Source organism: Telopea speciosissima, chromosome 9 (assembly GCF_018873765.1).
Source record: "Telopea speciosissima isolate NSW1024214 ecotype Mountain lineage chromosome 9, Tspe_v1, whole genome shotgun sequence".
NCBI lineage: Eukaryota > Viridiplantae > Streptophyta > Magnoliopsida > Proteales > Proteaceae > Telopea > Telopea speciosissima.
Genome location: NC_057924.1, coordinates 15,777,277 through 15,847,961, shown reverse-complemented (window position 1 = coordinate 15,847,961; position 70,685 = coordinate 15,777,277). Strand labels below are relative to the sequence as shown.

General features: G+C 39.3%; 4 protein-coding genes across 5 annotated transcripts; 2 read left to right on the top strand and 2 right to left on the bottom strand.

Moving 5' to 3' along the window:
- The first annotated feature begins 27,729 nt into the window (after window positions 1–27,729).
- LOC122640837 (protein RICE SALT SENSITIVE 3-like) lies at window positions 27,730–30,305 on the top strand. Of its 2 annotated transcripts, XM_043834090.1 has the most exons (8): window positions 27,732–28,192; window positions 28,317–28,367; window positions 28,489–28,617; window positions 28,766–28,871; window positions 29,026–29,067; window positions 29,188–29,244; window positions 29,415–29,889; window positions 29,953–30,305. In XM_043834090.1, the coding sequence occupies exons 1-8, from the start codon at window positions 28,062–28,064 to the stop codon at window positions 30,213–30,215; spliced, it is 1,254 nt and encodes a 417-aa protein (XP_043690025.1). In that variant the 5' UTR covers window positions 27,732–28,061; the 3' UTR covers window positions 30,216–30,305. The 2 variants fall into 2 exon arrangements, with proteins under 2 accessions (XP_043690024.1, XP_043690025.1); XM_043834089.1 differs by having other exon boundaries at window positions 27,730–28,192; window positions 29,415–30,305.
- A 4,049-nt stretch (window positions 30,306–34,354) lies between these two features.
- LOC122638677 (S-norcoclaurine synthase 1-like) lies at window positions 34,355–36,202 on the top strand. Its single transcript, XM_043831531.1, has 2 exons — window positions 34,355–34,535; window positions 35,910–36,202. Exons 1-2 carry the CDS (start codon window positions 34,355–34,357, stop codon window positions 36,200–36,202), a joined length of 474 nt encoding a protein of 157 aa, XP_043687466.1.
- Window positions 36,203–48,984: 12,782 nt separating this feature from the next.
- Window positions 48,985–50,447, bottom strand: LOC122639591 (UDP-glycosyltransferase 90A1-like). The gene has a single exon (XM_043832459.1). It carries the CDS (start codon window positions 50,426–50,428, stop codon window positions 48,989–48,991), a length of 1,440 nt encoding a protein of 479 aa, XP_043688394.1. The 5' UTR covers window positions 50,429–50,447; the 3' UTR covers window positions 48,985–48,988.
- Window positions 50,448–58,790: 8,343 nt separating this feature from the next.
- Window positions 58,791–59,919, bottom strand: LOC122640572. Its single transcript, XM_043833792.1, has one exon. The coding sequence runs from the start codon at window positions 59,672–59,674 to the stop codon at window positions 58,916–58,918; it is 759 nt and encodes a 252-aa protein (XP_043689727.1). The 5' UTR covers window positions 59,675–59,919; the 3' UTR covers window positions 58,791–58,915.
- Window positions 59,920–70,685: the final 10,766 nt, after the last annotated feature.

Below are 70,685 nucleotides of genomic sequence, written 5' to 3'. Positions count from 1 at the left end.
AATACAAGGGGAACAGCCAATAATATCAGGATATATGGTTGACAGGTTGAGTTTGGCTCTATAATTTGATGCATGACCATATTTGTTTTGTTCCACAGTCAGAATTGCCATATCACGTGGCAGAATTATGTGCACCAAATAGGAAGGCCTTCTCATGTGGGCCATGCAAAGAACCTTTTGCCATTTTGGATTTCTGATCTTTTATGTAAAAGATTTGGTGCTAAAACTGATGCAGTTTCATTAGACATTAATCCTGTATGGAGGCCTAAATCCAAGCTTGGGATGCCCATATCATGCTGGTGGTAGTCCAGTGGGCTGAAATTGACCTTTGGGTAGTTATATTATAGGTTGGGCCTTTTATTTTTTTGGATTTCATTGTAATGGGCCTAATTTATAAGCCCATAAAGTGGGGATAAAGTTAGTACACGGGATTAGTAGTTAATTAAGTGTTTAAGTTAGATTAGAAAACTTAAAAGCTAGATAGAGTTCTGATCTTATTTTATTTACTTTATTGAGTGTGTTAAAGTGATTAGGAGTCCTTTTATGAGTCAATTTTGGAATTTTAAAGGTCTTTATATATGTAATATACCTCTTTCAATTAAGGATGATTTAAGTAAAGAATGACTTTCTTTTTCAAGAATTTTGGTGCTGCTGAGCAGTGCATAGGGGATTGGTATCCCAAACCTGATTTCTTATCTTCTCTTCTTCCCAAGAGGATCGATCTAATATTTTTGCCTGGGGGTGTCAAAACCTAGCCCGAACTGATGAAACTGAACTGAAACCGATATGAGCTTATTGGATCATGTTTCAGATTGGGGTTTTGTGACACCGAAACGAAACCGGACCGCATCGAAACCAAAACCAAACCGAACCTAGCGCACCCTATTGGATCATGTTTTGGACTCACTCATTCTCACAACGAAACCAGTGAAACCGAACCGAAACCGATCCAAACCGACCGATTGACAACCCTATCTGTGCCCTATCCTTCTATCGATTTGGTTTCATCTGTTAACGATGCAGTTGCTTCCTTTATCTCAGATCGTATCACAAATTTGATCATTGGGTCTGCTTGCATCTAAGATACGTAACCTGGATTTTTCAGATTTCATCAATTGGTATTAGAGCTAAATCCGACCATAGATACCTACGTTTTCAAGACCAGAGTTCATTTGCCAACGGAAAAATTGCTATCTTATTTATAGATGAAGGGAAAGGTGAAAATTTTGTCTTGCGGTCTGTGGTGCATAATTCTTCCGAATGCATCATTAAAGTTGGTCGGCAATAGTTAGAAGAGTGAAAAGGTGTAGTTGATTATGATAGGAAATTATCCATTCTAAAGCCTTCTCATCTAAGGCAAAACTTTGTTTTGAAAGTATTGGTTGACGAAGTATGCTCGGAGCCACAGGTGGTGGAACCAACAACGGAGCCACAAGAGAGCCAAAAAGATCAACACAAGAGGAAGACTGCTCTGATGTGGGACAAGAAGTAACGGTAAAGGAGGACGAGATGATTAACATAGGAGAAGCAACAACAGATTCTACTGCAGTGATGATGTTTTATACATTGAGTTTGTTATTTCCCCCATATTTTTCAAGATGAGGATACACAAGCGATGTTTCATCTTATGAACTTGAGTCGTGATACTAGTGTGGAGCATGAGACATTGTCCCAAGCTCTTCTATTTTTTTCCTTCTACAAAACTCAAGGACAAGTGGGAATTGGTGCAGTTTCATTAGGCATTAATCCCGTATGGAGGTCTATATCCATGTTTGGGAAGCCCATAAGGTGTTGGTGGCAGTCCAATGGACTGAAATTGACCTTTGGGTAGTTATATTATAGGTTGGGCCTTTCATTTTTTTTTGGGTTTCATTGTAATAGGCCTAATTTATAATCCCATAAAGTGAGGATAAAGTTAGTACACAGGATTGGTAGTTAATTTAAATGTTTGAGCTAAATTAGAATACTTAATACCTAGGTAGAGTTCTGTTTTGAGTTTATTTACTTTATTGAATGTGTTGGAGACTTGGAGTGATTAGCTAATGTTGTCCTAGGTGGCAAGGAGACCAGCTAGGAGCCAAAGCAACAGGATCTGCTATGAACAGGCAGTCCGATTGGGCAGAAAAAAGGTTTTAGTCCAAATTAGGGTTAGGGTTAGGTTAGGGTTTGAGGGTATGGTTATGCTAGGCAGGTGTAGGGGAGTCTATCAGTATTGGTTCGGTGATGTTTTGATTAGTGGAAGTATGAGAATTCAAAGGACAGCAGGTTAGGGTTTCGGGTTTTTAGAAGATGGAAGTGAGGGGATCTAGGGTTTAGAGATGGAATTAGGGCAGGGGGTTAAAGTCGAGTTCTCTAGTGATGGTGAGAGTCACTCGGCCAGGATTTGGGGGTCTGTTGATGGTGGATGTGGCTGGGCTGTATTTTAGAGTTTTGGGTTTAATGGGGTTTAAGGGAATTTAGGGTTTTTGATGGTGGAATGGGGTAGAGGTCAAATTCGAGTGGAAGGGGTGTTGTGAGGATGCTGTGGTCCAAATTTGGTTGAATTCTGATGGTAGATTATAGCTGTGAGTGAATTAGGTTAAGGGAAATTGAAGAAAATAAAATGGGAAAGTTAGGGTTGGGCTGTAGAGGGTTTAGAAGAAGATTGGGGTTGGGGAGGCTTCAAACTTACTTGGAGATGCAGTGGAAGATAGGCAGCAGCAGAAACTTGAATAAAAATCGAATCTGAAGAAGAGAACTTGAGATAAAGCTTGTTCGAACCACCTGGGCTTCACACCGCAAGGTGTCGACTGGGTGACACACCAATCCCACCTTGCTTTGATCACACACAAAGCAGTTTTCACAAGAGAAGAGAAACAGCAGCTTGCAAACAACAGTTTTTAATTTCAAAAAGAAGAGAATGAGAACTCCACGAATTTCATTAATTAAATAGGCTTAACAGCCCTAACTCCTATTCAGCCTAGGAGTCTTAATGATCCCTAGTCGACTAACTAAACCCACACCCCCTCTTTAAATCGTGGGAGTGTGGTGTGGATCCAAATAAAAGAAAAAAATTACATAATTTAAAAGGTGACTCAGGTCACTTAAATTTGAACCACTGGTTCAACCAGGTTGGGCCGGTTCAATTTGAAAACATAAAAAACACAAAAAAAACAAAGTATGGATCCACGTCTTACACTACTAAGTATACTACTTGGACAACAGCTTCTTATTCTTCTTCTTGCGGATGTAGTGCTGTAGCTCTGCATCATTAGGTGTCCTTTTATGAGTCAATTATGTAATACACCCACATCAGTTAACTATGATTTAAGTAAAGAATATGATTTTTTATAGTTTTGGTGCTGTTGAGCAGTGCATAGAGGATTGATATCCCAAACCTGATTTCTTCTCTTCTCTTCCTTCCAAGAAGATCGATCTTATCTCTTTTCCTTCTCCCTCCATCGATTTGATTTCTTCCGTTAACAACGCAGTTATTTCCTTTGACTCAGATTTGATCATTGGGCCTGTTTGCATTTGAGATCCATAATCTGGATTTATCAGATTGCATAAAAAAAACATAGATAGATTCCCATTCAATCAACATAGTTGGCCTTCCACAGGATGCAAAATTTTGATTAACCTTCAAGAAGCCCATATATTCTATGGGAATTGAGGATTAGGTTTGGTTGTTTTTGGGTTTGTATGGGTGAGGTTTTCAAGGGGGGTTTATTGGTATTGAAGGGTTCACCGTATAGCAGTATAGAGTTATTGGAAATTCAAATTTGGACCAAAAAAGGTTCTATTAGTTAAAAAGAAAAGAAAAGAAACCTGTGTATTTGGTGTACAGGATTTTTGCGGCTGTGGTTGATATGATCTAAGTTTTGATAGGATATATATTTGGCTAGCTATTAATGTATTTTCGGGAGGTTCAATACTTAAAAGGGCTTTTAATACCAATTATACCATAACGCCTTTTTGGGCAATGGAGGAGGACAGTAATTGCTATCTCATAAGATGCTGATAGTTTAATGGTAGTTAAGGTTCTAGAGCATGGTGTTTCTGAGAGATTTTTTGTTACCTAAAAAAAAAGGAAAAACAAAAAAACGTATGGTTTCTTCTCCAAATTGAAACCTAGGATCAATGAGCTTCCAAATAGTGCTTCACTGCTTTGTTGGCGTGGCTACTGCTCCAGACAGAAGGGCTTGCTGATACTTAGAAAACATGAGATTTATCCGCCAGTAAAGAACTTCTTGACATTAGATTTATGGTGAGTATGCTATCAAAGAAAAAAAAAAGAAAATTATTTTTTGAGGATGAGATGAAATCAGAGTATAAAGCCAATATCTGCACACAAAGAAGAGAGAAGAAGAGAGGTTTGCCGCAAGGAGGAGAATACCTCACGGTTTGGCATGAGGGTAGGGTGCATATAAAAATAACAATGTACACCAGGGTGTTATTAATTATAAAAAGAACAATGTACAGACCAAAATACCCCTACTGGCAATACACACATTTAAGTCCATAATGAACATAAACAATCAAGACCAAAATACCTACCGCTAGACTTAAACTTTAACAAAGGACACCCTCTATCCGATAGCTTTCCAAGGAAAGCAGGATTTCTATGATTTCTTTAGAAGGCCTTGAAAGTGGGACTTAATTGAGAATAAACCTGAACTGTATATGCTTCTAAATTCTGAAATCCTTGGCATCCCTGTTAACCCCTCTGCTAGAAAGAATATTTAGAAACTGAAGCAGATCATCAAACTCTCAGTTATTAAAAAGACTCCTTAAGATGGGTGTTCGTTCTATGTATGATCCACTGCCATCCATATCTTTGGGGTACCTTGAATTACTGCTTGAAACCATTCTTAAATATGTTTGGACAAATTCCCATTAGAGAATGGCCCCATTTACCTATTTTGCTGTTATAAAAGAAATTTCATACAGTGCCCTTTCCTAAATATTGCATGTTATTCATAAGGATATTTGGACAAATTTCCATTAGAGAATGAACCCCATACCTGTAGTGTTTTCAGAGAAGAACTTTCATATTCTACTGATTTATTTTCAACTCCCTGGTGGAAAATTAGCTTGATGTTGCAAGATCCTTTGTGCAGCCTAGTTTGGATGCTTCTAACTTCTAAGTTCATCTTCTCATTTGCTCTGCCACACTTGCATATTTTAACATTCTCTTAGTTTAAAATCACCAAAGCCATTTATGTGACATGCTTTACTCATTACATGTATTTTTCTAAGAACCAATCCTCAGTCCAGTTTTTTTGAGAACTCCAAATTTAAATTTGGCCTCATCTTTCAACTTTCCAAGAGAAGTCCTTTCAGATACGTATTTCATTTCTACTTGCTTCTGAGTAGGGAAATGGAGTGTGTGTGGTGTTAGTACCTCCTTGGAGACATGCCTTGCCTTCGTCCAATCAAGTTAATGTCCTTGCTCCATGGTAAATCCCTATATATGCGGTGCATTTCATCTCATGGAAACAATAAAAGATGCAATCTAAATGTCTGTTCAACATATCCTGTCTTCCCTTCCCTCCCCAATCCAATGTGAATGGTAAAAGCATGTATATAAACCCATGGCTGAAATAATTCAGCTTGTGGCTCTCAACCTTCTTGAGAATGGTGAACCAAGGATCTTGGATTAATGGATATTTGGAGAACATGTTCTGTGTATTTGGTATTTCAATTTTCATAGTCAGAGAAACACAGAACACATGATAAACATCGCGCTAAACAGTGGACAAGAAGTGCCGATCAATGATGAATCAAATCTCATGGACCAATAGATACTTGGAGAACATATATTCTCTGTTTTTTTTGGTTCTCAATATCTCTAACAAAACCCAGGATAATAATGAGCATGATTTAGATATGAACTTTACATCTTGAAATTTTGGAATCTTTTGAAGTTGGGATTGTAAAAATGAGACGTGTGAACTCATCTGTCTGTCTTTGTTATGGTCATCCAAAGGGTGTTTGGGTGAGTTTAGCCTGTGAGACTGAGGGGTTTAACATTCCTGTCCTATTGGGCTTTCAATTATGCTAATTTAAGAGGCAGCTTGTTCTGTAAATAGTCCTTGGTGCCTTGTAGTGGGTTGGTGCATTGGTCCGACCTTATTCTAAGAAGCTTAGAATCCTTTGGACTATCTTGCAGATATTGAAACATGTCCAGAATGTCTAAACTGGCTTTTAACCTGAAAAAAGTAAAGATTGTTTTCTGAAATACTGTTCTCTTCGCTCCAGAACAGTCCTGGTAAAATGTTCAAACATTAATAAATAGTAACACATGATATGGTGCCTCCTCCCAACTCCCTATGACTGCATTGCAAGGGCTTGGAACTTCTTGCTCTCCCTAGTACATCTATTGCTGATTCCAGCCCTACAGCAGTTGGCTCTGGCCAGACGGTCTGAGAAGTTGGATTTCTCTTGGACTGGCTTATGTAGTGAGACCATTACATGGTCTCATCTCTGATGTGTCATGAATCTGAACCATTCAATGGCTAGTTTGTCTAAGTGGAACTATCACAAATCTTACTTGGGACTGAAATACTGAAATCACTGAATATCAAAGATTGTGAACTAGCACAACTTGACCTGAGTAGTGCTTTGAAAAGTGTCTGGAAAAGTCTTCTCTTTCTGAAACGGGTGAACTATTGAACAGAATGTTGACAGGTCCTTTCCAGGTGGGCTGTATACTTGAGATCAACTAACTTCGATGTAGCCAATGGGAATACACCATCCATTGCACTCAAAACGACTAGAATATTTCCTCCTATGCCAGATAACCATCGTGGAGGAATCAGTTTCATCACTGCTGATACTGGAAACCAAAAGGAACGGATAAAGAAGGATTCAGTTTCCTCCAGCAAAAGTGTTGTGAGCGGCTTTCATTGTGGCAGAGCAAACAAGCTTGAAGCTTGATGTTCTTGAGGTTTTGACAACCAAGACAGCATTGGAAGATGCGGCAAAGCATAAGCTAAAGAATATCAATGTATTGTTGGGCTTCCACGATTGTAATTAGACTAAATCAAGGAGCTGGATGCGAGCAGATGATCATGGCTTAGCGACGTAATGGCTATCTCCAGATTTCCTCTTTATTAGCGTTAGTGATGGTAGTATCAGTTTATTAGGCCTTCATGTAACAGTACTATAGAAGATCTTTTTCTCTTTTTTTTTTTTTTTATGATGAGGAAAAAAAATAAAAAATAAACACTTAAAAACCAGTGAAGTGTAATCCATAGTGATAAACTGTAGTAGTTCTAGTTCGACAGGCTATGTTACACAATAGAGTTGACATAAGTTGAAATATCCAGAAGAACAGAGAACATCTCCCATGTCTATCCTGTCCAGTTGTTCTGTATGAGCCATGTTACTAATTGAGTACTACCTGTCCAGATCTCTAGCGTGGGATATCCTTGTTCCCTCGCCCTCTGCAACCCTTGCAGAAGTCCCATTGCCTGGGCTGCAAGTTCTGATCCTATAATGCCAAAATCATGAGTTGCAAAAACATATTGGGAATTATGAATCAAAATAGAAGCCCAGCCTGCATCCTCCACAGCATGCAGAAGAAAAAGGTATCAATTGAGAATCGGTGATCCATCTATGAATATTTTGAAGGATAGCACAAAGGTTGAAAATGGCCATGATGGAAAAAAAAAAAAAAAAAAAAAAAATCCAACCATTACGAGCATGCCAAATGAAATAACAAGTAATAATAATGGTAGACAAGAAATGCCGCTTTATGGTTTTAGAAATAAATATTAGTAAGAAAAGAATCAAAAAGAGAGAAAAGAGGGGGATGGAAGGCCTCAGTTCGCAAACCTAATGGACAAACAACACAGAATCTTTTAATAAAATCACATGAGAGGAAGACATGCCATGTTGTTTCTGCTCTTGATGATAGAAAGCACGAAAAGGATCAACCGAACATAAACTTGAGAAGCTTCCTTGGTCAATAAATCATTAACCAATAATTTCCAAAAGAAAAATTAGAAATCTTGGAGGTATTTTTAATTTCCACAGTATGGTCAAAACCCATGGCCTTGGTGCAACGGTAAAAGCTTGCTCCATTGTGACTAAGTGATCACGGGATCAAGTCTGAAAACAGCTTCTTTGTGAAAGCAGAGGTTAAGTTTGCATACATTGTGATCCTCCTCAGACCTTGCAGTGGCGGGAGTCTTGTGCATTGGGTACACCCTTTTCCTTTTTTGGTCCAATCCCGTCGACTAGCATATCCAGTAGAGGAAACACTCCATTTTTAGCTACAGGAAAGTACCAAGCATTAGATTGGTTTATATTGTTTTAAGGAATTTGAACAATTGCACTAACAAGAGGAAAAGGAAAAGGACCTGAAATAAAGGAACATTCCAATTTCCATCGAATAATAACTCACTGATCACAAGGGGAAGAACTATTATTAGGTTCTATATCACCAGTAAATCCAAAAACAGTGGGAATCCATGGATCCTTTCAAATATCAAAAGAAGCACCACTCCCCACTCTATATAGCACACCATATTCTTGAGAATAGGCAGAATCTTTATTAAACTATTCCAAACAACTGAATCCCTTTTCTGTAAAGTATTTGGATGGAATAATTCATGAGTCCTATAATACTTTGATTTCAAAATTTAAACCCACAAATTAGAAGGATTTGTCAATAATCTCCATGCATACTTTAAAAGTAGTGCCTATTATTTGGGGTTACAGGCAGTTTTCCATGATAAGGGAGACAATTTAGTATATCTATTGAAGCACCTTTGCAAAAATTAGGATTAATCGAACCCATGTTTTGACAGACAATATTTGAAGGATCGAGTTTACCTCCACCCATGGTGAATGAGAGATCCCATTCACTGTGGGGCGGGAGAGGGCGGAAATGAGTATGGGGAGGGTATTTTGGAATATACTAAAATCCTAGGAGGGGTTTGTGACCCCTAGGATGGTGGGTGAATCGTCCTCTATGGGTGGACGGAAACTTAGCCCATAATTGAAAACGAAAAACAAGACATCAAAAAGTAAGAAGATAATGTGAAACTGACTGAATGAGAACTGCTCTCCCAAACTGGGATAAAAATGGAATTTTCCAGCTACTAAATTTGGTCCTAATTCTAAAGAACAAAGGTCCAAGATTTAGACTATGAAATTCTATTGGACTACCTAGGTAGATGGAATGATCATCAATTCTTTTCACTCCCAACAATTGGAAAACCATTTTCTGAGTCAACAGTAGTTAATCTACCAAAAATGGCCTCACTTTTGACAAAATTACTTTATTGCCTGAAAGATCTTAAAAAACAATGAAAATCGCTTGCATGATTAAAATATCATTTTTAGATGCTCTACAAAAGAGAAAGTGCTATCAGCGAACAACAAATGTGATACTGATTTGGATCATGAAACATATTAAGATTTCGATATATCTTTAAAACCCTTGATGGTCCTTCTATTAATATAGAAATAAATATGAACTCAATTAAAGACACTCTTTCCTAATGCCTCTCGATGGCTAAAAAAACCAAAACTACTACCATTTAGTTTGATAGACAAAAAAGACTCTTAGAAGAGTAAGACAAACACAACATATCACACCAATGAGGACAAAAACCTAAAAACTCCATAATAACACACAAACAGCCTCATTCTAGCCTCTCGTATGCCTTAGACATATCTAATTTCAAACCAACCTGATATACATAAAACCAACTCACCAATGAGCTGTCGCCAGGTGGTAGGAAATCAAGCCTAGAGTCACAAAAGCAATCCCAGCAAGTGATTGGCCTAAAGCCATAGAAAAATTGTTGAGATGTAGGATCAAGACTTTCCTTGATGGCTAACATACCCGGGACTCTCCACGATGCTAGTTACAAATAAAGTCAATCCATTCTGTTAAGCAGTTGCTACCTGAACTCAAGTCTTCATGGTATGCGTGAACTCAAGACTACATGGACTTAGTACTACGTGAACTCAAAACATTTCTTCCTCATCCTACAAATAGATTAACAGTAGTCAAAGTACGCGTAGATGAAATCATCTAATCTTAAGCTTACTGCTCTTTCTACCCTTTTTCCTTGTTGTTTGCCTGAAATGGGGATATAAACCTATCAAGGTAAGGTTTTAACCTATTAGCTAATAGTTTGGTAATGATTTTATAAACTACAATACACAAGCTTATTGGTCGAAACTCATTCACACGCTCTGCTTTTTTTTTTTCTTTTTTTTTTTTTTTTTGAGAATTAATGTAATCAAAGTATGAATAACCAAAGGCTCTGATTGAAAGAATTCTGCAACAAGAGCAAAAATATTATGCTTAATGTACTCCCCAACAATTCTAGTAAAAAACTGTCAAAAATCCATCATGTCCAAATACAACTCCTTAAATAAAAATGAGCAATTTTGAATAAAAATGTTTTTTTTTTCACATGAAAATGTTACAATGAATTCAAAACTAAACACATTTCATTTGAAATTGAGCACATATATATGTTAAGGGATGGTTACAAATTTAGATTCAATTTTGGATTCATATATGCTTATTTGGATATTTACTTAGATATAATTGTTTGGTGCACAAGAATTTGGATGATAATTAGGTATGAATCGGGATTTTGATACTCCGATAACCAATTATAATTTAAGATAATGAATAATTCTATAAGAATTTATACTCAATATATGTTTTTTCATTTTATAAGTGCTTATATATATTATACTTACTCATAATTTGCTATTCAGATACTCAAATCAGATATAATTAGAATATTGAATAGAATTCAACAAAAAATGTTAATTAGATACAAGTTCAGATACTGGTGTATCCGTTTGAATTCACTTTTTTACATCCTTGATTTTATCTTTAATTAGAGTTGAAGTTGAACTACCTTAGTCCCCTGTGAAATGACCCAAACCCCCCTATTTTGCTAGGCTGGACCCTCCAGCTCTCGCCAAGGCTGGAGGAGAGATAGATCCATGTTGGGTGCCGTGGTGCAAATGGGCTGGGTTTTTAAAAACTAAGGCCTAGTTCAAGTCCACAAAGCTCAGCCCTGGCCCGGCTTGGCCCAAAATCAGGCTACGTTATATCAGTCCAGGACTGAGCCCAACCCAAGTTGGCTAAAGCCTAAAAATCCCGCCCTAACTAAGGCTAGAGATGTCAACGGATATTGGAAAATTTGTATTCGATCCGTGTCTATATCCGTCCGAAACTAATTGGATACAAATATGATAATCCCCCTATCCGACCAATTATTATCCGATTCGTTTAGCAATCCCGGCAGTAATAAAATATCTGAAATATATCTTTGTGTCCGTCTATCTTTTTAAGTTCCTTATTGGATTTTGTTATCTTATTTTAATAATTTTATAAGTTAAGATAATGTGATTCTTTTTCTATATTTTCTATTGGTTTATATATATATATATTGTTTTATGCCATGTGATACATGAAATCACATATCTTTGTGAGAAAATCAAAGACTAAGAAGAGTAGAAGAAATGGTAGTAGTTGTTGAACTCTCAAGTCTCAACCCTAACCCTCATCATAAAAATGGTAAAGATGTCAACAGATAGTCGAAAATTCGTATTTGATTCGTGTTCATATCCATTTAGGATAATCCGTATTCAAAAAATCACCATCCAGAAACTATCCGAATCCGACCAAAAAACCAATAGGATATTATCCGAATCCGTCCAAATATAAACGGATACGAATATGATAATGCTACTATCCGACCGAATTCGATCCTTTATATCTCTAACCAAGGGCTTTAAATTTTAAGGGAGGCTGCGCCTCCCTAGGTCAAACTTGCATCCTTAGGTGGGTGGCTGTAAAGCTCAAACTGAACAATGGACATGATTGAACATTAAGTTTGGCTCACATCTTGGATTCTTGTGATGCGTTTTCCTTTTTGAATTGATGTAAGTACTCCACCTTTATTAGAAGGCTGTGTTTGGCATGCATTCTTGATCTATTTTACATTCTCGGATGGTAAAAATAATTGATTTTATTATCGAAGAACGCAAAATAGACTTATAATACATTCCAAGAATGCATACCAAACACAACTGAATTCTTTACTATGTTGTGATTTCAACAGGGAGTGTGGGAAGTGACCATTAATACATGGAGTTTCCCTGCATGCATATGCCTGTTGGTAATGGTAACCATCTCATTAATCATATCCCTCTACCTTTAAGATACTTTTTGGTAGAGAATAACTGCAGGAGCATGTGAAGAAGATGACCTTCACCTGTCCATAAATTGTTTAGGCCAAGTCAGTCTTCTCTCTCCCATATCCATTCTCTCGCTCTTTTCTATTTTTGTTTTGTTTTTTTTTTAAAGTATAAAACTTATTTGTATCCTCCCTAACCTTATCCACTTCTAAGTTAAAACAAGATCAAACTCCAAGTCTGAAGAGAAAATTGAGCTTTTACATCTTTGTTCTAATCGAAATAAAAGCCACATTGGAGATTACAGCACTAAAGAGCTATCAACATGCTGGAGAAGAGAGCAAGACCGCACCGCAGCTACATCGGATCATTCACATGCCACTTGAAAGTTGATGTGGTAGATTTGGATTAGCAAGAGAGAGAGAGAGAGAGAGAGAGAGAGAGCATCCACCATTAGTTTGATTTTATTATTATTAATTGATTAAAAGTGCTTGAGATTATTTTTTGGCAATATTAGAGTACTAGGACCTTGGACTAAGTGATGATAAACGTTTATGCTTTCTATATAGATAAGCCTGTTTTAATAAGATATCTTGTATGTGGATGTGTGTTTCAACTCCCTGTGGATCATAATATAAATTTCTTGCAAGCTATCTATATAGATGGATAGGGGAAAGGGTGGGCACGCATCTAGGGTGTTCAGCATGTGTCATCCTCTCTCCTCTCTTTTTGGAAAAAAAATCTCTTATCATCTTGTGTCCAACCCTATGATTGGTGCATGCCGCACCCTCTTTCATATGGAGATATATCTATATATATATATTGCTGTAGAAAACCGTCTTCTGACTAACAGGAGCTGCGCTGATTAAGAAATTTGTAAAACTCAAAGAACAAAACACCGAGAGAGGGTTAGAGAGGATTCCGACGAGGACTTGCCTAAGTTAGCCTTCTGACAACTAGAAGGAAAAGTAGAGAAGATCACAAGAGTAACAAGAGAAAGGGGGGGGGGGGGGCACCTCTTACTATTTTCATAAGTGGAAAGGGGAATATTTGGGTGAAAGCATTCGATGAGACAAAAACTTTACGAAACTACGGTGACCTGATTCTCTCATACCAAGTCCTCGGTAGAACGATTAAGACAATTGAACAGACCTTACTTCCTGGGGGAGGCTTTATTTATACTGGAGTGTCTGGTAGTTTAAGGTGGTGATGAGAGTCCCTTTTGGATACGCCGTCTTTCCAAGATAGTAGTTTCTTTTTGGGAGACAAGTTATGCTTGGAGAGTCCGATTATGGAAAGCTTCTAATTTTTGTGGTTGTGTGAACATTCTTTCCCTTATTGGGGAGCTGGATTATGTTATGGTAGATCTCTTTTAGTCACAGTGGTGCGGGGTTCCTTAGTTTCCTATCCCGAATATGATTTCTATATTTGGTGTCCAATTTATAGTAGATTTCTATATTGGGAAAGATAAATTAGAGTTAGATCGGGTCGTGTTTCCAATTTCATATATCCACGTGTCGAGTTGTGGGTGGTGGAGATATTTTATCCGTATCAATATATAATCCACAAGAACAATGAAGTTATCCTACTCGTAAGTCATGAAGTACCAAACCATATGAAAAGACAATTATGCTCTTTTGTTTTGAGGAGGAGAGATATTGACACATGGAAGTGTTGGCGTAGGATACTCCCAGGTAGAACTATATTCTACTACTTTACTATATTAATTTGCATTCAAATCAATAAATCAAAAATTAAAGAGGATCTAGCTAGCATGGAAAAGGATTTTGAATAATATGAATCATATGATCAATTCATAATATACACAAATGCAATCCAAAACTTATAAGAAAAAAATACGTTTTATACTAAATATTTCTCAAAAAAATTAATATTGTATTGACAGTGAAATAAAGTTGTGGAAAAAAGGCGGCGGCTAGACTGCATGACACCTGTGATCAGACACAGAAAGGGCAAAATGATCACCCTACCCCCACCCCTGAAATGAAAAAATCTCAACCTTCTTGCATACCCCGTGTATGCTCTCATTGTCCCACACTGATGCAGGGCCATGCAGCCTGGCAGCAACTCCCTCCCTAAACTTATTTACATTGTGTGCCCTAGAGAAGTTTTTTTTTTCTCTTCCAGGTCAACTAGCTAAGCAGATCCTCACCCCCTCATCCCCTACTCTCCCTTTTTAAAAAACCCAAACCATTGCATCACGTGATATCTCTGACTTGATTAATTTAATAATTTTTTTATTACAATAAAATCTCATCAAATTTAGCCCTTGGAGATCTTGAAAGTGGTCCTCAAAATATATTTCCCTTTCAAATCCATAACTAGTTTTGATTTGTAAAATCTCCTTGAAAGACACTTTTGGGGAATTAATGCTTTCCCCAATATGAGTTCGATGAAGTCCCATCCTATTCCATAACAGCAAGAAGGGTGGGGGGAGAGGTGTAATGTGGTTTTGTCGCCATTATAAAACATTGCAAATTGAGCTACCATTTCCCAATGAAATCGAATAATATTTCTCACCTGCTGGTCCTGTATTACCACTATTGCTGCTCGGTGCTCTCAAACAAAAAAAAAAAAAAAACTCTTTGGGTTGCAGCAGCGAATCCCTGTCGCTGCATCTACCTTTGAATTTCACTTGTACTTTTTTCCTTATACACCCCCAACATTAAAAAAGAAAAAAAAATTTTGTCACTTGTAAATTATACAATTGCCTGACACGTGGATATTGTATTATCCGTACAAAGAACAGTTGTGCTTTTTTCTTTTTCGGATGTGTATCACAAAAATTGTGTTGGACAAAAGTTGGAAACAATAGAAACTGGGCCCTAAGCTGTTTTCTCGTTTTCAGTATTTTTTGGCAAATAAGGGTTTATTTAAGAAAAAGTGGAAAAAATCTTTTTCAATTACTCATTTAATGGCGGGGAGGACTTGGACAAATAATTATCACCTTTAATTCGTGGGTACCTTCAATTTCTCTAATTCCTTTAATGAGACAATGTTTTCGGGCAAAAGGTAGGGTGATCATTTTTGCCCTCATGTGAGGAATTGGAAGGGATAACGATTTGGACTTGAACACGCATCCTCAAGTATTGACAGGTGTTGGGATACGTGTCCAAGTCCTCCCAACCATTAGATGAATAGTTGGAGAGAAATTGGACGCCCAAGTAGTTGGAGAGGATCCGGATCTAGAAAAAGTTGCTGTGATGTCACTATCATACTATCTATCATAGAGGATGTGGTGGCCACATTGATCCGATCCTTTGTTTGTTGTTGAAGCTTTGATTTTGTTGTTTCATTCTTCATTAAACTTCGGGTTAATTAATGTAGAGAAAGTTTTCGAAAAATTCTGGGATCGATTGAAGTGGTAAATGTCCACCTAATTGGGTTGAAGATATTAATTTTCCAATTCAAATTTTGAGGGTTATAATTTTTGTTAGTGTGCAGTTACAGGAACTATAATACCTTTTTGACGCGATTTCAAGAAATTAGTTTCTTACTTTATTCTTTTATATTATTTCGTTTTCTATTTTATTTAGGTTTACTTTTGCTTTATAAATTGTAATACTCCGACTTTCTCTTATGTAAGGGCTGCTTTGGACAAAATAATATCATCTTGAGGTTTTGAATCAAATCAGTTTATTTGATCTCTTGTTGGAATTAGTGTTTTTATTATCTTGAGGTTTCGAGGAGGATCGAGAGCGTAGCTCCTATATTTCCTATTGCATCATTAAATAAATTTTTTTTAGTTTGATAGGTTCTTTGACGGAATATGTACTATGAACCTGGTAAAGTAATCAACTACGTACTTCAATAAAATAATCAACTATGAACCTGGTTCTTCAGTATCCCCAAAACCAGGGATTTGCTTAAACGCCATCCATGTCTCTCCAACTTCTTATTGGTTCAGATAATTTTAAATCGTTTCTGAACAAGATGTGGAATTTTTATTTTTTAATCTTACATAATTTAATTAGCATTAAAGGTAATAGGTCAACCAACTCCCTTTTTTTTTTTGGGTGCTAAAGGTCAGCAAGATTTGTATTGATGTAAAAAATGAGATTATATTCTTGCTGTGTTCGCCTCACATTACAGTCATGTAAGAGTAATTTGACAGCTAGCTAACTGAATTGGGTGATAATTCTCTAGACTTAAAGAAGATTGCTTTTCCTATTTTTATTATTTGGGAAAGAGAAGGCCACCCAGTCATGCACCGCCCCTACGCTTAGACATAGGGTCGCATGAAATGACCACAGTATTCTTGATCATTTCCATCTTTTCAGGAGGTGCGACGATCATTATGTGTGTTTCTATCAATTTGGATCCTCTATTGCTGAGTTGTCCGATAGGACCGTGCTATGTAGACACAGAAACATAAGAAATGATTGCCTTACCCCTGTCCAAGCATCTTGACCGAATGGAGATAAGGCGATCATTTTCCACCTTATTGTTTCTACACAGCACGATCCTGCCGAGCAGCCCGATAGTAGAGGATCAGGATCTGCGTCCCTATGCATAGAGCTGTGCCCGGGTGGCGTGATTTCTCCCAAATCCCAATTTTATTTGTTGTTTTTGAGGTGTAGGGTCCTTGGAATGCTTGATTTGAGCTGCATAGAGATGCTTAATAGAGAGTTGAATTCCAATGATTGGGCCGGCCACTATAAATAAGTTAGCTAGCTAGGTTTTATCAAAATAAATTGGTTGCCACGAGAGAGGGAGAGAGGGAGAGAGGGAGAGAGGGAGAGAGAACGCGGTTATAAGGGTGCCAGACTCCCCTCTCAGATGTAAATTCATTCCCTCATGAAAGAGAGACGAAAACAGAGGCATCACCATCAATTTGCGTAAATAAAGGAGGGATTCTTCCGCACGTCAACTGTAGGAGGAAGAGAAAGAAATTATGGGACAGAAGAAGAAGACAAAGAAGCTAAAAATCCAATCTAGCTTAGCTAGCTAAGGATTCTTCTTTGTGATCATGAGTGTGCTTTTATCCATCGACTAGGATTTACAGGGTACAAATATTGTAGGTTTCTTCATAGTGGTTGACTTTTATGTGTTTCGATCGATCCTTTCTTTTTCTTTTGGGGGTTAATTATATTTTGATCTGTTTTATTCCCAAAAAAGATGATGCCCTAAGAATTCCACCTTTTAATCCATGCATTGTGTCCTAAAAGATTATTATAGAAGGAATTAATGAATTGTTAAAATTTTAGCCAATCGGCTTTAAGGGGATGCTTCATTCTTTCATCTCCTCTATCTATGCTGCTTTTATTTGTAGGCGACAAATTTTTTATAATAATGTCATTATTGCTCAAGAGATTTTATGTTTCTTTCTCAATCATAAAATGGGTAAAATGAGGTCTGTGGCAATCCGGTTGGACATGTCTAAAACCTATGACAAACTGGAATGGAGTTTTGTTAGGGTTATCTTTAAATTTGTAGGATTTGGAGATTAATGGTGTGACCTTGTGTGTTGCTTGTTATCTTTTGGGACTTGTTTCATTAAACTTGAGGGTAGATCTTTTGAATGCCGTATCAAGCCTGATCTCATGGCATTTGACAGAGATGCCCTTTGAACCCTTTATTTTTATCACTATCATGGAGGTTTTATCTAGATTTTTCCTTGCCTATAGGGATTTAGGTATGTTCAGGAGAAATAAGGTGGTTTGGTATGCCATTGAGTTTTTCCATTTCCTGTTTGCTGATGACGCTTGCATTTTTTGTAGAACCATCACTGAAGATTTTCTATCTATTCAGTCGATCTTAGAAATTTCTAACTGTTATAGAGGAATGGTTCTAAGGGATAAGAAAGATGTTAAGGATTTCAAGTTTGGTTTATAAGGCTATGGGGCTGATCAGATTGAATCTTGTGATCTCGGAAGATGCAGTAAATACTTCTAATTTATTCTCTTAGTGTTTTATTTTTTTCTTCTTTCATCACCCAAAAAAAAATTCATCGTAAGATCCATTTCTATTGCGTTCGAAGCTAGGAGATCTGATCAAGTTCCTGACATCCAAATGGGTAGGAAGATTTGTTCATTTGGATTCGGATTTAAGGTTTTTGGTATGCGTTCTAAGAAATCATACCAAACACAGCCTTAGTTTTCCACCCACGTTTTCTTAAACTCATGGGCCCATCATTTATATATCATATATTTGTCATCTCATTTTCTTAATCTCAACATTTTATGAGTTCTAGGCAACCCCACCCCATGAAAATCTCAACTCTAAATCTTTTTCTATCAAAAAAATAAAAAACTCTAAACCGTGATTAAAGAGAATGAAACGAACTACACAACTATACTTTGAAAGCGTTTGGAATAATTAGTGAACGTTTTGAAATTAAGGCCGCACTTGGTATGATTTTTGGAATACATTATCGATCAAGATTGCATACCAAACTTTGTTTTTTGTTAAAAAAATGCATACCAAACACAACTTAAAAGAACATTAAATAGTCCAAATCTTGATGCTAATGTATTAAAGACAATTAAAAAGATTAGTTTTTCTTTTTAAGAAAAAGAATCTTTCAGTGTGACCCCTGCACACAGAGGGTGCAAAAGCAAGTTGGCCATCCAATTGAAAGGGGGAAAGAGCGTTATCTGGTCATGTATGGTGCATGGTTCTTGTGCCTAGAGACAGGGTCATGTGAAATGACCGTTGTGCCCTCATAGAAAAATGAAAATTCCTAAATGTGGGACAATCATTTCATGCGGCTCTATGTCTGAACGCAGGAGTTGCGCACCACACGTGATCAAGTAGCTTTCTCCAATTGAAATTAAGAAACTTGGACTAGTAGATGATTTGGGAATTCAACCATACTGCACCAACACATCTATGAAATTTTCGAGATTTTTTTGGCCATTTAGTACATAAATTCGGATTTGTACAGGATGATTAGTGCTTTTTTTTTTTTACCTTAGTCTACAAAGTTAAAATTGGAACAAAGATCAGCATTGAAACCTCCTTAATTAATGTTTCTACCAGAGGATGTCATGCTTGTTTAAAATAGATATATCTTCTAAAATTGAAGACTTCTAATATTTGTGTGGGATTATATGTAATTCTTTATAAATTTAATAAAAAAAAGGTTATAGGCAATTTGGATAATTTTTTAGTTTCACTTTCAATTTATAATTCATCCAAGGTCTGACCAAAAGCCTCATTACCTTACTGGCAAAAGTAGGAGACAATTGAAATAAAAAAGAAGCCAATGCAACGAAAAGGACAAAATCTAAAGGGAAGAGTTTTCTATCCAGGAGCGTGGCCCTTGCATTAGCACCAGCCAATGGGAGTATACATTGAAGAATCAACATGAGTGGGATTTTGAATTTTCATGGGGATGGGGCAGTTATTTTGCCCTACGCTATGTGTGTGGGCATAAGTGCTCTGCTCTTGGACTAAATTCTTTTTTCGCATAAGTAAATAAAGTAAAGGAAAAAGAACACTGTTTGATTGATAGCATCCCTTTGCGCCCTTTCACATGAGGTAGTGAAATGACCACCCTGCCTCTCCCCTTAGATGTCTGACTATGCTATCCCATTAACCCTTGTACCGATGCAGGCCACATAATCGGGCAGCAAATCCTTTCCCATAAAAAAAAATTGGGAATGTGTTTTCTATCTGGGAGTGTGTCAGTGCATCAGACACAGTGACAAATGAAATGACCATCACACCCCTCTTAGTCAATGCCCACACATGCAATCTCATTGGCTGAGGGGCACACTGCCGGACAGAGTTAATTTTCTCTAAAAAAAATAAGGAGAAGTGTTCTCTAAGGGGGTGGGAGTGACCCCCTACACCCTCTACGCCCTACATATTTGGGGGGAAGGGCGAAATGACCGTCCCGCCTCCCATGATAAGCGATAATGAATGCCTTGTTGATGCCATGCTCTCCCACAGAGACCTCTTGCAAAACATTAAACAGCTTTAAACAGTTAACCCAAAGCCATACCTGTCAAACAATATCAAATTTGAGTGACTCCATTTCATCCAAAAATTCTTACATATAAAAGTCCAAAAAAAGGAGCAAATGACTTGATTCTCAAGAAACAGAAACCGAGTATGGTTTGATCTTTGATGTAGGAGGGGGACAAAAAAGGTTAGGTTGGGACTAGGGCTAGTGTTATGGAGAAAAGAATTAAAGAGACCAGCCTGGACCCACTTAGATATGTCTATATAGATAGAAAGGGACTTTTAGGGTGAAGAGAACCGAGGCAAGGGCGCAAGGCTTTAGGGCGGTCAATGCGGAGGAGGAGGAAGAGGAGGAGATATTGTTTGTGATCCAAATATTCTTTCGTATAAGAAGGAAGATCGAAGAGAAAGAATAAAGGACCAACGCATGGAAATTGAATGATAGATGTTTATGATGACGACGTCGACCTTAAATTTGATTAAATGTTTTATTTTGCGGAAGATGTCGTGCGCTGGGGGCGCATTGCCCCGCAATTCTTGCACATCTCCCTCCATCTTCGTCCTTCCTTTACTCCCTAGCAGTCTCTTCCTCCTTTAATTAAGTCTTTTAAAGACTTTTAGGGGAAGAGCATCGAGAGGTTCTCCAAGCAGGCAGTTTGGAAAAGAATTTATATGTTTTTGTCTTTTTTCTTTTAGGAAAGAGAAAGCTGTATGGTCATGTAACCCTATATGTCGTGTGAGGGCTAATGAGAGTGTATGCATGGGTATTAATATGGATGGAATTTTTTATTTTATGAAGAGCGAGATAATAATTTTGTGCATTCATGTGCATCATTCATTTCCCCCTTCTTCTAAAATAAGTTAAATAAGTTCTTTGAGTTGAGGTAGGGTACGCTAGCACCTCATGTCAATCTCTCTGGTCTTCACATGAAATGACTTCTTTACTTTTCATATATAAAACTGTTTTGTCACACCTTATTGATGAGTTTCTCTATGCCACTTGTTAGATCTTTGGGGGATTGTTCCCTGCCTGGGAGTGCAGGCTACGCCCAAACACATGGAGTGCCTATTCAAGGGGGGGGGGGGGAGGGCGATCATTTTGCCAATCCCATGTGTTTGGGCGCATCATGCACCCCCGACACAGAGAACATTTGGCTTAGATCTTTTTTCACAAGATTTTAAAAACTTTTAGGGGAAAGTCAGGTTATCTAGACGGGCAGTTTGGAAAAAAATATCTGTCATGGAGTAGACAATGTGGGATCCAAAATCTGCTGACAGTAAGACTTCAGGGTACTCTTCTCATTTGTGAAGTTTCATAAATTTTCAAGCGGCTAAATATAAATTTTGAAAAATCCAAGATAGTGGGAGAGTGCCCAGTAACTAGTGGTGTAAGTTTGGCCCTGTCGGCTCGAACCCACCCTGGCCTGCCCTGAGCCCGAACAGGGTCTGGGCTGAGATATTTGGCCCTGAGGGTGAGTCTGGGCTGGAAATTTTTGGCCTTGAGTCAGGGTCGGGTCTGGTTGGGCCAAGGTTGAGGCCTCAGGCTATGCCTGGCCCGCCTGACCAGACCCGACCTTGTTTTAGGTTATACTATAAAACATTTATTGATTGAAATTCCAATCAATCAAGTGTGGTTTTGTAATAGAGATCTTTGTGAATATTTTACCTCTACAAACTATATTAAAATACCATGGAACCTTCTCGGACCTTTCTTAGAGTTAGCAGAAGTTACTTCCAACTTCACTAGTATCCCTTTTACCTTGTTTGATTATCAGCACTATATCAAACCTAACCTTATGTAATGTTGTTCAGTTTCTTTAATAACATTTCTTTTTCCCATAAAAAAATGCCCTGACATTATCTTTGTACATCCTTATTTTTTATAAGGTAAAAACAACGCTGCTTGGTCGCGAGGTTCCTGTATCAAGACACAAGAGTGTGCAAAATTACCACCCAGTCTCTCCTGAAATAAAAAATCTCACTTGTATGCTCACTCTCATTGGTCCCCGCGCTACTGCAGGGGCTACATGACCAAATAACGATCTCTTACTCTATTTATAATATCGATTTTGCTGAACTTTGGCAACAAAATTTTTTTTTTTTTTGACAAATGCCGATTGATGCTACTCTTTAAATTGACAGCAACTGCCTAGTGCAGTTGGTAGAAGTGTCGAGCATATAAGCCCACCTTGCCAAGAGGTCTTTCACTCATTTCATCTTCATTCCTCCCCCATACCTATCTAAAAAAAAGACTATTCATTAAGGGAAAAAGAACTCCGTCTGGGAGTGTGGCCTACGCCAACACTCTAGACAGAAAACTACTTCCCAATCTTTAAATATCCAACTATCAAAATTATCACCCAAAAATGAAATGGTATGGTTGGAGACATAGTTAGTAAGTTTGCGTATTAATTGTCGTATACGACCGTATGAATCAATAATCCAACTCTTACCATATTCTATCAGGTAGTATAATTTTATATGCGACTCTAAAGAAACACCATATTAATTTCCGTATTAATACATATTTATGAGTTTTATTAAACAAAATAAAAAACTAAAACCTAAAACCTAAAAGCCCAAAAGCTAGTGAGAAAACCCCCAAACTTGAAACCGGAAGACTCTCATTCTAGCAAACCTAAAACGTAAAAACCCCAAGCAGGTGGGCACTATGGTTCTTTGATCAACCTCGAAGACTCTAGTTCTAGTTCATATCCATCAAATCCAGGTGTCTTTCATCCTTCTTTCTTTCTGTCTCTTTCTCTCTCTCTCTCTCTTTCCCTATCTGTGTTTGTGTTGATAAGATTTATATAGATTTGCAATTCTTCACGAACTAGGTTTTTTTTGTTTATTTGTGTTAGTTGTTTTCGATTCATGGTGCAGGTTTATCCCTTTCTTCTTTTTCTTCAATTGGTATTTTTTTTGCTTTGTTGCTTGTGACCTTATTATTTTCTCGATTCTCTACTTAGGGTTTATGTTAGTCTGGAACTTGGACTCATCAAAGCTGAAATACTTGAAAGAATCACTGAATTCTATTTCTTTTGGGAGATGGATTTTTTTTGGGGGGGGGGGGGGGTTGATTGAATTTGTCCCTCTTTTTCGTCTTCTCTTAATCAAACTCTAAGAATAGTTGTTCTTGTTTTTAATTTTGGATTTGACATGGCTATGCATGCTTTCTGTGTTGTATTTTGATTTTGTTGTCGTTCTCTCTATCCAAATTGGTATGTTTCTGTATTTTATTAGGGTAATACAATTCTATGTTAATGTCTTCTTCTTTTATTGATTATAAATGGTTGGGTGGTGCAACTGCTTAATGGTTTTGGTGGCCATATTGGTTTTAAGTTTTCATGAGAAATGATTTCAAATTGGAAAGCCATATTGGTTTTAAGTGTTTATGAAGGCATGCGAGATTAGAATTTAGTGGCAAAAAAATCAGTTTGCTCCTTGATTTTTATTAGGATAAACCCTTACTTTTGCTCCCATACTTTTACAAAGCAACCGTATTAATACACATATTAAACACGTACCGTATCAATGCCATATGCATTTTATTGCGCCGGAATTTTTGAAAACATATTATTTCCATTTAGGCCGATTAATTGTTGTACGTATCTGTTCCTATATTATTGTCGTACCCAAACTTACTAACTATGCTTGGAGATTCCTTTTCAAACAGCCTGTTTAGAGGAACTTTTCCCAACTTCAAAATAATCCTTTCCCCTCTTTCTCAATTCTCATATTTATCATATGAGAAAGAGGACTCTGTCTAGGAGTGTGACCTACGTCAGCATTTCCATGAATATATCTCTCTCCTCTCCATATGAAAATACTTCCTTGCCCCTTGTTTTGAGGAGGAGATAGATAGACACATGCATGGAAGTGTTGGCGTAGGCCACACTCTCGGACAAAAAACTACTTCTCTTATCATATATCTCTAACAAGCATCTGAGCCAATGGGAGAGCACGCCTGGGTATCTCCACCCAAGGGAATAAGGTGTCATTTCATAGTGTCTTGTGAGAGGGCGTAGGAAACACCACCAAGTAGCTAGAGATCTTTTTCAATATATATCCATCCATTAAAGAGTTGGGTTGATCATTGATGAGTTCATCAACCCTTCCTCTTCAGTCTTCTTTATTTGGTCTTCAGTCTTCTCTATAGTCTATACGTCTCTTTACCCTTTTCTTTAATGTCTCGCATTCAAATCCCTCACCAGTCCCCTTCCTTTTCTTTATGCCTAACGATGCACCGCCCCACTGTCACGTCACGTGCGCACGTGACTTAGTCCCTCAATACCCTTCAAGGCTTGACTTCTACAGTCCACACCTTTGCTCTGTTTCCTTGCTTGGTTTGGTTGCTTTCTACTATTACTTTTATAATTTACAATATCTGTAAATACTACAATGCCCCCATTCTCTTTGGCCTCTTCGAAAGTGACACAACAATGCTGCCATAGTCCTATTTTTTAACTTTGATTAATGAACTAACCAAATCTATTCTCAGAGACATCATCATCTTTTGACCAGTAAAGATTCTGTGCCATTTTTTTAAGTTTCCCTAATTCTCCTCAATCTTTCTCATCAAAGACTCAAGTAAGTTGATAGTATTGATACTAATTTGTTGTTAATTTACAGCTACAATCCCTTTCGATTATGTAGGTCAAGCTGATCTTAAATATCAACTAATCAAGGCCAGTCTAGGCAGTGTTTGGTATGCATTCTAAGTCATGATGTACGCAGCCTTACCTCTCCCCTACTTTCATAGACTTAACTCCTCTCAGCTTTCCTGCCCGGTCAAGTTCGTAGGTTCCTCTCGTAGGGGCCGAAAATGACGATCTCACCCCCTGCCCAAACACACTACCCGGGTGGGGTGAGGTCATCATTTTTGCCCTCCCTATGAGAGGAACCTACGAACCTGACCGGGTAGGGAACCTGAGAGGAGAAAAATTCTACTTTCATATCTATATTTGTTTGTAAATAGTACACATTTCTTATGGTTCCACTTAGTGTATTAAATATGTCAAGAATTAACATTTGAATGACCATTCCTAACAACATTTCAGTTGTAGACAAATGAAGATGTATAATCTCTCACACTTTCTTCTCTTAACACAGTCTCTCCTCCTTAATCATGTGATCGAGTCTTTCAATAAACAAATCGTGAGACACCCTCCTGTGCGTCTGATGAGGCATAAAACACCCCACCTATCAGAGGCTGCCACATGGCCGATCTGACCTCAGTCAGAGAACCGATTTGAGTAGAGCAGGAAACAGGGCCAACCCCATCTCCGATAAGTCACCTGACAGAGCCAGACTCGCGCAAGCTAGCCGGTGGCTGAGGCCGAGCTCACACAGGTCAGCCACAAACCCCTGGCCGAGCTGACTGCCGAGACCAACCTCTTGGGCCGACCTCCCTGGCCGAGGTGACTACCAAGGCCGACCTCACAGGCCGAGGTGATTGCCAAGGCCGACCGACTAGGCCGACCTCCCAGGCCGAGCCCTCCTACACGGAAGCTACCATAGCGCCCCACCGGGGATCGCGGGGCCACGTCAGCACATCTCGAGAATCACGGGATAAGAGTCGAGTCACGATCCCAGCGCGATACGAAGCCACACTCTACATGGACTCTTACCTTAATAAGAGCCCAACCTCGAAAATAGTTCTCCACTCCGCTCCACGCGAGAGAGCCTTCTAAAAGAAGGACTCCTACCATACGAGGACTCTCCCAACCGCTTCATCTCATCCTCACTCTATAAATACCCAGGTATGGAGCACCACTCCTCATCTGGCTTTTCACTACGCAGTTACGCTATTGCACTGGTGATCTAACTTTAGCATCAGAGAGTCCTAGGCCGGAGCCACAGCGGCTCTCTTGTGCTCATCACTTGGTTTTTGCAGGCTCATCCGTGGGCGAACCAAGCATCGAAGATTTTCACACGCAACAGCGTCCATTGATTTGGCATCGGAGATATCATTATATGTGAGTAAGATGTTTGTCCATATCTAAAAGAGAATTTCTTTTAATGGCTCACCTCGAAAGCTTTTCTAGGCAACTCAAATATACTCACAACATGGCAACTTAGATGAGGTCCAAATTTTATGAACATGTAAACCAAAATTTAAGTTTATAATTTGATATATGGTAATCCCAACCACTTCCCTAGTTATCAAATGTTTAAATTGCACATGAGGTCTGAGAGATAGTGGAAGGCTAAGAAATTTTTTTTCCTAAAAGGAATAAGAAGAAAATGAGTTGGGGCTCATATACTTTATCATCAATAGAAACATGCCAATTTTTGACATTAAGCAATCCCCCAAATGGAACCATAGTGCTTGGTTCCAACCTTTGGTAAGGTAAGCACTATCACACATAGTACTAGGGACTAGCCTAACACCACCACCACATTTTTTTTAAGGTTCAGTCCTTGGCAAAGAGTTGGGATTTGACAAGTAACCATTAAGTTGAAAACCCTTTTTTTCTCTTTATAATATTAATTCTCTTTTTAGTATAGGAATGACAATAACATTTCAGTAATCCAGGATTAAACAATGTAAATGTTTTTTTGCTTTTTTTTTTGATTTGACAAGACTAGGGGGTATTTTTAGTTTACTATCAAGTTTTGCCATGTGAAAATTTCAACTGTATGGATACCTTAAAAAATGATCTAGATTTGGTACATGTTAAATTTCAAACTTATATATTTAACTGTCCATTTGTTTTTAAAAAAGATTCATTTGTTGTCATTTGATTTATTCTATTTTGATTGAAACTTGACATATGAATAGTGGGCCTTGGAGTTCATCTATCCCCTAAGTATGTCATATAAATTATTACATTCATTCAAATCCATTTTTGTTATGAGGAAATGATGTTCTCATTGCTAGTAATATATGCCTTTTCGATCACACTCTTTCTCCTCCCTAGACCATGTAGACCCCTTTATATATGAATTGTGAGCCTTTCCACTCATGCACTCATTGATTTAACGTGGGAGATGTTAATGCATTCAGGCAGCATATAGATCCCCCCCCCCCCTAATTTTTTTTTTAATAAAGTGATATTGTGATTCTTACACTTTTTATCTCCCAACCTTATTTTAATCTAAACAATCAATCCCTTCCTTCACCCTATTCACAAGTCAAGTTGGGAACCAAAAGGTCCAAAACCCATATTTCAAACCCAACTCATTGCCATCCATACATGGAAGCATGCCAACATAGTGACCTTTTGGCAAATGATAATCCTAAACATTTATCTCTTCTTAAGAAAGAGTAAAGAATTTGCCTTTTCAAGAGTTATAACCTGATTCTCTCTTAGCTTTAAATGTACCATCCATTTGTACTTTGTTTACAAATAGAAGCAATGGAAGCAGGCTCAAGCAGCAACTCATTAAGCCTAAACCAGCCAGACTAAAACCTGTATCAAAACTAAAAAGGGTATGACCGTAATTTGATCATTAGAACAACAAAAAAAAAATAGTCTTTCTTTTATCTCTTACTCTTCTCAGTCAGTTCCTCACAGTGCTTTGCAAGAAAGAGAGGATAAAGCTGTCCCCAGTGATTACTTTTTATGGTTAAATACAAACAGCAGAAGCATCACCTTTCTTTCACACACCCACACACACACGCACGCACGCACGCACGCTTATCTCCTCACTCACTCTCTGTTCTCTTACATAAACCCTTTTACCTTCTCCCCATCTGTGATTACCAAACCTGATTACTAGTGAGAAATACAAAAGGAGAGGTGGTTAAGATTTAAGACACAGTAACATAAAGAGAAAGAGAAAGAGAGTGGGAGATGCAGAAAGGGTCTTCTCCATTGCTAGGGATAGTGGAGTTTCTAAAGAAGATAAAAAAGCTCGGTTAGAGAAATTCACATATTTATATATATTGTTTGTATTGGCAGATAAAGAGAAAGAGAGTGAGCAGAAAAGGGGTTATTGTGTAGTGAAAGAGATCAAAAAAAGAGATGGTGGGCTCAGGAGCATCAGATAGGAGCAAAGAAGCGGTTGGGATGATGGCCCTTCACGAGGCCCTCAGGAGTGTCTGTCTCAATTCAGACTGGACTTACTCCGTCTTCTGGACCATTCGACCTCGCCCGTATGTAAACAACCCTCTGTCTGCTTTTTTTTTCCCCCCTTCTTCTGACTTGACTAAATTTTGTACTTGTAATCCTTCCATTTTTGGTTCCCTTACTTCAAATGGGTTTCTCTCTTGATTTTAGGAGAAGTAGAGGTGGTAATGGTTGCAAGGTTGGGGACGATAACGGCAGCTTGTGAGTACGCTTTTTCTTTACTCTTTGGCTTTCTGAAAAGCAGAGGATGATAAAAGACATGGATATTGATACCCAGATAGAGATTAGTTTTGTTTGATAAATGGGTTTTGTTCTTGTGCAGGATGTTGATGTGGGAAGATGGATTTTGCCGGGGAAGAGTTGCAGAGTGTCTGGAAGATATAGATGGGGAAGATCCAGTCAGGAAAGCTTTCAGCAAAATGTCCATTCAGTTGTATAATTATGGAGAAGGGTGGGTACTGGGTAGGTGTTTTTTATTTTATTTTATTTATTTTTCTGTAATTTCTGTATATTCCCCTTTATGAATTTACAATAAAGAGAGAAACAACTAGAATTGATCTAATTTGTCTGTGATTTGATTGCCTGAATGGTTTTACCAGGTTGATGGGAAAGGTCGCTTCTGATAAATGTCATAAATGGGTTTTCAAAGAACCTTCTGAATGTGAACCCAATATCTCAAACTATTGGCAGAGTTCTTTTGATGCTGTACGTATCTGTACCAGACTATAACACACGAAATTAATAGTCAGATAATCTAGAATTTGTATATGATTTCTTGCTCACATGGTTTCATCCTCTGCAATTGTTTAGACAAAGCTATCATATTTATTGATGATATTCTATCTTTCTGTCATTGCAGCTTCCTCCAGAATGGACTGATCAGTTTAACTCAGGCATTCAGGTAAGAATAGAATTGTTCATGCAACTGTTACTTGCTTTTGTGTTCCTTACATTTTTTTTTTTTCTAAATATTTTTGGTAATTTTGGTTAATTTTCCTCACTTTTTCATTTTGTTGAACAGACTATAGCTGTGATTCAAGCTGGCCATGGCCTTCTACAATTGGGTTCCTGCAAGATTGTGAGTTTCCTTCACTCTTATTTTATATTCCATCTAGGAGAAAAATAGGAAAAATCTTATTTTCCCCCTTTCCTCATGAATGTTCCTGCAAAAAGTTACTTTTTTTTTGGAACCCATTTAATCCTTGAAATAATGGAATTTACTGGAACATATATAATATCTATCCTCAGATACCAGAAGACTTGCACTTTGTGCTGAGAATGAGGCATACCTTTGAATCTCTTGGTTATCAGTCTGGCTACTACCTCTCCCAGCTCTTCTCTGCTAACAGGAATACTTCCCCTTCTGCTCCTTCAAAGCAATCACTTGCCCCAAGCCGTCCTCCGGCTCCCATCTTTAATTGGAGCCAAAGGTCACTCCCTTCTGCTACTTCTGCAGTTGCTTCTTCCAATTTCCAAAACTCTCCTCGACTTGGATTGCCACAGACTAAAGATGAAACCCATATGTTTCTCCTTCCACATTCATCTGAAACCCAAATGGAGGACATGAACATGATGGCTGATCATGAATCTGATATAAAATGGCCAAATGGACTATCCTTCTTCAATGCTCTCACCGGACGAACTGACGATGCAAAGCTTCTCTTCGGCGCGGAGGGCTTAGGAAACAAATCAAACCAACAACATCATCAACTTGTACTAGGGGGTAAGAATTCTAACTCTGCTTTAAATCTTTCTGGAAAACCTGATGAGTCTAAGGCCCTCTCAGAAACTTCATATTTACAGAATCAGCATGGGAGGAGAAGTGATAATACAGGTGTCTCGAGTCCCAGCGAATACTTGAGCTTGGAAAGCCATTCAAACAATGTCAGGAAGATGGAAAACAAGTTCAAGAGGAGCTTCACTATGCCTGCAAGAATGGGGTCATCATCTTCATCCATTTCTCTTGATCACCATTTGCCTAATCCAGTGGACTACAGGAGCTCTGAAGCTGGAATTTACTCTGATATACTGGACACCTTCTTAGAATGATTTTAGATGGTTTTGTATGGTAGAGGTCAGGAGTAAGAAGTTGTACTTGACACTGTATTTGGCTCTTTTCTACTGGTCATGTTCCTCTTACTTGTTTTGATGCCCATTACTTCTCTTCTTTGCATTGATTCAGATTTCTTCTTTGCCTTGATCATTCATACATATTTTTCCTTGAATGTTGTTATGATCATGGCATCAAGCTTGAAAAAAGTCACTGATTTATTGTGACAAGTTTACCAAGTTTGAGAATCGATTCACCTAGGATTTTAAGTTCGTGTTTGTTTTCACTCAACAGCATCCGAGAATGATAATCCCTGCAATATATTATAGGGAAGAAGAACGCTGACAGGTGGTGTAGCCCCTGCCCAAGCACTGGCCAATGAGGGGATGTTGGGGGGATTTTTAATTTTGTAGGGGTGGGGTCATTTCAAGGGGGCTGTGTCTGGGCATAGGGCTCGGGCCACGTGGCCAGACAGCGTTCTATCTGGATGCTAATTTTGGGGTCCATATCACCTTGAACCGGGGATGGTTTTGTATTATAGAAGATGATATCCAAACTTTAGTTCTGGTCGGAAAATAAGTGGAACATCAAGAGCCATGTAGTTTGGTCCAGTTCAAGTTCAGTGTTCGAGTCGTGGTATATCACCATCCTTGATTTGAAAAGTAAGAACTGTGCCACCTTGGACCGGTTTCAAACAGTACTAAACTATGAGTGTGTATACCTAAACCTTGGCAATTGGAAAGAACTAGGTCAGATTCATGGCGAATGATTGTCCGTCCTACCGGCTGGTCTCGAGAGAGGTTAGTTGATCTATGATTTATGTTTCATGTTTCGTTCTCATGTCGATTGTTTCGAGAGAGATTCATGTTTCGTTTTCATTTCATTTGTTTAGAGAGAGAGAGAGAGAGAGAGAGATGCCAAGGTTTTAGGTCTTGTTTTCACACCTTGTTTGACTAGGCCACGAAATCGAGTTCTATCGAGATCTCGGCGAGTTGATGTATTTTTCCCTGTCTCAACTTAATGTTGGGTTTAGGTCCTGAAATTTGACATACATCATATTTTAGGCTTTCTAAACACAAAGGAAATATTAGTTTTTATAAGTTCAAACTCAAAATGGTACTTGACTTCGGACTCTAGGTTGGTAGTCTACAGCATGGGTGAGTTCTACCCTAGGCTATTTTATACAATATTTAGAAAACATATAATCAAAGTAGAGGTGTAAAACAACTTAATTAAGAATTAGGAATTAAAAAACACCAAACTATAAACCATTTACGAATTAGGCATCATATTCATATTTATACATGGTGATCGTTTGATGATTTGTTAATAATTGTTAGAAACTTGAAAAGAGGCATAGCTTATTAAACAAGTACAACTGTGTAACAAGTCATACCATTTGAGAGTAGCTAATACTGCAACGAGTGATAGGCCGGATCATCAGAATGACCACGTTGCTGTTGAATCTAGCTTTGCTTTTCTTTTTATTTACCTAAAACTGTTCTTGAGATGCAACGCAACTCTCTCTCTTGATGTTGAAGTTTCTATTTTGAATCTCTAAATTTTAATCTTCAGTTAAGTTGAGATTTGTCAAAAGAAAAAAAATACCAAAACCCTCACCTCCAAGTGTTTTTTCTTCACAGTAGAGTGGGAGAGGTGAGATTTTGAGTTGAGGTCGAAATCTCATGGAGAGGGTGTCTTTTAATAGCTTGGTTTGATCCCGTGTCGAACTGAGATCGAGATATACTATGAGATCTTGGTGAGATAGCGATATCTTATACAAATCCTGTATCGCCTACCGTCTCGTCTTGAGACTTCATGAAACCAAGATATTTTTGAGATTTTGTACTATGGGGAGGGCCAGAGCTGGAGAGGAGGGAGATGAAGAGGGAGAGGGGGGAGCGAGTGCCATAGGAAGAGAATGAACGGGAGTGGGAGCAAGAGGGAAAGGGGTAGCCAGAGTAGAATGGAGGGGGGGGGGGGGGGCAGAGACTGAGCTGAAGCCTGAGAGGGAGAGGGGAGCTTCCTTATAAGGGAAGTTTTCTTATGCAAAGTATATTAACAAACTAATACAGGAATAATCTCTGAGATACATTTCTTAGTAGGATTTAGAGTTCCCTAAAACAGAGAAAGTTTCCTGAAAACGAACCAGAGAGAGAGAGAGACAGGGGTAATTTTTTTGGTATAAAAAATAAAGATGATGTGACAATCTATTAGAAGCACAATTTTGATTTTTTTCTTATTTTAGTCTAGTCTAAAGTCTAAACTCCCTAGTCCATCGGGTCTAAGGATTTTTCTAGTATTGAGCAGTTATATATGCCTCGTGGAAAAATGATGTCGGATATCTGACTTAGATCTGACTTTGAATATTTACGGGTTGATTTGGATAGCGTGTGTTAAATTTCAAGTCCAATATCAATCATATACCCTATGTTATAGCATACTCTCTTATGTATAGCCAAACACCTCTGAGGGTGCCTTTTAGTAGCTTGGTTTGGTCTCGCATTGAACCGAGATCAAAATATACCACGAGATTGTACACAAATTCTGTATCACCTACTGTCTCATCTCAAGACTTCATGAAATCGAGATATTTGCAAGATGTTATACTATGAGGAGGGTCAGAGTTGGAGAGGGGGAGGAAGATGAGGAGGGAGAGGGGGGATGCCAGAGGAGGAGAGTGAATGGGAGTGGGAGCAAGAGAGGGAGAGCTAGCCAGAGTGGAAAAAGGGAGGGGGGGGGGGGGGAGTGAGCTGGAGCCTGAGAGGGGAGCTTCCTTATAAGGTAAGTTTCTTATACAAAGTATATTAATAAGCTAATAATGGGATAATCTCTAAGATACATTTCTTAGTAGGATTTAGAGTTCCCTAAAACAGAGTGAGTTTTCTAAAAATGAGAGAGAGAGAGAGAGAGAGAGGTAATTTTTTGGATCATTATCCTTTCAGGTTCCCTGCCCGGTATAGTTGTCCGATTCCTTTCATAGGGGACAGAAATGATGACCTAACCCTCTGCCCGAATACACTGCTCGAGTGGGATTAAGTAGTCATTTCTGCCCCCTACGAGAGGAACCGGTAGTTGTCCGATTCCTCTCATAGGGGGCAGAAATGATGACCTAACCCTCTGCCCGAACACACTGCTCGAGTGGGGTTAAGTAGTCATTTCTGCCCCCTACGAGAGGAACCGGACAACGGTACCAAGCAACGAACCTAAGAGAAAAAAATTTTAAATTTTTTGGTATAAAAAACTTAAGATGACGTGACAATGAATTGGAAGCATAATTTTGATTTTTTTTTTCTTATTTTAGTAAAAGACTCCCTAGTCCATCGGGTCCAAGAATTTTCTAGTATTGAGCAATTATATATGCCTTGTGGAAAAATGATGTCGGAGATCTGACTTTGAATATTTTCGGGTTGATCCGGATAGCATGTTTGTTAAATTTCAACTCCAAATTCAATCATATACACTGTGTTATAGCAGACACTCTCATGTCTGTCCAAATACCTTTGTTGTTATGTACTCTTTTGATAGTTTTAGATATTGTTACTGCTTTCATTTGTCACTTGGACAAATTCTATTTGAATTGAAACTCAACATGTGAGCAGGAAACCTTAAAAACTATCCGTCCATAAAATTTCAGCCTCATCTAACCTACCATGTGGGAGATACGGATATATAGACCCGCTAGGAATTATTTCTTAGCCACCAATCCCTAAAAACATGTGATATTTTTTTTCCTTTTCTTATTTCATTTATGAGAAAATTCTAAAGATAGACTGGATTAAATGCACATATAGACAAAGATTCAAATCTTCCAAATCAATGGTTCATTGGGTTGGAAAAAAACGCCACAATCAATGGTTCAGTCAATCCGGGCAGGGCTGCATGTGCAACGCCAGAGGTGAGGCAGTGTGCATTTACCACCTTACCCCTACCCAAATGTTTTAACCGAACAAGGGTAAGACGATCAATACGCACTACCTCACCTCTGGCGCTGCACATGCAGTCCAGCTGCCCGGATTGACAGGATCTTCTTCACGAGCGGGCACTACCCCTAATCTCTCTCTCTCACCTTATAAATAACTTTGGTTTACCTTTGGGACCTTCCTTACATCTCAAATTTGAAGAGCTTAAGAAAAAAATGCGTGGGAGACTATCATACGAGCTGGACGTAGGCGCTTCTGCTGAAGAAGTGTGGAAGATATATAGTTCACCAGAGTTGCCAACTATTCTTGCTAAAATCTACCCTGGTGTTACTGAAAAGATTGAAATGAATGGCAATGGGGGTGCCGGCACTACCATACATATCGTGCTTGCTCAAGGTAACACAACTTCTCATATATGTATATTCTGATTATTTGCACGTTTCTGTTATCTTTATTATTACAAGTGAATGGAGAAACTCTCATGGTATTATCTACAGATCTGCTTGCTAGTGAAGTGATGGATCTGACCAGAGATTAGGGTTTTAAAATCCGGAATCAGGTTGGATTGGCCGAAACCCTAAGAAGCTGTATGGAGAGGCCAATTCCAAGAGGCTTGAATTGGGATCGGGTTCATTCGGAACGGCTGATTCGCCCTATACGATTCTGTTTTTTCAAAACCCTACCCAAGATTGTATTCTCCCCCAGGCATAGGCCTCTGATCTAGGAGCATGGTTTGAGGAATCGGTATTGAATTGGCCAGTCTGGCCGATTTGTATAGGTATCGGTGAAGATTGATATTGATCCCTAACCGTAGATCGGTATGGACGAGTAAACATGAGAAAAAAACTATTTTGTAATGAAAACAGAGCCGATCTAGACCAATACGGTCGATCCAGATACCGACACCCTGATACCGATTATTGAAACCTTGTTTAGGGGTGGTAATCGGTTTGTTCGGGTTGTCTATTAAGGTTGAATCAGTTTCAGTGTGGAAATGGTGAATGCGAAACCAAACCAATAAGGAAAGTTCGGTTAGCAGTATCCTTTTAACTTCGACGGTGAAATATTCACATGCTTAACCAAAGGTCATGGGTTCAAGGCTTAGTAGAGGGGAAGTGAGCGAAAAAAGAATGTTCAGTTCGGTTTGAGTTTCAGGTTCATATTGGTTTGTTATTGGATCGATTTGGGTTTGGCTTAACATGTATATTTATACAAAATAATGGGAAATCTAATTTTTTAATGATTTTGAGCCTGTTATTGGTTTCTTATCAGGGTGTATCGGTTTGGTTTGGTTTCTGGTCCAGGTTTTCAGTTCGGTGTCAGGTTCTTCCGATTTTCGGCGAGGTTCAGTTTCGGGGTTGCAATACCTGAATCCAAAGGCGGCCTTATTGGGAATAAGGCCTCCGCTTGGTTTGGACTGGACCATTTCGATTTGGATCGGGTCGATCCCAAATTTGACACCCTAGTCTGATCCTAGAACACAAAAGCCCAATTCCCAACCTTCAGCGGGCTACCTTGTGAGCCCATTTTGGCAGTCTATAGGTCATAGAAAGCCCAACATTGACCCAAAACTTTGGATTGCAATGGTGTGGACTAAAGTAGTTACCCACCCTACGCCTTTGCCTCTGGTTTGGGTATGGTAAGGATTTGTTGGGTTGGTCAGGTGAGGTTATTCCACCAGGTACCCACCCTGAACAACCCCATCTTGAGAATTGAAGTACAATAATAACATTAATTATTTGCTTCCATTAATGTTGATGATGATAATAGGGTTACCAGAGCCACGCAGCTGGAAGGAGGTATTTGTGAAGATAGACAACCAGGAACGTCTGAGAGTTGTGAAACAAATTGAAGGTGGATATCTTGATATGGGTTTTGATTCATTTGAGTATTACTTCAAAATTATTGAGAAAGATGAACATTCATGCATCATTAGATCAACCATGGCTTTCGAGATTGATGACAAGTTAGAAGGAAAGGCTTTTCTTGTCAATGGTAATTTGATGTGGGGAATGGCAAAAGCAATTGCAAGCTATGTTGTGGAGAATGTTGGGAAAACCTAAGAAGTCTATAACATATTTGAATATTCTTTTCTTATATGGGAAGGGGCTTCGTCTGGTTAAACTTTTATTACCAATAATGTTATTGAAATAAATGTATGTTAATTAAAGTCCGTGTATATACTATGGGAGAATGTTCTCTGTGTCGCAGTGCAGCCTGCGCCCAGGCACATGGGCAGCCTATGCAGGGGGGCAGGTTGGTCATTGTGCCCACCCCCATGTGTCTGGGCGTAGGCTGTGCTGCGGCACAAAGAACAGCGCCCCTTATATAGCATAGTTGGAAAATCAGGTTTTTTTATTTAACTCGCTTTTTACAAAACCTGGTGACTCAGCTTGGTCAAACCAGGTCAGATCGAATCATTTTTTTTTAAGTACAATAAATAGTTGTCCCATCCACAAACTCAAAGCTTTTACCAAAAAAATAAATAAAATCCACAAACTCAAAGCAAATGCATCAAAACAAGCAAAATTGTACCTTAAGTTTCCAGATTGAGAGAGAGAGAGTTGCAATGGGAAGTTGAGGGGTTGTGGAGAAGTAGAGGTGTTAAAAAAACACAGCCATCCCGACTTAACCCGCCCTGAGCTCGGACAGGGTTGGGCTAGGCCTGGGGATAAGGGAAGGTCAGGCTGGATTTCACAATTGCTAGGCCTTGACAGGACCGGGTCGGGCCTAGGTTGAGGCCTTGGCCCTTGCAGGACCAGCCCAACCCTATATTAATGTATTATATAATATATAATATTTATTAGATATATATTAATATAGTACATTAATATATTATATAACACATCATAAAGTGGGTTGGGGCGTTGCTAAGTGGGTTTTGATATACATTAATATGTATAAAGTGGGCTGAGGCTTTGTTAAGTGGGTTGTGATGCCATGATGGGCTTTGTTAATTTCACTATTCAATGGGCCATTAGAGCCAATTCGGGTGTGCCGTGCTTGGGAAAACCTTGCTAGGGTCGAGTTGGGTTGAGGGTATACTTGGCCTTGATAGGGTAGGGCTGGGCTTGGGGTTAGGTTAAGGCTCCTAGAGTTGGGCTAGGGTTAAGGCCAAGCCTGGCCCATTGACACCCCTACGGAGAAGGGAGTCAAGGGACCTGAGGAGTATTTGTTTGGTCTTCACTGTTTTTCATGTATGTTTAAGTTTTAGTTTTACATTTATTAGGTATTATCTATTACATTATTGATGTATTCCCTCAATAGTCATCTACTTAAGTGGTCATTTATGTATTTTAAAAATTGACACGACTCAACTAGTTAACAGTGATTCGGGTAAAAAACCGAGTCTTACTTGACTTGGACGATTCATCACTGAGTCGTGTTATTTTTCACCCTGGCCAAGTCTATGGGACTCTTGACTAGGTTTCCCAAAATTTTGACTCGACTCGAGTGACTCGGCCAAGTCAAAACCTAGTTTTCCAACTATGCTATATAGTGCATTTTGTTGGGGCGATTGCATAAACGTGAGAAAGAAATTGGGATATTTGCCGAAAATTGGGTTTTTTCTAGGGGTGTAAGTTTGGCCCTGTCGGCTCGAGCCCGCCCTGAACCCGTATAAGGCCTGGGCTGGATTTTTCAACCTTGAGGGCTGGTTAAGGTTTAAATTTTCAGGCGCTGGGTCAGGGTCGGGTTGGGCCAGGGTTGAGGCCTCGGGCTAAGCCTAGCCCGGCCTGACCCTTTGGTAGAACTCTATGTTAGGTTATGCTTTACAATATATTGTTTACATTTTGCGATATTTTTGTTTAGTATCTACTTATTTATTGGTTTTCCAAAAAAAAGGCTAATTATAATTATCTATTGAATGAAAAGATTTACAATTTTAAGATTGGGCTAAGTTTTTATTCGAAAGAAAAATCTAATAGTCAATTGAGTATGAAACTAACCAATACCCAATCACATGTGTCGCATGTTTTTAATGCATAGAACGATGTAAATGGCAAAAAAGCAGGGCAAGTCAGGGCCCACAAGGCCCTTGCAAAAAATAAAGGTAAAGCAGGGCCAACCCGGCCAGATTAGGGCCAATCAGGGCCTGGATGGGTTGGGCTGAGATTGGCAGGGTTAGGCCTAGGTTGAGATATCTCAGCCTGACTTAGGGCCCAGTTGGGCTTGGGTTGAGCTAAGAGGACTCAAGGTTTGGCTAGGGTTTTAAAAAACCCGATCCAACCCGACTCTGTTTCACCCCTAGTTTTGTCATTTTACATATTCCACCTCCTCTACACCTTTGGACAAAAAAAATCCTCTCCATTTCCCTAAAAGTGCAGTTCGGGGCTGAGAGCTCAACACCTGACAAGTGCGACATCCAACGGTGGCGAGCTCGAGAAGAAAGAGAAAAAAGAAAAGGGACTCAATCAACCTCGGACCATTGGTTGTCACGTTTGTCAGGTGTCGACCTCTCAACCCCGAACTGCACCCCAATCGGTAATCAAGGTGTAAGAGTTTGAGCTTGAGTGGTAAGCTTTCCCTTATCGTCTTATGCGATGGGATTATGTTTGTATTTATATTTATAATTCACAATACAAATCAGTTACAAGAGAAGGAGTTTCAGATGGACTTAAACTCCGGCTATTTTGATGGAGTGAAACTACCCTGAACGGATACATTATCTGTGGATCTATTCAGGTGAGAATTCAAACTTTTAAAATTCAAATTACAGTTTGCATTTTCGATAACACAAGGAATTGGAGAGGATTTTAATCCAACCTTTGGATCCACAATCTTGGAATCAATTCTCCATTCCTAGATTTTAGCACATTTTAAATGTTTTGCTCACCCTTGGGGTTGCATTTGCATATATACCACTAAATGGACCGAGTTATATATCATTTGAGTCGATTGAAATTTAGGGTTTAATATAAAGAGAAAGGGCAAGAGATCGCTATCTGGGCGTGTAGCCCTTGACCAACGCTATGGCCAATGATAACGTGCACACAGACATCAATATGGATGAGATTTTCGATTTCATAGGGGAGTAACAATAACTTCACGCATTCCTAAGTCGGTGCACAAGAGTTACAAGATCGGCTAGCATTCTTTTTCTCAAAAATGAAAGGGCATGAGATGCAATTCGGCTGGCAAAAATTGTTTATGTTTCAGTCCTGAAACTTCACTTTTTTTTTTTTTGGTAAAGAAGAGTTTATTGGTGGGAAAGACACAAGGCTTCACTTACACAAAGATTGTGGAGCCAAGGAGTGAAATGTGGCAAAACAGTCTCCTCCCCTAGAGACAGGGCCTTTCGAGCCAGATTGTGAGCTAAACAGTTCACTTCTCTGGGTATAAACACAAAACTACATTCAGAGAATTTAGAGGCCAAGTAGTGGATATCTTGCAAAACATGCTCCAAGTGTGCTAGGAAGGTCAAGGATTGATCATGAAGAAATCCTATAATCTCTTGGCAGTCCGATTCAATCTGAACTTTGGGAAGACTGTGTTGTAGAGAGTGCTACAGTCCAAGCCTGATAGAGAGAGCTTCGCCAAGGTTGACTTCTTCAAAGAAGACAGGAGATGAGACTGCGAACTGTTGGGCGCCAGTGGAGGACCTGGCAATCACTCCCAAACCACCTTTAGATAGGTCCTCTTGGAAGGAGGCATCGCAGTTAATTTTGTAAATCCCCGAAGGTGGAGGCTCCTAGTGAGTAGGCTTGTTTGAGGGCTGCTGAGGCGTCGAAGGAAGAGACTTACTGGCAGTGGTGAACTCTTCAAAAGCCCATTGAGCTTGAAGGAAGACTTCCTCAGGTTTTCAATTCTTTTGATTGAAGCAAAGGTCGTTCCTAACTATCCAGAGGAACCAGCAGAGGAAGAAACTGAGACTCAGGGAATCAGCTTTGACATTTTTGTCTAGAAAGGCCATTTGGTTCCAACCTTTCAACCAATTTGACAACTTGGGGCTAACTTGAGAATGGACCATGTAAGAGAGTTGGCTTCCAAACCAGACTACCCTGGCGAAGGGACAGTCGAGGAAGATATGATCAGAAGTTTCTATTGCTTCCCCACATCGACTACAAGCAGGATCTACCTTGATATTTCGATGGGCCAAGTCCGAGGCTGTTGGAAGGCCTTGAGCACAGGTGCGCCACATCAGAGATTTAATCTTTGGCCAGGTCTTGCAATGCCAAATGGATTTCCAAACTTTAGGAGTGATAGCAGCCCACTCTCTAAGTCTAGAGTTTACAGCTTGGCGAGCTTGGAGGTGGTTCCTGTGATTAATGAGAAGGTGATAGGCTGACTTTACTGAAAAGTTCCCAGCTTTATTCCCGCCCCAAATTTGTTAATCATCTCTGGATATTAAACTGAGGGGGATTTTGAGAATTTCCTTCTTGTCGGCTGGAGTGAACCACGCATTAAGGATGTCTTGTTTCCATTTTCGATTTCCATGATCAATAAGCTTAGCAACAGTTGAGAGATTGCACCCAGGAGGTTTTGAGGACTGGACTTTGAAGTCAGCAGTGGTGGGAACCCAATTATCCCCCCAGATTCGAACCCTTGCGCCATTGCCAATTTGCCACAAGAGTCTCATTTGAAGCACTTTCCAGCCTTCCATCAGACTTTTCTAAGCCCAAGATGCCTGATTGCCAAGGTTGGCCTCAATGAAATTAGTGGTTGGGAAGTAGATGGCTTTAAGGAAACTGGCCCATAGAGATGAAGGGTTGGACCATAAGCGCCAAGCAGCTTTGGCTAGTAAGGCTTTGTTCTGGAGATGAGGCTCACGAAATCCTAGGCCTCCTTTCTCTTTCGATTGAGTGAGGCGTGTCCTCCACGGGATGCGATGCTCCTTATCCTTCTGCCCCCAAAAGAACTTGATCACATCAGATCGAACTTTGTGGTGGTGAGAAGAAGGAAGAAGGAAGTGAGATCCAGCGTAGGTAGAGAGGGAGCTGGCCACTGCTTTCAACATCACTTCGCAACCTGCTGTTGACAAGAGATTCTGCTTCCAGCTAGTGATCTTACAACAAGTCTTATGGGTGATTTCCTCGAAAGCTTTCCGTTTATCGACCCCTATCACAGAGGGCAGGCCCAAGTACTTCCCTGGTCCATCACTGTAGGGAATTTTGAGAGTCCTCGAGAACCATCTCTTAACTCGAGGGTGGGTGTTTGGGCTAAAAGTAATGGTGGATTTTTTGTGGTTTATAGCTTGTCCACTAGCTCTGCAATAAACGTCCACAGACTTTTTGAGCTTATAAATAGCATCAAGCTTGACTTCAGAGAATAGAAGACTGTCATCGGCAAACAGTAGATGAGTTATAGGCTCTGTTCTGTTTCGGACCTTGATGCCCTTGATTCCCTTCTCAGCTTTAGCTTTATGCAAAAACGTACTTAGACCCTGGGTACAGAGAATGAAAAGGAAAGGGGAGAGTGGGTCACCCTGTCTTATGCCCCTTGAGGGTTTAATTTTTCCTCGTTCGCCACCATTCAGAAGCACCGCATAAGACACTGTAGTGATGGTTTCCATGACAAGCTGAACCCATTGAGGACTGAATCCCATTCTTAGCAGAATTCTTTCAATATAGATCCACTCTAGCCTATCAAAAGCCTTTTTCATATCCAATTTAATCCCCATTAGCTTTTTCTTCCCCTTTGTTCGCTTCCAGATGTAGTGATGGAGTTCGTGAGCCATAAAAATGTTGTCAGATATCAGGCGATCAGGAACGAAGGCTGCTTGAGAATCCAAGATCAGCAAGTGGAGGGAAGACTTCAATCTATTTGGAAGAATCTTTGAGATCACCTTGGACGCAACACCGCATAGGCTAATGGGCCTTAATTGATCAGCAGATTGAGGAGCTTGGACTTTGGGGATAAGGTAGAGCAGGGCTTCATTGAGTTAATGAGGCATCTTCCCTGTTACAAAGAATTCAGAGATAAAATTGTCGACCCTTCATCGTTCATGCGTCTTTGATTTTACAGTTTTTGTGTGGTGTTTCTAAGGTTTCCCAGCTCTTCTCTTTGTACTCTTCATTCTTTATTTTTAGGGAAAATATCATCCCCCTCCCCTCTAAGTTTGCCTAATATCAATCCAGTACCCAAGTTTTGAAAAATATTTTCCCCCTCCCCTACTTTATAAAGATTCTATCAACCGTACCCTAGGTGACTAACGCTGTTAAAATGGCATATGAAAAGACGTTATTATCCTTTTTCTCCCAAACAAGTTACAATAGGGGAAATAGAGAGAGAGAGAAGAAGGGGGAGAAAGAAGAAGGCGCCAGCAAGCATCTTCCGCCAGAAGTGCGACGAGGAGTGAACTCTGGCGACGGTGGAGCTGCTCTACCGATTAACCGGCGAGTTGCGTGGCCTTCGCTTCCCACGCGTTGACGGTTCCAATTCTTGTGAAGATCATATTGAAGATATCAGATAGGGCAAGGAGTACGCGGCAGGTGCTCTGCTGTCACTATGCTCGGTGTCAGAGCAGTTGCAGAGGGATGCAGTAGCATGCGGGGTGGTGACGCAGCTCTTGTTGTTGGTGCAGAGCGATTGCAAGGAGCGTGCCAAGCGCAAGGCACAGTTGCTGCTTAAGCTTCTCAGAGAATTGTGGTCCGATCATTCCATTGCCAATTCTGACTATTTTGGTGGCACAGATGTTGTTCTCTTTTGAGATTCTTCTTTCTTTTTTTTTTTTCTCTTGAAATTCTATCTCTAGACTCTCAACCTGTTTGGTTGAATGATTCATGCCCAACCAAAACGAAGGTCTACCCAGAAAGCAAAACGAAGGGATGAGAACGAGAAATTGAGTTTCAGATTATTGGTATATAGGCCAAGTGACAAACAGAACATCTTGTGTATATTTTTTCGATTTTGTATGTAAGAATTTTGTTCTTTTCATTTAGAATCAAGAATAGATTTTTCAATAGGATTAAAATTGAAAAAAAAAAAAAAAAAGAAATCTGAAATTCTATTATTCCATTAGAGATGATCATTGTTGTTCTATTGTTTCATATGATTACATCTGTTTAAGTTTCTTAGTTGGCACCAATGGAATAAGTTCTCTGCTTTGACTATCAATTTAAAAAGAAAGGCTTGACCATGACGATGGTGCTGGCGGAAGAAGACGAAGAAGAAGAAACGCAGATAGGAAGAAGAAGAAGAAGAAGAAACGGGGAGAGGAATAAGAGGCAAGAAGAAGATCTTGCGGTGGTGTTCGTCGTTTATGCTAAAGAGTTCAAGGAGATCTTTTTGATGTTGCAGGTGTGAGGCATGCGACGAAGAAGAAGAAGATACAGAAACCAAAAAAGGTTTTTGGGGAAAAAAAATAAAAAAAGGCATTTTGGATTGATGAGGGTAAAAATGGAATTAACTTAGATTAAGGGTAATTTGGGATTTTAAAAAAATTGGACATGCCCACGTCATCAGTTAATGGCCTTTTTCAATGGTTAGGGTACGGTTGATAGTAACTTTATAAAGTAGGGGAGGGAGAAGATATTTTTCAAAACTTAGGTACTGAATTGATATTAGGCAAACTTAGAGGGGAGGGGGATGATATTTTTCTTTATTTTTAATATAAATGATCTTTTAGCTAAAACAACAGAAGCTTTAGCACTCAAGATGTCTCTTCAATCTACGTTCTACGCCAGTTTGCATAATGTTATCATCCACTCCGACTGTTAGATGTTGATAGATTGGTTACCAATCTGATAGTTCAGTTCAACCTCCATCTTAGATTATCCACCACTATTGTCCAAAGTTATTCAGCTTCTTTCGGCCTAATTCGAGGTATGTTTTTTCTAACATGTATATATATCTATGACAATATTTTAGTGGGACAATTACTATCACTCCCCTACACTAAGTCTATATTTACTAAAACTCCCCTATCTTAAGCTTCTTTTCTAATACTCCCCTGCTTTTAAACTTTTACTTCTCCTTCTCCCCTCATATTTTTAAATATCTAAATTACCCGTCCTTTTCATTTGATAACCTGTTAATCTATTTATCCATTCTTAGTGAGTGGGTCAAAAGTTACTTTTACCAAACCAAGAAAAACACCAACCGATTAACAAATGAGCTGTGAGTAACCCTAATCAAGGTTTCTGGATGTCTTCTTTTCCTCATAACCTTCTCCATGTACAACCTTTTTTGCCTAATAAACCTTAATAATTTTCCTAACCCTTCATGTGTATTGTTGTTCTTTCAATTCTCCTATGTTTTTTTAAGCTTTCCTAGCCCTTCAAGTCACCTTGTATTGTCTTTTCTTTCTTCTATTCTATTTTGAAGCTTTCCTAGGGATTGACCACTTTATTCAATCTCTTATCTTACGCATGCAATTACATAGTCTAATCAAAAGAGGCAATTTTGGGTTTGACTAAGTCAATCTGTATTCTAATGTGTCATTTGTCTTTATTACATACCGTGGTTTTGAATTTCCTTCTCCTGTTTCTAATAATTTATTACGTTTACACGTACTCATTTGTCCTACTTTGGCAAATCTCTCTAGTTTATTTTTATAAATATTAAAAGGTAAAGAGAACACCACCCGATTGTGCAGCGCATGCGGCCCCTGAGTTCTGACACAAGGGTATGAGAAATGACCGCCATACCCTCTGGAATCTCAAAAATGACCATTGGTGTGACAGTCATTTTGCCTGACCCTATGTCAGTGCGCAAGGGTAACACATCGACATCCTCTACTTCCGCCTGCCCCTACTTACGTGTGTGCCCTACACACAACGAGGCGCACAAAGACTGTCTTACCCCCACTCGGGCAAGGCGCTAGGGTAGGGGTAAGGTGGTCTTTGTGCACCCTATTGTGTGTAGGGCGCACATGGCAGTAGGGGCAGGCGGAAGTAGAGGATCCGGACTCCAAGGGTAACGGGTCTAACAGGACTGGGTGGCGTTCTTTCTCCCATATTAAAACAATGGAAAATTAGAGATTTCCAACTTCATATTAATTTTGTTTACAATTAGAGTAAGTAGTTTTTTTAGGGCAAGAGTCTCTACTTGGTCGCATGGTCTCTACACAAGAGTCTAGGCCAATGGGTGAGCACACCTGGATATCTACCCAGGGCAGAGGCGACATCTCACGGTGCCCTGAGAGAGTGAGAGGGCGTAGAAAACACCACCAAGTAGAGATCTTTTTCCCTTTTTTATTGTATTATTCAACATAGTGTTTTGAATTTCTATTTATGATTTCATAATACTTAGTGTTATAATTTCTATATTACATTAATTCACTCAGCTATATGTAGACCATCTAAAATGATCTATTTTATCCTCAGTTTTATTCATTTTTTCTATGTCTCTCTTTTCAGTTTGAAAGTATTCCAGAATATCCATTTAGCCCTCAAGCAGTCAAGCCCACCATCATGAGATATCAAATATTTAATGTATGTTAAAGTAGTTTTTATTTCTAAAATTGACATTTTGAAACTTCTTTAAAGTGAAAAGAGAGGAAGAAAGGATGAGGGCAAAATCAATATTATAATTATCCATATGGCATCCAAAGAAAATGAATGAATGACGTGTAAATAAGAAGTTTAGCGCGTCTCCAGGGAGCCAGCACGCCCAGGGTGTTGTTAGCCGTTGGGTTGTGCTGCACACATCCCTAGGCATGCGCCGAGATGTATGCGGTACAGCTAAACCGTTGGATGCCCCCTGATAGCACCCTGGGCGTTGGGCTCCCTGGAGACTATCCTGATCCATAAATAAGACACTAGTTTAAGAAGTTGTGCTGTCATATGACATTTTCATGAAAATTTTAAGTAATATAAATGGTAAAAGCTACCTGACCTAATTACGAAAACAAAAAAAGAGGGTGGGCGATCGTTGGCAGGTTGTGCGGCCTTGCACTCAATATAGGGAAAGTGAAATAACCATCCTACCCCATGAGTTCATCTCGTTGGATGCTTGTGTATGGTTTCATTGGCCCCCACTTTGGCACAGGGACCACAAGACGTAGCAGCCTTCTTTTTCCCACACAAAAAATAAATAAAAATAAAATCATGGTCGATAGCATCGAACCCAATGTCTTCACAATTTTTTAAACATCAAAACTAGCAACCCTTACATATAGGCTGTGTTTGGTATGCATTCTTACAAAATACTGCCATAATGTTTACCAATAACGTTTAAACTCTGACTTATGTGAAATATATGCAACCAACATGAATTCAATGATGACATTTATTGTACTCAACGATTGTATGAAGTTGATAATACCTTCCATTGTTTTTCAATACCCTCTTTAATTATGCACAACATTTGAACCCCTCAATCAAAGGGTTCTCTCTCGACTATGGGTGAAGAAAAATTCAATCCTATACAATTAGTTATTTCAAATGAAAAAATATTTCATGCAAATTGCCTTAACATATCTCTTTCTATCATTATTTGTTAAGAAAAATCTAACTTAAGCATCGGAGAGTCCTAGGTTAGAACCACACCAATTCTTCTTCATCAATGACATCCTTTTGCAGATTGCAACACCCGAAAGACCCATCTGCGATTTCTTAACTCAACAGATATATCATTTTCTTTTAACTTTTGGATGTCTCTTTTCTTGGTCAGCATGTGAGTTATGACTTAAGACCACAGACTAGCGAATGGAAGTAACGGTTGTGGCCTATGCTTCATGCATGAAAATATTTATATCTCATAGGAAGACATATTTTACGGCCAACACTATAATGTAAAAGGTCTCCTCACATTTCCTTCTTGTCCGGCCAAGGGTGAATTGTTCCTTTTCTCTTCAAGGACAAGGCAATTAATATGGGACAAGGTCCTTCACACAGCCAACTAGGAAGGGTTTTTCAAAGGTTATTAATTTGTTAGGTGGGAAGTTGTGTAAGAATATTCCGATCTTTAATGTTTTTTTTTTTTTTTTTTTTTAATATTCCAATCTTTAACAATCATACATTATCTTATATATTATTATTTTCTATTTTATTTTAAGTTATATATTTATTTTGGGGGAAAAGATCCCCACCATGTCGGCACAAAATTGAAGTTGTATGTCCCCACCCATTTTACTTTTTCCCACCCATGGAAATCTCTTATAAACTCCTCTATTTGATGAGTTTTCTCGTAATACATCTCCTTCATCCGAAACTGTACACGAACATCAAAGGGAATCTTTCCCCATTTGTTATTATCAAAATTTTAAAGTAGAGGATTTTCTAAGCAAATGGTATGAAGGAGCACACCAATGAGATCCAACAGAACGATTTTATACATAAGAGAGTAAGAGATCATTTCATATGAAGAGGAGAGACATGAAGATAAAGGATGATAGTCAGGCGTATACTCTTCTGATAGCTCAAAGAATTTTTATACAAAATTTTAAATATTTCTTTGAGAAGTAGTTTTCTTTCCAAGAATGTGGCCTGCACCTACACTCTCATGTGTGTATCTCTCTCCTCTTCAAAACATGGGGGCACAGTTCATATGAGGAAAAGAGAGATAGACTCATGGTAGTACTAACGTAGGCTACACTCCCCTACAAAGATCGTTTTTTCAATTTTTTTTTTCCAACAGTGATTCCTTTTGTTATTGAAACATCAACACTCTGACGTGTGAGTAGAGTAATCATTCATCTAATTCTCCATTGGACTGCCTCTCTTTCCGCCTGGTTGAAGCTGTTCCTTGTGTTTCCATCCATCTATTTTTTTGTGCAATTAAAACCATCATTTTTTTTTTCTACCTTAAACAATTTAATAAGAAGAAGATTCCAAAATTGCAGCCGACATGGGCATCAAACATTTAAAAATATGGGTAGATTCATCTCAATGTGTGTCATGGGATATCACATCATTTTTTTTTTCTACCTTAAATTAAGTGTGTCAAAATGAAACTGAAACCATTTATCGAAATTGAACCGAGTTATTTACATCGAAATAGTAAAATCGTTTAATAAATGATATAACTTTGGTTTAAAAAATGAGATTGTTCAGTTAAATGGTTTAAATTGAATCAAATCATTTAAAAAATCGTTTCAATCGAAACAAATATTAGTAATATGTAATGGCAATAATTAAGCATTAATGGTAACAATTAGGGTTGTAAACGGATTGAATTTGGTTTGGATTTACTACTATCCGATTCTGATCCATTTACAAATTGACATATCCGTATCTGATCCGATATCCAACGAATAAAAAAAAGTTGAAAAACTCTATAAACCATTTAAAACAAATTTAATTGGAACCGTCTCTAAATGATTTTGGTTTCAATATATAATACCGATTATTAAACGGTTCGATTTTGGTTTTACTTAAAAAACCTACACCCGAACCAAACCATTTACACAGAAATAGAACCATTTAACACCCTTACCTCAAAAGTTATTCTTTTTTACTGTTATTGACTCTCTTATGGTTTCTAAAGTTAATAGAGATCATGCAATTATTGCTCATACATATCCTAACTATTCTCTGTCAACTATATTGAGAGCAGTTTAGTCCTACATCAGGTGTGTCTGTGTGGTGTGTATTCTGTATATCCGCCCTTTCACGGTACTACAAGTCGATTAACTTTCTGGATTTGTGTGATTACTCAGGCAAGACAAGGGCAGAAAGAATCGAAGAAGAGGATTCAAACTTCACAAGTCAGTAAATCTGAAATACCTGTGTCTGTCTTAGACATATATAAAATGTTCGCAACAATAATATAACAAAATTGTTGTTAACACAAAAGAAAAATAAAATAAAATAAAATAAAATATTAAATTGTTGCTAACCCACCTGGAAACTTCAGGCAAGCAAGCAACAATGAAGGTGGATCCAGTTCCTGAGTTTGAGCGTGGTAAGACAGTCATTACATGCCTCACCAACACAAAAGGATCCAAATTGGTCGGCACACACTTACAGTCACGGAAGTAAATGAGTTGGGTCCGTATTCCTGCAAGTCTCATCAATGAGCTGATCTAATGTACGCCAAGACGACCCACCTTCTTCCATGGCCTTCCTAGCAGCTTCCCCTACCTCCTTCACCTTCTTGCTCACCTTTTCCCCTTCTTCTCCCTCCATCAACTCTCTCACCATCTTCTCCACAATCTCTGCACCCACAAACCCACGAACCGACCCGTTACTTCCTAAAATTCTCAATCCCACGCCCAGCTCTTCCGCCACCATTCGAGCGTTCAAATGCTGTTCCGCCATCATCGGCCATGCCAAGATCGGAACCGCCGTACATATACCCTCCAACGCCGAGTTCCAACCACAATGACTCATAAACCCCTTCACACTCTCATGCCCTAATATCTCCACCTGATCCACCCACTCCCTCACCACCAATCCTCTCCCCTTCACCTTCTCCTCCAACTCTTCCAACCCTTCACTTCCCTTCGATCTTACCACCCACAAGAAACTCACTTCCGACCTCTCCAACCCAGCTGCCATCTCTCTTAGCTGCTCCTTCGTGATCTCTGCCTGAGACCCAAACGCTACATACAGAACAGACCGGCCCTCGACCGATTTCTGGTCAAGCCATTTGATCCAATCGGGTTTGGGGTTGGATTTCTCCGCTGCCTGGTCGTACTTCGTTTTTTCCACCAAGCCAAAGGGTCCCACACACCAGGCCTTAGGAACGAACTCACGATTCCAATAGTCCAAGAAAGCAGGCTCGAGCTCGTAGAAGCTGTTGACCACGAGTCCTTGACTTTTAGACGTAGCTATCCCTGTTTCCACTATAAATTCGAAGTGTGGGCCCTGGGGATTGGAATCGTTCATGGGTGACTCGAAATCGTTTAAGGTGAGCTTGACCGATGGGAAACCAGGCACGGTGAAGGGCTCGTCAAGACCGAGTTTTAGATGGGAACGATTCCTGCCGAGGATTCGGCAGAGAGTCATGACGTAGTTGTTCATGCCGTAGAAGACAAGTCTTGGAATGGAAAATTTCTCAGCGGATTTCTGAGTCCAAAATAAGAAGCCATCGGAGATTATGCAGTTGACACCACCGGAGATAGAGAGGTTGTTGAGGGCTTTCTCGAAGTCTGGTTGCATCAGTTTGGTGGCGTTAGCGAAAGGGATGAAGAGAGACATGGAAGGGAATTGATCGGTGCTCTCGATACCCGGTGGGAGCTCCGGGATGTTTGTTGGAAAATCTAGTTCGATGACTGAGACATTGGGTTGTGTATCGGATAGAGATTGACGGATGAAAGGAGAGTTTGCATGGGTGGTGAAGATGGTGATGGTGATTCCGCGGCGGAGTAGGAGGAGGCGTGCGATTTGGAGCATCGGAATTGTGTGGCCTTTTGACATGAATGGAAATAGCACTATATGAACTGATGAATTCAAATCAGAACCCATCTTCTTCTTCTTCTTCTTCTTCTTCCCTTTCGAGTCTCTTCTCTTCTCTGCTAAATATATTCTCCTCGTTCATGCATACGTAGCCCATTTGAATTACCAATGGGAGTATAGAATTTCATAATTTACTTAGTTATCACCATACACGTGGTCATCATGGATTGTATAGACGGATACACATGGGGATGAGCTTCAATAATTAAGAGGACTAAGTCTCATTAATGTTTATTAAAAAAAAATGGTCTCATTAAATTAAAAAAAGGAAAAGGTTTTATGCACGGCACGGTCATGTCCCCTCTCACAAAGAGTTGGAAAAATCATAAATCTTCAATTTCCACCCACTCACATATGCAGCTTACACAACCGTGTATGAAAACATTCATCTTAAAAAAATATATTTGTATAACCTATAAATAAATTAGCATTAATTCATGAAAAATATTAGAAATATATATATGAGCAGCGGGTTCATAGGTCGGCGAGCATGTAATGGCATCTCTTACGAGTTATGCCAAGCTAATGGACATATGGAAGAGGGGTGATTCATGATTTGTTTGCAAAGGACCACATGGTCCACATGCATGGTGTGAGAGAGAGAGAGAAAAGTAACATGCCCTTGCCTTTATATAAATAGATATAAAATAAAGGAATTGAGTTCTCTCTCCTATAAACTTTTTTTTTAGGTAAAAAAATACCAAAATAAGTCTATTCAGAAGCACGTGTGGGACACATGGAAGAAGAATTACATAAATCTATCAGCCACGAAGTGGAGAGTGGTCAAATTGTTGTACACGGCTTAGACAAGGCCTCCCTAGCTAGAGAGTTTGCTAAGGCATTCACATATCTAGGAATCTGAGAGAAGATACATGATCTAAAATACGTAGAGAGATGAAAGATGTCCGGTATTATGGACACAAGAGATAGAGGAGGCATCCTGGAGCAATGGAGCCACCCTAAATAAGAGAGACGATAGCTTCACAATCCAATTCCACCTCAAGGTCCTCAATACAGCTAGAGAGGGCGCTTCAAGTAGCCAGCTACTGATGGCTAATGCTTCTCCAGCTACCACTACATCAAAATAAGCAACTTTATTTAGCAAGGATTAGCCAGCCAAGTTGATCACAAATAATTATTCTCAATCGCCGCTATATATTCTCTCTGGCTACTTACCATATGCTAATGCTTGCCTGTTTTATCTCTCTCCTCCAACAATAGGGAGTGTATATGTCATTTCATAGGAGGGAGGAGAGAGAGATAGACAAAAGAAAGTGCTAGCATATGGTACATAGCTTGTCAGTGTTCTTTCTCCCTAAAATGAATGACTCATATGGGAAAACTGACCCTAAGGCTTGCAATGAAGAGAGAATTACACAAAAAAAAACAAAAAACAAAAAACAAAACAAAACAATGTGAGATGGTGTAGTGTACCTTGCTTGCTTAGAGAACCCTCTCCCTATTTGTATATGGAAAAAGGGTGGGCATGCAGTCGAGGTGCCCACCCTATATGGGAAAAAGAATTCTGTCCCATAAGTCTATCTCTCTCTTCCCCATATGAAAAGACACATCTGCCCCTTGTTTTGAGAAGGATAGATATTATGAGAATAGTCCAATTTTTTTGGTAAATAAAGCTTCATTGATAAGAACATGTAGTACACATAGACTTCTTGTCACGAGGCAGCAATTTTCTCTTTTAGTGATATTGCTAATATTTTGAGTCCCCCTCTACACCAGATGAGTACGCGTCGGGCTCTTCTCCAATGAAGCAGCCAACAGCTCGGCTGACTGGCGCACATCCCGGTGGGTGTTTGGGATGTGTGGCAGCCAGCCCAGCCATCGGATGCCTCATTGGGCACTCCCTTGGCAGTGGGCTCATTGGACAGGATCCGGATCCGATGAACACTGATCAGGCTCAAAAAGGAAGAAAATGAAGAGGCTTTGGGATCCGTGGGCCTTAATTGGTCCCAATTGCTGAAACCCACAAGAAGTAATCAATGGCTGTTTCAAGGCCCACCGGCGACAATTCCGATCAAATCGTTGGAAGGAAGTTTCGTGACACATAGATCTCTCGCTGATATATGAGAGAAATACAAAGACTTGGTATATATGGGTTTTCTTACCTGGTGATGAAGAGGAGCTCTTTACCAAAAAAAAAAAATGAAGAGGAGCCAGGTTCACGTTTACGTACGTGAGTGTAAGAGAATGGTTCTGACCCATTCTTATATGGGGTGGATTCCATCTAAACGAGTCAGAGCCGTTCGCGTATGCTTACGTACGTGATCGTGAACCCAACACAATGAAAGAGGGGATGTGGCAATTCCAAAAATATGAGGTTATAGGTGAAGAGGTTTGTTAGCCTTTCAAGTCTCTCATTAATACCCTTCATATCAAAGTCACCTGGGATCCTAGGTGTCTCATCAAATAGATGGGTTAAAAATAAAAAGTTCAAAATCTTTGAAAAATAATTTTCGTAAGGGATAAAAATCTTGTTTGGCAGCCTGCAGCTAGATACAATGGGAGGTGAAATGGCCACCCGGCCCGGGAATGCAAAAAATTCTGCTCCTGTTTATGCTCTTGTACATGTTATGAATCTTATTATTGACCCCATGCTGGCATAGGGGCCACACTGCCAGACTGAGAACCTTTTCCTTTTTTCATAAATTCTATCATAGGGTATGTAAGCCTCATGAGCATTTGAAATTTTTTATTGTTTTTTTAACTTGATTCTTGATAAGGGTGTTAATCGGTCTGGTTTCAGTTATTTAGTCAGGTCCGGGTATGATTTATATTTTAACAAGTTGAAATCAAAACTGAACAAAATAGGAATCAACCAAAACAGCATTTGGTCTGATTTTACTGGTTTTTATTCAGTTTTTGTTATTTGATTCACAACTGATTTATATGCGATTTGTAATGCAGATTTTGGAAAGCGTTAACAAAGACAACCTTAGCATTGCAAATCATATATATTCATGTGTTTCTCCATTCTCTCCTTGTCTCCCCTCAGTTATCTTGTTTTTCACGCCTATATGATTAAAAAAAATCATCCCATCATCATGCGTCTTTTTTCTTTCATGTTTTTTTTTTTTTTTTTTTTTTTCCCTCCACTCTCACATGATAAATAAATTATTTCTTCCATTAACAGGTAGGATTTTGATAATCCATTTTAACATAACCCATCATTTTTATTTCATACTTGAACATATATAGTATATAGTTACTTATTTTATGTTTCAAGTATCATGCAAGAATCATTTACCAAAAAAAAATATGATGCAACAATTGTTGTTTATTAAATTAATCATTGTTTTTATTAAATAACCTAATAGATGTGTGGGCTAGTAATTGAGTGAGAGATACCAGTTTTCATTCGCTTTAGGATTGTTGATTTTGCAATGCAAATCAAAATCGAACTGGAAAAATAATCTATGTAATCAAAATCAGATCATTATTCTATGGTGCGATTCAGTTCGATCGTAAACGATCAGTTCCAATTCCGATTTCCAACTCCATCTTGACACCCCTTAGTTCCTGATACCAAAAAGATCCTGTGTTGGATTATAACTAAAGATTTTAAAATTTGAAATTGAAAATAGGATACGTCTCCATCAATTCTGATTTGAATTGATTTAGAATTAGTCGAGACTCAACCGTACTCAATCAGACTAAGGCAAACTCAAATACTAAGGACATGGAATTTTTTGTTATTTTTTATTTTTTTTTTGAAATGAAACTTTTATTGATCAAGAGAGAAACTCATGGAGTACAAATTACAAAGATTAACAAGTTATGGAATGAATTTAGGCCACACACTATCGATCTCTTTAACAATACGGCCTTCCGGACTAGGTTATCAGCTGCAGAGTTGGTACACCTAGGAATATAGTGAAAAGAACACTCAATGAAGAAGGTTCTCAAAATGCAGAATGCCTTTTTAAGAGAATGGCACTATTGTTTGAATAAATGTTTAGTTAAAATGCATTCTTAATTAAAAATGAAAAGGCTTCGGATCTCTTGGACCTTAATTGATTCCAATTGCTAAAACCCACAGGAAGAAGGTAATCAATGGCTGTTTCAAGGCCCATCAATGACAATTCCTATCAAACCTTTTGAAGGAAGTTTCGTGATACATAGATCTCTCGCAAGCTCAACAATTGATGAGTAAAGTGAATAAGTTTATTAATAAAGACAAAGACTTGGTATGTATATATATATGGGTTGTCTTAACTGGTGATGAAAAGGGGAAGGGTATAGATAAGAAAAGAGTTTTGCTAGCCTTTCAAGTCACTCACTGACATCCTTCAGAACGGGGTCACCTCTCAAATCTCATAAAAACAATTTCATAAATATTAACCTCATCTTTATCAATTTAAAACCGGGGCAAAGGGCTAAGGAGATAGAGGATCTAAATAGGTACAAATTTGTCAAAAATAAAGTGAAGAAGATTGTACGAAAAGCAAAACTTTTATAATTACTGAACATAAAGGAAGGAGAAAAGACTATCTATAAGATAGCAAGAATGAGAGAAATGAAGAATAGAGATCTTACCAAATTAGATGTATTAGAAGTGAAGATGGTAGAATATTAATATGAGATGAGGACACCAAGGAGAAATGGAAAGATCGAGTATGTTCACAACCTACTAAATGAAAACATTGCGAATAATACTGTCTCAGACGACCACATTACTCATCTAAACATCACACGTCGTAGATATATACAAAAAATTAGGGTATCTGAAGTTAAAGAACCTTTAAGAAAGATGAAAGTAGGCAAGACACCAATAGAATGTGGAAGAACTTAGGACTTTGTGGTCTTATCATCGTCAAACTGTTTAATAAGATTATGAGCACAAGGAGAATGCCATATGAATGGAGGAGAAACATTGTGGTCTAGATTTACAAAAATAAAGGTGATATTCAAAACTGCAATAACTATACAGATATCAAACTATTGAGTCATACTATAAAGTGATGAGGGAGAGTTAAACCTACCTGAGAAAATAAACTAATAATTCGAAGAACCAAAATTTTTTTTCGGTAATATTTCAAAGAACCAATTTGGTTTTATGCCAAGATGATCCATGATGAAAGCTACAATAACTACAGTGACATAAAACTATTGAACCATACTATAAAGTGAAGAGGGAGGGTTATTGAAATCCACCTGCGAAAAGAAATTAATATTTCGGAGAACCAATTTGGTTTTTATGACATGAAGATTCACGATGGAAGCTATTTTCTTACTTATGAGGCTGATGGAAACATTTCGAGAGGGCAAGAGGGATCTCCATGGTTTTTATTGATAGAAAAAACATACGACAAAGTCCCTTAAGAGTTAATATGGCATATACTAGAGAAGAGAAGGGTTTCAAGTAAATACGTAGACATTTCACCAAAAAAAGTAAATACGAAGACATAGTTAAAGATATGTGTGATGGTGAGGTGTAAGAGTGACAAATAGTCGGTTCAGCCCCATTTTGGTCAGGCTGAATCAGTTTCGATTTGGGAATGAGTAAAGCCAAAACCAAATTGTTCAGAAATTTTGGTCGGTTTTGGTTTCGGTCCAGTACGTTTTCGCTTTATTTCGATTTTTCTTTATCAGGTTAAAATCAATTTTGATTGATTTGTTTTCGTGCTTGAACCACAATAAAATCTTACATTCATAATCTCTAATGAGGAAATATTCATCAAAAACAATTTAATTCTTCTTCTCTAAGTCAAACATGTAAATAACTAGGAATAGGGAAATTGATTTGATGTGTTCATGTTGTAATCGAAACAAAGGAAAATAAATTGTAAGAGAAATTTTACCCAAAAAAAAAAAATTTGTAAGAGAAAGATAACTAATATTGAAATCAACGGATAAATATAGTTTGTAGCGAAATCATTGTTACAAATCAAAAAATTGTTTACCATTGTAAGGGGAAGATAACCAATATTGAAATTAGGGGTGTAAATGAATAGGCAAAATCCATTTCCGTATCCGTTTAGCACTATCCGAATCCGTTTTAAAGCTAAACGGATGCGGATATGGATAGGCTATAGCTAAAGCTATATTTACATATAAACGGATAAAATATCTGATCCGTATCCGTTTAGCACTATCCGAATCCATCCGATTGCTAATCGGATGCAGATGCGGATATAGCACTATCCGAGCCGAATCCAATCCGTTTACAGCCCTAATTGAAATCAATGGACAACTAATTAGTGAGAAGATAACTAAGAATGAAATTACAAAATAAACCCTACTATCAAATCATTCATTTAACTCTCTAACTAATTTTGAATAGTGAACAAAGAAATCAATGGAAGCATTGTTACACATCAATTTCCCTATTCATAATCTCATACTCATTGATTTGTAACAATTTCCCTTACCAGCCAAAATCTTCTCACAAATATTGAAATCAATGGATAAACAATTCATTTATTTATAACTTCAAATGTTTTTTTTTTTTTAATCGATCTAGTTAGTGCGGTCTGGCTTTCATCCAATCCCATCATACCCTAGTTCAAAACCCATCCGATAAGGACCGGTTTGATTCAGTATAGATTTTTTCGGTTGTTTTACCAATTCAGGCTAGGTTACGACACCCCTAGTGAGGTGACTAGCGTAATAATTGTGGGGTGTAATGTAGTAAATTCTCAATTATAATTGGATTACATCAAAGATCAATCTTAAGCCCTTATTTGTTTGCGCTTATGATGCATTATTTAACCAAAGATATTCAAGATGAAGTTTCTTGGTATATGTTTTTTGCTGATGATATTGTTTTGGTGGATGAGACAAAACAGAGATTAATGCCAAGTTGAAACAATGGAGATCAACTTTAGAATCAAAAGGCTTTCAGATAAGTATAATACATACTATATGGTATATAATTTTAGTCATACTAGTGGTGAAAATTGATGAGAGGGAGATCCCACAAAGTGATTATTTAAGGTATATAGATTCAATTATAAATAAAGACGGTGATATAGAGGATGATGTTGCTCATAGAATTAAAATATGATGGATGAAGTGGAGAGGTGTATTCGGAGTATTGTGTCATCGGTGTATTCCTTTAAAGCTTAAAATAAAATTTTATAACACTGTCATACGACTGACAATGATGTATAGTGTGGAATGTTGGACAATTAAGAAACGTCAAATAGGTAAATTAAGTGTAGTAGAGATGAGGATGTTAAGATGGATGTGTGTCAAAACTAGAAAAGATAAAGTAAGGAATGATCATATTAGAGCTGATTTGATTCGAATCAAAGGAACTAAACAAGTCAGGCGCCGACCTTAAATAACCATGGTAGAAGTGGAAATGAAAGACTGTTGTATAGCTAGCTTAAGGGGTTATGTATCATGTATGACTTCGAATAGAAGTGTTTGGAGAACAAAGGTCCATATGGTAGAGCCCATTTGTTCTTATTGTTGTACTAACCTCACAGGGTATGTAAGTCTCATGAGCATTTCAAACCTAGAATTGACTTAGACTCGACCGTACTCAACAGTAGACTCGTACTCAATTAGACTCAGTTAAAACTCAATTACTAAGAATCGGTGGGGGGCTCGGTCGATTCTGAGTTGAATTAGTCAGCTACACCAATTCCAACCCAATTTTTAAAACCCAAATCTGGTCGATTCTGAGATTTGATTCAGTCAAAACTCAATTACGGTTTGACCTCACATATTCTATGGGGTTGGCAAATCCCAATAAATTCTACTCTTGATGCCCAATATCACATGTGACAATTAATCTAGGGGTGAACATAAGCCACATGTTGACATAAACTTTATTCGAATTTGTTCTAATTAGAGTCTAGAGTTGGATTTTGAACCATGAGAAGTCCAATACCAAAGCAAGTAACAGTTTGGCAAACTATTATGGCAAGTTATAGATTATACAACGTAGCCCATAACAAGCATAGGACATCATCAACATCTCAATATGTTAGGTACTTGATCGATACATTAAAAGCTTCAGAGCTGATGAAACGCGTTAAATCAAGTCTTTAAGCCTATGTCATGCTAGGCTGGCCCAATCTAGCACCGATACACTAGAGTGTGCCCCCATTAAGCACATAACAGACCACCACGCTTTCATAGTTGTTGTCATCGACGGCTCTCAGCTTAGGTAACTTTCACTCTAGCAGTAGATAGCCCTTTTCAAGGGGCTTCACTCTGCTCCAGGGTATTTGACAAAATGTTAGGTATTTAACTGATACGTCAAAAGCTCCAAAGCTGATAGAACGCGTTAAATCAAATCCTTTAACCTATCACATACTGGGTTGATCCAATCTAACGCCTATACACTAGAATGGACCCCATTAAGCACATAATATAATACTCAATACATAACAATACTTATTGATTACTATAAGAAGAACCTAGGATCATTACAAAACCAAATCAAAAACAATTCATGAAAAAATAGTATCTGAAATTCCTTCACATATATATAGCTTTGTAATATTAATGTAATTCAAAATTTTCCTTTCAACTCAGATTTGCTCTCTCGGATGGTTCAAGGGCATGGCATGCTCTGCAGGTAGACATGAAAGACCGGAAGAATCTTGGACCAAACCATGAGCTCTTTTTGTTCTTGTTCTTCACCTGTTTCTTGGATCCCACCTCTTCTGGCACCAGATTCTCACCTCTTTTTCGTCGGGGAACCGAAGTAGTAGGTGTTAAGATTGGTGCCGGAGCAATAAACTGCCACTTTTGATTAGACACCACCTGAGATTGCTGCCTAATCGATCTATTCATCTGGTTTCTTGAAATTGCAAACTTTCTTGCAGAAATTTCATCTGAAGGTTCTGAACCAAACAATCTCTTCTCAATGTTCTCACTAGAACTTGTTCTTCCAGTACTACTGCAACTGCTGCTCCTGCTATTGCTGCGAGATGAAAGTAATGAATCCTTACTACTACTGATGCTGCTGGTCCGGCTACTGACAAGAGAACGACCATTAATCCTTGCAGAATTATTCTTAACTGATTCAGACGGGAATGCATGAGGTAGAAGGCGACCATTGAAGAACAAAACATCAGCAGGAGAGCTCTTATTGAGATCATTAGTAGGAGAGCTTGGTGTAACACAACCAAACTCGAAATCAGATTCTTGATAATGGGTATCATCATCTGTAGGGGACTCCTCCTGATCTTGATCTTGGCTAGCAATGCTAATGAAAGAGAAATTGTCACCAGAATCCGAATCGTCATTCTTTCCAATAACATCATTCCGGCGACCTTCCATTAAATTTGGTGAGGAATTTGAGAGGAGGTGAGAACTTATTTATGCAATCTCAAGGTGCTTGTTTATATGCAGGAGGGTGAAAGGATTTGTTTGCTTTGCTTCCCTAAAAGAAGGAACTATGGAATGATCTGGGCTCCTGCTGGTCCCATCTTGACCATCTGAGTGGTCTGAATCATTTGCTCCTAACTTGCCTACTCAACATCATTAGATGCATACTTCCTGATTTTTCTAGTAAAATATGATAGTTGTTTGTCCAAAAAAGAGTTTTTTTGTTTTTGTTTTTGTTTTTGTTTTTGTTGAATTTTAAAGGGGTGCAATGCAAAGACTTTCCAAAAGGTCATCCATCCGAATACTATTCTCGTCCAAGCATGTTTAACTGTAGAGTTCTGATCATAATTTGTAATTTTGGATTGGACTGGTATCGGTCGAAGCCGATCCCGAGATTAGATCAATATGGCAAGGTTTGGCTGGATCGTTCCCTGAATCCGATCCTTGACCGATCTGAATGATTTTTTTTTGGATTTTTTTTCAAAGATTCAAAATTTTATTTTATATTATCTTGACCAATAGTGACTGATACCAACCAATATTGACCGATCTGATCCGATCCTAGATCACAACACCCACCAACACTAGCTGATACATGACCCAATCCATAAAAAACGATTTTAGGGGTTTTTTTGACCGATTTGTACCGATCTGATCCCGATCCGGAAAGGTTTCGGCCATGACCAATATCAAGTCCGATACCTGGATTTGATACCTTGCTTCTTATGGAATTCGATGCATTAGTGCTGGTATGATCGCTTCCATCTTGGAAAAAAAAATATTGTTTCTTATAGTATCGATCATTTAATCTATTTGGGTCACCTTCTGAGCTGATTAAGCATAAAGCATAAAGCATATATTATACTCACCAAATTAAGATGCCAAACAACTTAATCTTCAGATGGTGGATCATAAGAATCCTCAAATTTTAATTCTAGTATACAGGTGGAGAGAAACTCTTGATATCTTTTGGCCATGCTTTTCTTTGTCTTTAAGACACCTTTTCCTCCTCCACAATACAAAGTAAGAAGTGTATATAATACCCATAATAATTTCTTATACTACTTTGCTTCATTTTTAAAAATGAAAGCTACTTGACCAAAGCAAATTAACATATAGCTTTCATTGGTCTTTCACTAGAGCCAGCAATCATGGAATCAAACACCTTTCTTTAGGTTCTGAAGACAAGAGAATAGTTAAAAGGAATTTTTTGAGAATAGTTGACATGCATTTGTTGCTTTATTAAGGAGATATTCGAGGGAGCACCAGTAAGACTTCTTGTGAATTTTTTTGTAACTTCTCCTTGTCACCCATTAAGGTTTTGTGTAGGACCACTTGTCCATCTTATCACATGATACTCTCTATGGAGTATGAGACAGCAGGCTTACACTTAATAGTACTCTCCTTTTGTATACAAAGCAATTCATTGTCTACTGTGACAAACCACCCCATGAGGAATGAGGAGTCATGTTGGGATTGATAGTTTGAATGTGATTGGCTTTGATACATCATCTAGATACTAGACCATAATGATCCTCTAGAACATATATCAATTGGTATGTCTATCCCGTTATTGGTGACACCTAATCTCAACTTAATTCAAGAAGTACTGGTAATTCTTCTCGAATTTTTTGGGAGTCGTTTATATTAGGGGCAATTTTGTACTTTTGGTGATTAGGGTTTTTTTATACTACACTGTGCGAAACACTATGTATAAGGGTTGAGGGTTTGTAATTTTGATCATCGGAATAGTAGAAGCTTATCTTATTGCTCAGCCGTGGACGTAGCCTACCTTGGGTGAACCACGTAAATCTGTGTTGTATGTGTGTGTGATCAATCCCCTTCTTCGATTTTCTTCTGCAATTTGCTATTCTGCTGCGTTGTTAATTCCTAACATACCCAAGAAGATTTTGTTGAATTTATTTAGGTGTAGAAGCTCATATTATCAGTGAAGCCCATCAAATGAGAGATCAAAACATCCTAATTAGTGCACTTGTAACTTCATGGATTAAGCCTCTCTTGTACAAGCAATACTGAAAGCAACAAAGTATCTTAAGAGAAATTTGTATGAAATATATGATCTGCATGACATGGGCACGTAGTCAAGTCATGGCAACCCAATTGGTAGAGAGCATTTCAAATATAAGGTCCTTACATGGCAGGGTATAATGTTAGTTGGAGCAGCTGTGACAAATAGTGTCCTTGTTAATGATTCAAAAAGATTGATGATTAAGTCAGTATTGATTTTGCTCAAGCTTGCATTTCTGAGTCAGCCACAGCATTTTCCTTCTTTCCTTTTAATTTCCCAGCTTCTATGACTTTATGGGTGGTAATTCTTAGCCCAGACAGGTCTAGCTTACAGAAGCCCAGGCCGAAGCATCTTGAGCCAATTCCAAAAGGATTTGATGGTCGAAATCTTAGACCCTCCAAGCTACTAATCCGACCTGGTCCGGTCTCATACATTAAGGGAAATCCTGTTTTTGAGTTGATAGCTTGAAAAGGACTGATTTGGACTCTATTGCCTCAATCACTTTGAAAGGGACTCATCCTCCTCCACAATATAAAAAGTGGTGTTTTCTACTGGCTACACGTGATAACCATGGGTGAACGTGGGATCACCACGTATTGTTCACCTCATACAAATGAGATTAATCAAATAAAGTTGTCATATGGATTGGGATCTAGGATCCACACAAAACAAAAATTGATTCCAAGATTATCCAATAAGGAATTGGTCTGACCATCAATCTGAGAACGTGTCTTAAGTTACATTCCAAGGAAGGTGTTAGGCATCTTGATCCGCTCAGTAAAAACTGATCTATATATAACTTGGCTAAAATATGTACAATGCATGAACTCAAAGAAAAGAAGTTTAGAAGGCACATACTCAAATGGTTTGGCTACAAAACAGAGGATTGGTATACACGAATTTAAACAAGAACATAACATGACCATTTGAAGACTCAAATTGAAACCCTAAATACATAGGTGTAGACGCTGATTTTTTGTCACTCCCTAATTGGCGATGATGACAACGGGACATGGACGATGGACGACGTACTCTCCCTCTTTTCAGACCCAAAGATACCTGACCCATAAAACCAAGAACCATACTGAGCACAAAATGGCCCATTTTAGGCCCAAAAATAAGGAAAAATGGCACTGCGCTCCCACGGCACCGTGGACTCTTCCCACGGTGCCGTGGACGCCTTCCCACGGCACCTTGGGGATGTGTACCGGATTTTCACGGCGCCATGAGGGGGTGTGACATCAGCCTGCTGACGTCACCCACGACGCCATGGAAAAGTCCCCCACGGCGCCGTGGACATCTCCACGGCGCCGTGAAGGACTTATCCGACCAGGAGAGAGAAAGGGTCCCTCCCTATAAATAGGAGGGTCCCCTCCCACATTTCCCAAGGAATTTTGGGTGGAGAGACCCTCCCCAAGTGATTCCTAGCCTCTTTTCCCCCCTTTTCACCCTCATTTCCCTTCATTCTCTCATGAGTGTGTGAGTGCTTGAAGTTTTCTTGTGGCGGACAGATCCTTCGATTGTCCCTCTGAGTATAGAGCGCTTTGGCTCCTTGGCTTTGGTATCCCGTCTGTGCACGGATAACCATCGAAACTCCTTTGTTACAGACATTATTCTGTCTGTTTACTCTTTTTCAAATCACTCGAAAGAGCCATTACTCTGCCGAGAAAGAAGCAGCGTCAGTCCATTCGTCCATCTCCCCTGAGCCAAGGGCATACAACCATACAGGTATAATTATTGCATTTTTATTGATCCAATGTAGTCCTTTCATATTTTACCGTTTTAGTCTGCATTTTTCACATATATAATGTAGTTTATTATGCTTTAGTTCAATTCATAGCATCTGAATGTAGTTCATAATATCCCCCATCCCCGTAATAAGAGAGAGACAACATTCGTCCTTATGTAGCATCTAACACAGAGAGACCGGCTTCGGCCGAGCGAGGTGGGTGCCTAACACCTTCCCACACTCGTAACCTAACCCCTTACCCGAACCTTTGGTTGGACCATATAGAGTCACGTAGCCCGATTCCGCTCACCACGGGTAGGGCTACACTTAATGGGTCCTAGGCCCTAACCCTAGGTGGCGACTTCTCATTATATTAGCATATTTTAATGCATAATCCCAATCCCCCATTTATCAATATCATACATTGACAATGTTATCCACATCCCTACACACACACATGTATCTCACAAAACCCTATGTCGCCATATAGGTGCTATCACTGGGGACGTGGTGGGCAAATGTCCACCCGAGGTCAAACTCTCTAAATAGGTGCTATCAATAAATGATAGAATGTTCTCTCTAAACTTTTATAAGAAAAAAAAGGAAAAAAATAATGATAATAAAAGAATATATATATATATATATATAAAATAAAATAAAAATAAATAAATACCATAATATGTTTGTCTGGCTAACCCTTGTGTGTACTAACCGCATCATGCATAGTGCTCAAAGTGAAATCAAACGGCGAGGGTACTCCCTGTCGTGCCTTTACCCCCGGGGAGGTGAGGCACGTCATGCTAAGTACTCTGAGATCGGATGATAGCCGCTTCCTGTACCACTTTCTTGCACACATACACTGCATGGAAACTCCTCTTACCCCCGTAGTTAGTCGTTGGACCCCATGAGTAGTCATGGGTAATTCATGGCGAAGCTACAGCCCTTGGTATTTACTGTACGAGTTTAGAACCACCAGCGAGGGTATTCACTAGTGTGCTGTGGAGTGCTTTGCCACTCAAAAAATGCACTAGCTCGATTACTCTGAGTTTGTGTGACCTATTCTCCAGGTATATCAAAAGAACCACGTGCCTACAATTCGCGACCACGAGCGATAGGTATATCGGTTTTGTCAAGGGTGGCCTTGTTCTGTCCTATGGAAGCCTACCCATTACATGCATCATGTAGGAAAATAGACCACATATGATTAGGGTACGACACAAACTAACCTTTGTTAGCTGTAAGAAAGACCGAGTTTAGGGTCATTTGACGATTAACCTGGTTTTGATATGAGATACCACCAAAGATAAGGAATTCCATAGTCCCACGATGGTTCCTCAAAGAAAAATGGAAGTCCACTTCCATATAATGGAACCTTACATGTCCCTCGAACAAAAAAAGAAGGCATCTCATCTTGACTCCAGACATAATCATCAATAACCCGGTAACTAGGATCTTTCTTTTGTTTATTTTTTGTTGTTGTGTTCGAAAATGCTTGGGCAATGACGGCATTCGAAGCCTGGTCTCAGAAGGAGTCTACTGAAACTCTAATGACCACTCCGATTACTTGAGTCGAATAAAATAATAAAATGAAACAAATGTTATAAAATACCAAAAAAAAAATCATAAAAAAAAAATAGATAAATAAAATAAAATTCTTCTTTAGCCTTCTTAGGGTCTAAACTAGGTATTCTTCTCTCTTTCGTAGAAGCACGATTCTGTCCTTATCCATCTGGGTCTGACGCGACGGAAGGTTGACTCGAGCCAACCCACCATTCTCCTCAAGATCCCTGATTCCTTCTCATTCTTTTAGTTCATCTTCTGAGATATCACTTGTGAGTAACATGAATCCTCCGGAGGATCACCTGTCTGAAAGTCACGTCGAAGATTGAGTGGATAGGCTGCAAGTAGACATGGCCGAAATGCGGCAACTCATGGCACAACTAGTTCAGTCGGTCAATGAACTATCTAGGGGCGGATCCATAGCTGGACCAGCAAAGCAAGAAGTCCAAAAAACTAACCCCGCAACCCTCAAGACTCCAATCATCATACCAATAGAAGAAGGGGAAGATAGCCACCCTATGGATCCTCCTGAGACTGAAAGGGAGAAGAAAATGAGGGAAAAAGTAGCCGACCTGGAAGTGGTTGTCAAGGGTAAAGTCAAAGAAAAAGATGAAGAAGACCTGGTGTTCTTTCCCGAAGGGAAAATCCCCGAAGATTTCAAATGGAAATTGGATAAGTTCGATGGATCGGGAGATCCTAGGGCTCATCTCAAGATTTTTGCCACCATTGCCAGATCATGGGGACTTTCTAAAAACCAAATGGGACAGGCGTTCTTGTATTCTTTGGCCGGATCTGCTTTGAGGTGGTTAACCCAGCTTGATCACACCCAAACCCAGTCATGGGCCTCTGTGGTTAAAGCCTTCACTAAGCAATATTCATACAACACTGAGATGGATATTACTCGAAGAGAATTGGAAACCTTGAGGCAAGAACCAAGTAAAGAGTTCTCAAACTACATCATGCGGTTCAGGGAGAAGGCCGCAAAAATGTGGAATCGCCCTACTGAGGAGGAGCAGGTCAAGATATTGTTAGAAAATCTGTATGGGGAGTACCGTGAGAAGATATACTACCAGCACATCAAAACATTTGATGCTCTTATGACAATTGGGAAGAAGATTGAAGATAAGATCTTTAAAGAAAGGCAGAATCAGGGTATGACCCGTGAAGCATCAGGAAGCTATTCGGTAAGGAAAAGCCCAAGAACCAAAGGAGAAAATACTGTAGGGACAAGCAGCCAGGCAGCAGAAGTCCAAGTGGTAGCTGCAGGATCCACCCCTCTTGTGATCCAAACTGAATCTGAAGCATCCAGGAGGAATTTCAACTTCGAAGGAATGACACCCTCGTTGTTATTCACCCAGCTCAAGAAGCAGGGAATGATCAATTTCGTTCCTCCTAAGCCTGTGGATTTGAACAATCCACCTACCTGGTATAAGCCTAATCTATACTGTCATTACCACGACCAACAAGGCCATCATACGGATAGATGCCTAGCTCTTAAGCATGCGATCCAGGACTTGATTGACGAGGGCAAAATTGAACTTCAGAAGAAGCAGCCGTCAAATGTCACCACAAATCCTCTACCTAACCATGGAGTAAATATGCTTCAAGAGGATGCCGAGCAAGCAGATCCTACCACCTTGATTCATCCAGTCGGGAAGAGGAAGCTAATGAAGGCACACGTCTATATAGCAATGTTGACCAAGAAACTTGAGAAAAAAGAACCACAGATTCGACAAGAGGTGTCTCAGGAAGTGGATTGGCCCGATTCCCCTTTCTATCATCCAAAGTCAGAAGGTGCCACATGGGTGGAATACCAGATACCTGAATGGAAAATCTCATAACCACTGGTGAAGGGGACCTATTCCCCAGAGTCATCTCCAGGATCAGTGAACATGCTGCAGGAAGAGACACCATTCCAAGATCCTACTATATTGATCCAGCCCATCCCGTGGTATTCAGGAAGAGATAAGCAGTCACGGCAAGCACGGGCAGAAAGGATGCAAATTTGTGTTTATTGCGCCGGAACCAACTGTGACAGGAATATCCGAACAGGTGGGGAACCATGTGACCAAGGTAGAGGTATAGCATCCATCAACCGGCTTCGAAAGTTGGATTTCTTGGAGTATGGATTAGAGGGTCTCGAGATAATGACACCATTATGCAAGTATGGTTTCTCATCATCCGAAATATCTCAACTGGTTCCTGAAGAAGAAGAAGGGACTGAAATCACTAGAGTCACACCTCAGCTCCTTAAAGCAGTCTCAACACTAGCTATTGGACAAGCTCTGACCAAAGAAGTCTCTCTTGTCCATATAGGAGAGGATACTGACAACATCTCAGATGAGGAAGACGACCAAGATATCCACGAGGGATGGATAGAGTATGCCGAGCAAAGTCCAACGATGGAGGACGAAGGAGTAGCATCGATGGATTGGGTAAATAACATTGAAAGTGATGATAATAATGACCCTACCAGCCTTATTCAACCCGTATCATCAGATGAGTATGAAAGCAGAGATGATGAGGAGATATCATCTCCAGAGGTTCCCAGAGGCGATTGGACGGTGTCCAGAGAAGATTTTGAGCGTTGGAACATGAGCGCCTTCTACCAGGTCGTAGATATACTCGATGTTTCCACCCATACTCAAGAGATCCTATACAAGGCTACTTCTCTATTTCCAGATCTGGTGTGTAGTAACTTCGCAACACGTTGTGAGAGCTTGGTGATGCCAAATGAGAGCGATGAACTCACTTGAACCCTCCATGAGCTAAAAAATATGACTTGGTTAGTCAATGCTTTGGCCTGTGATCTGTTCGGAACTCCTCCAGAAGACCTGGTCTTGTATTCAGATTCATTCTCCTATCCAAATCCGCCCCGAAGAAGTGAAACATGGGACGCATGGATCAATGATATCAGCCTCGGGGAATTTCAGATTGACCCCACCAGAGGTGTCTTTCCTATGGACATCGACGATGAAAGGGAAGAGCCGTTGGAAGAAGAACAATCATCTGAAGAAGATGAAAGTGAGCAAGAATCTGCATCAGAGGAATCCAACGTTGAAGTGTCCGAAGGGGAAGAAGAAACGGAGGATGAGGAACCTTGGCAACCAAGGACGCGTCTGGAGAAGTATGAGAACATTTGCGGACCCGCACCATGGGAATTATCATTCCGGGTGAACAAGATCCACCGGGATGTAGATAAAATCCAAGAAACACTCATGAGAACGGCGGTCTTGGATGATAAGTACCAGGAGGAGCTTCAACAGCTGGAGCCTGTTAGAGAACAGTGGGCGCTCCCTCAAGCAATTCGCCATTTGGAAAACTCTGTAAAGTTAACTTTGGCCTTGACACAAGACCTATGTGGGACTCCTCCCCCGTCTCCATATCAGGGTAACAAAGAATACCGTGAGTAGGCAAGAGCACATGATGACTTCTATATGTGTCATGTCAATGAGGGAGAAGCAGTAAATGACCCAACAGGGAATATCCACCCAGTTATTTTAACCCCAGAAAAGAGGTCCGAAAGTTTAATTTCTCAAGGAGAAAAGAAGGTTCGCAGCTTCTATAAGTCATTGGCGGAAGCAAGAAAGATGTACCAAGCGGCTTCGGAAGCCTTTCATGCCATTGGCCAATTGATACCAGAAGAATCCCATACAGTCCAAGAGGCTGTCGAAAGCGAAACCCCTGTCAGAATCCTAAATCAAGCCCTAAGTCTATCGTGGCCTTGTCGATGAAGGAGGTAAAATCCAAATTTGTCCCAAGGGTCCTCTTATTATCACTGATAGTGACGAAGAAGATGGGGACTTTTGCCCAGTCCGGTTGGTCATTAAAGAAAGACAGTCAAGGGTGGTGAAAACCAGGAGTGGCCGAAACTTCAAGAATAAAGAGTTGACAGTGGAAAAATATCGGTCTAGCCAATCAACAGCGGTTGTGGAGCCAGAAAATCGAGTATTAGACCAATTGAAGAAAGCCCAAGCTAATATCTCAATCTGGGGATTATTAATGGCGTCGCCAACCCACCGAGAAGCTGTTTTGAAAGCTCTTACCAAGGTTCAAGTGCCCATAGAAATGGGGCCTGAGGAATTATCTCACATAGTGGGGGCCACTTATGCCATTCAGTCACTCTTTTTCTCGAAGAGGATTTACCCCAGGAGGAAAGAATCACAACCGGCGCTTTACATTATGGTGGAATGTAACAAGAATCAGGTCCCCCAGGTTCTGATAGACAATGGGTCCGCCCTCAATGTGATGCCCCTCAAAGCAGCCAGATGCATGGGTTTATCGCTAGACAAAATGAAGTCGTCTAGTCAAACCATCAGGGCATACGACAATTCCAGAAGGGAGGTAATTGGGATTCTTACCACCAGTGTCAAGATTGGACCCGCCTGCTTTACCATAGACTTCCAAGTCATCGACATTCAAGCATCCTTCAATATGTTGCTTGGAAGACCATGGCTGCATTCAACGGGAGCCCTAGCATCAAGTCTTCATCAAAAGCTGAAATTCATATATGACCAGAAAGTGATTACCATTTTTGGAGACCCGAAAATGGTACACACTTTGGCCAACATTGAAGTAGGTGGTTCATCCCCGCAAGAAGTGCAGCTGGGTGGGTTTAAAATCGGCCACATTTGTACTACCTCTGCAAGTGAAGAAGACCAGAGTCTAGGGAAATTCCTGACAATGTGGAACGAGGCCTCTGTAAAGATTATGAGAAAGATGAAATATTTCTCTGGATTAGGACTGGGAAAAAACCAACAGGGGGTACCGGCGTTCCCGGAGATACCAGCCAATGCCAACCGTTGTGGATTAGGGTTTAACCTAAAGAACCCAAGGAAGAAAGCCACAGGACAGAAGAATATTACGGCAAATGGTGAGCCATATTTCAAGACTCTGAACGGGTACTTCGTGAAAGAGGGAGAAGACTTCCCTTACTGTGAAAATCCAGAACCATGGTTCAATCAAGAGCAGGGCAAACATCTACCAGGACTTGAAATATTCTTTAAGAACGAAGTAGACTGGATAGCCATGGAATTAGATCAAGCCAACAAGAAGGAAGCCACAGGGGATCAAGGGATCGGCAAACTGTTCGAAGTAGCAGCGATCATTGAAGAAGAAGAAGAAGGACCGGCACCACATCTTCTCATACAACCTCTCCAAGGATCCATAGCGAATTGGGCAAGAATGATGGAAGATTTCCATATTAATGAGTCTGAAGTTGTAACCAGCTCTAGCATAGTCCTGTCTAAGTCTGTCTCTGAGTCTGTATCTGAGTTCGGTGGAAATGTCCAGTCCATTGGGTCTGTCTATACTCTTCCCCTTATCATGAATGAAATTACTGATTCTAAGTATATTTCTTCTTCTTCTTCCTATTCTTCTGATGATGATAATGTCTTAGAACATCGTAATCTGTTAGAACAATTGGAGCAAAGAAGAGCTCAACCCGTCCGAGAGGATACCCACCTCATAAATATAGGGATCGATCAATGCCCTCGAATAATCAAAATTGGTGCTTCTCTCAACAATAACGAAACATCCCAAATGATCTCTCTCCTCAAGGAATTTGAGGAAGTCTTCGCCTGGTCCTACAAGGATATGCCCGGCATCGATACAAAGATTGTGCAACATGAATTACCAACATATCC

Excerpts from the sequence above, each read along its gene's own strand:
- LOC122640837 (XM_043834089.1), top strand. The coding sequence starts at position 28,062 with ATGGTGGGCTCAGGAGCATCAGATAGGAGCAAAGAAGCGGTTGGGATG. Across the intron at positions 28,193-28,316 it reads TGGACCATTCGACCTCGCCC|GAGAAGTAGAGGTGGTAATG; the intron begins GTATGTAAACAA and ends TCTTGATTTTAG. Across the intron at positions 28,618-28,765 it reads TTGTATAATTATGGAGAAGG|GTTGATGGGAAAGGTCGCTT; the intron begins GTGGGTACTGGG and ends TGGTTTTACCAG.
- LOC122638677 (XM_043831531.1), top strand. The coding sequence starts at position 34,355 with ATGCGTGGGAGACTATCATACGAGCTGGACGTAGGCGCTTCTGCTGAA. Across the intron at positions 34,536-35,909 it reads ACATATCGTGCTTGCTCAAG|GGTTACCAGAGCCACGCAGC; the intron begins GTAACACAACTT and ends TGATGATAATAG.
- LOC122639591 (XM_043832459.1), bottom strand. The coding sequence starts at position 50,428 with ATGGGTTCTGATTTGAATTCATCAGTTCATATAGTGCTATTTCCATTC.
- LOC122640572 (XM_043833792.1), bottom strand. The coding sequence starts at position 59,674 with ATGGAAGGTCGCCGGAATGATGTTATTGGAAAGAATGACGATTCGGAT.